The sequence below is a fragment of the Hibiscus syriacus genome, unplaced genomic scaffold (genome assembly GCF_006381635.1).
Source record: "Hibiscus syriacus cultivar Baekdansim isolate YM2019G1 unplaced genomic scaffold, ASM638163v2 tig00019423_pilon, whole genome shotgun sequence".
Classification (NCBI taxonomy): domain Eukaryota; kingdom Viridiplantae; phylum Streptophyta; class Magnoliopsida; order Malvales; family Malvaceae; genus Hibiscus; species Hibiscus syriacus.
In genome coordinates this window covers 535,442-596,389 of record NW_024062470.1, presented here as the reverse complement: position 1 = coordinate 596,389, position 60,948 = coordinate 535,442, and the positions used below count along the sequence as shown (strand labels likewise).

Genomic DNA, 60,948 nt, shown 5'->3' with positions numbered 1-60,948 from the left:
TGATTACCTCACAAAGGATTCACTCATTCGCTCAAAGTGTTTAAGGATAAGAAACGCTCAAGCCAAAGCAAGTCAATGCATAACCATAAGCTTGTAATGTGAGCTAATCTCCACCACTTAAAAACAAATTCAATGCAAGAGTCAAGAGGTCTTTAATCGGGTTGTAACGTGGCTAAGGCTTGGGTAGGGAAATAGGCCGAAAAGAAAGGTTCAAAATTGCCGAGACAAAGAGTCAAAAAAATTGAAACAAGCCACCAATAAGAATGAAGCACAAGGAAGAGAATTTAAAATAAAACAACTAAGGGATAATCGTTCGAATCAAGGGTCATTTTTCTCCTTTTTTCTGTTGTTCGAACAAAAGGAGTGCTATTTCTTTTTTCGAAACTTTTTTTTTCAGGTGAACAAATTTTCAGCAGTATTTCTTCACTGTTTCGGCTGTTATTTTTTGTGTGGCGAAATTGAATGATCAAGGTCTCGACAAGGGTATGAAAAAAGGGGATATGAAGGAAAAGACTTCAAGTTTAATTTGATGAGGTGAAAATCAAAGAAAAGGGAAAGTCGATTCAAACTTGGTTCACTAAGGGATAAAATAAAGGGTAGGCTTTTTGATTGGGGTAGATAAAATGACTAATCCTAATGCCTTTATCATCCAAAAGCATCAAATTCAATATGCATGTAGCCTAAAAAAGAATCAAACCACAAGTTCTAGAATGCAAAAACGATGTTGAGCATACACAAAGAGCAAGATTGAAACAAAGAATTCCTGCTCATTAGGCTCAAGTCTCATCAAAATAGATTCAATGCATCAAGTGAATGCATCAATCAACCAATAATCCATGGAACATCATAATTTCGAGAAATTAACTAGCTAAACCAACGAACCATCATTCATTCAACGTCAATTCAAAGTGAAATTAGATAACTCATTGGAAAACAATCAAATTACTCAACAAATCAAGAGAATGGGCAACCAATTGATTAAGCATATCAATATCAAAATATTTAATTTCAAGCATGCAACAAGAGAGCAAAAAATCTAACATGCTATCCTCCCCCACTTAAGTTGTTTTGTCCAAAAACGATATTCAAAATAAAAATGTAAAGGAGAGGGAAAAGGAATACTCCCGATTTAATGACAGCCGCGACATTGTTGAAAATTGAGAGAGAAACGGGGAATAAAAGAGTAGCGGTGGTGTGGGGTACTGGGAAAGGGAAAATCGATCGACGAAGTGCAGTGAAATTACGTGGGGTAGGCGACAAAGTAAAGTGAAATTGGGAATAGGGTTTAGCTAAAGTGCTCGGCCTCATAATTCCTTGCTAATGCGCGCCCAATTTTAATCAAATGGTGAGTTTCATAAAATTGGGTGAAAGCTCCAAGCCTTGCCCGATAATTCATTGCTTCCTTTGTGCTCAATTTGTTGCTCCAAATTAAAAAAATTAGTTGCTGCCGCACGCATTCTTCACGCCTCGGGGTTCAATTTTTTGTTGGTTCTTCACTATCGGTTCGGATGACTCTCGATTTCCTCTCATCTAAATTTCAAGATTAAACAACGGGGTACCTACAAAAATCAAAACCCCAAAATTAAAAACTAAAAATTGAGATATATTAAAACAAATATAGGTTGCTTTTCATGAAGCACTATTTTTAACATCGTTAGCTCGACGACCTGTTTTACTTAGACCTCATGTTCCTCCAATTCAATTTATTCAATTAATCCTACCTGAGTGTTTTTATATTATGTCTTCAATCTCTTACCATTTACTTTAAATCGATGGCTCGTTTCGTCTTCAATTTCCACTATGCCATGTGAAAAAATTTCGGTCACTTTATAAGGTCTGAGCCATTTTTATTTCAACATTCCTGCAAAAAGTTTAAATTTGGAATTAAAAAAAGAGAACTTTTTACCCAACAACAAATGATTTAAAAGAAAATTTTCTGTCATGATATTCTTTTAATTTTTCTTTAAATATTATGACGTTGTCGTAAGCATTCCTTCGGATTTCTTCCAACTCCTAAATGACTAAATTTCCTGCTTCCCCACTTGCTTCCAATTCCATGTTGCAATGCTTAACCGCCCAATAGGCTCGATGTTCCAACTCAACTGGAAAATGGCACGACTTACCAAAAACAAGTCGATACAGTGACATCCTAAAGGACCTTTATACGCAGTCCGATAAGCCCATAATGCGTCGGAAAGCTTCAGGCTCAAATTCTTCCGATCTGGCTTCACAATTTTTTCGAGAATAATTTTAATCTTGCGGTTTGACACTTCAGCTTGCCTGTTCGTTTGCGGATGGTAAGTAGTGGCAATCTGCTGAGTTAGGGCGTCAATCACTTTATTGATGAAGTGAGTTCCTCGATTGCATATTATTGCTCATGCTGTCCCAAACCTAGAAAAAATAGTTATTTCTCAAAAATCAAAATTTCAAGAGGCAAGAGCCTAACGCCTGTAAATGCAAAAAGAAAAAAGTGCTAAGGCATCCTTCGTTCAAATATGCATAAAAGAGAAAACAAGTGATAACTCACATTTGGGACAGTTGTCCGAGTAGACAGCATCCCATATCCTTCTAGCTAATGGACCAGCATAACCAGTGCAACGCTCCAGGTTCAGTTGAAGGTTCACATATGTCATATATGAAATTGTTCAATGATTGAAAAACACCACCATGCTGCTCACTGCAAATGTTTTGTAACAAGAATTGCCAAGAGAGAAGCACTGAATCTTAATGCAAAACATCAACTTAACGATCAATCCCAAGGGCATATGCAGTGGGCTTAAGAGCATCCAATACATAAAAACAGGCAAACGAAACTGAAAATGTGAGAGCTGTTGAGAAAAAAATCGGACTCACAATTATCAGTCTCATCATCATATGTCCAGAGGTTATATGTTTCTGTCCAACCTCTAAAAGCTTTACTATCTAGCGTGTGGTCAACAGTGGCCTCTGGTTTTCCTTCTTGGCACTTAAGGTCATCTGATGGAAGGCTGTAATGCAAGGGCTTCTTAAATGATTCAGGGAATTCACCTTCTGGACATTCAAACACTACAATCCCACAAACGGCACATACCATCATCAGGCCAAAACGGAGAGTTACACCACAATTTAACCTGCCCATGACAAAAAATAGAAATCTAGTCTTCAATGAAAATCAAGGGACCTATCCTAGAGCATAAATTTCAAATACAGCATACAAACAAACCTTTCGGTACAAAGAAAAAAAAGTTTCAAATCGGAGTAATCCATTCTTATGCCTAAATTCGTTCCACTTAAGCATCATAGTAATTAGACTTCTGAAACTGGTGTGCGTTTTTCATTTTAAAAACATGTTTGACTTCAAAACTTTCAAAAAACTTATAATCACTTCCTTTTAACAGTTCAACTACCGCAAGTATGAGTATTGTATTGAAAACAATATAAGTCAAAATACTATAATTTCTGAACAGAATGTTATGACTGCTAAACCGGCTATTTACCATACCATTTATCCGTAAGTTTCTTGAAATTAACTGTAATACATAACCATTTATGATGGAAAGCTCTCTGGTCCCTGCATCAACATTGTGAAAGTTAATTCTAAAATAACATATTATATTATTCACATAATATTCCATCATGCAATGGGCAACGGGCATTGAGCTAACCTTGAAGTACTGGGAAAATGGGGTTTTAACAAGGTCCTGTAGTATTGGATGTAATACTCCATTAAGATGGTCAACTGTCTCATAATCACAACAACAATCCTCTACAATTCCACTATACCTGTGTTTCTGCAAAAAATCAAGAAAATAAACAACTATTTCATCATTCATCCTAAAACAGAAAAGAGGGGTACAAGAGAGGGAACCGTTTTCAAGGAATTCATGTAAAAGCAACCGAGTATATGTAAATGTGAACCATGGTATTTGAATTTGTATCAATTGAACACAGAGGAAACAAAGAGAGAAAAAAAACTCTCAATTACACTTCAAGTTTCGACTACTTTCTTAGTATTATGCAACTATAACCAAACCACTGATTGTATTATGCTTCCAGAACCCTATTCTTGCTTTTGAAAGAAAGTTGTGATTCTTTGGTGCTGAATTCTCATGCTTTTGTTATCATTACCTGCAAAAAACTGGTTGCTAATGGCAACCTAGATATGTCCACAATACGAAAATATAAATGAATAATTAGAAACAGCCCAACTGCAACAGAAAATGAAGTTACTTTAAATGTTTCTAGTTCTTCCCACGCATTATATATGATGCCATTTTGTAGGTAGAGTTTCAATAAATTCAAAAGTTCTTCAAGAAATAATTCTAGCCAATAGAGTTGGAAAAGGATCCTTGATATTAACCATACACTAGAAAGAAATCAAAACCCAAAATGGAAAGTCAAAAGTAGGAAATATTTATTGTCTGATGCAAGTGAAGAAGAGAACAGTATCTTCAACGCAGTTCCAAGACCAAGAACCTCAAGCTTTCCCCAAAGTCGACATTTCGCACACCCTACACAGTCCATCAATGCACTGAAAAACCAAGTACAATTGTCATATCATTCAAATACTTGATTAAACCAGTGGCACAAATATCAGAGGTCAGAAATGAAAGAGAAAGTGGCAACAGTCCCTTAAAATTCCTTTGCAAGTGAGGGCTACCAAGAACCTAAAGAGAGTCAAAATTACAATTTCAGATTTCATTTCCCCTTGAGAATGTCAAAGTTTGGATGAATTCAGACATGTCTTAATGTGCAAATAAAAGTATGGTTTTAAGTAAATATGGTTTCTCATTTTATATGTTCAATAACGTAATGTAGGAATAAGAAATTGCATCTTTTTAAACGCGTCACCAACTAGGAAATTAGAGAAACCTGATATTTTTTAAATGACTTTGTATTTTCTGTTTCAGCTCAGGTCCTCTTTGTCCTTTCCTTAGTCGAGCTTCATCAAGTGGAAGTGGGCACGCAGCTTGCAATTTAGCTGTCGCATTAGGGACTGTGTTTTTAGGTCCTCGGTTGCTTTACCAGAATTGTATTCAGCTTGTTCCAGGTAATCAGTTGCCTGTGATGCATCAAGCAAGCTCCAGTGAAATAACCGACTCCACAATACATAAATACTTTAAAAGAAAATATAGATTTACCATGTACTTGTACTCATGCTACTCACCTTTGTCACAGCTTGGAGAACAAAGAGGAATGTGATGTACAAGTTTTGCACACGATTGGGATATCTTAAAACCCGGTTATACAGTATGTCAAGATTATGGCCCCACTGAAATAAGGTAATAGAAAAAATGTTATATATACAACTATTCTGCACCTACAAATAAAAATACATACAATTGATAATATATAGCAAGTTTTTGGCTTCATCAAGTAGATAATCAGAAGCTATATGGATTGAAATAGATGAGTGAAGACCGGATATTAATTTGTACAGTATTTCTTCTTCTTGGCATAATTCTTCAGCTGGATCTGCATAGCAGAGTAAAAATGAAAGAGGATTTTTGGGAAGAAAAAACAAATGACTCAATAGTATATCTCTGTCTTCCAATCAGGACAATTGTAACTAAGTGGACATGCTAGAACATAAATTATGTCAATCACAGAAAATAATCACTTCTCCAAATAGTAAAAGAATCCATTTAAGTTATGTTGATTGGAGGTTCATCACCAGACATAAAAAATCCAATACACAAATATTTGTGTGTTTTTGTTTGTGAGTTAGAGAGAGATGGTAGCATTGGAGACGATATGGTTAGACAAAATGAATGCACCATGAAAAAGTTTAACTAAAACATGACACAACATGAATATGAGCACGAATGTAGATAAATCAATATTGCACAAATTATAAAATACATAAAATATTATTTAACTATGTAATACCTTAAACACAATTATAACACCTAAAAATACACAAACATGATAGACTATGAGACAAAAGCCAGAAACACCAATACTATGAGAAAAAGCTGGTTCCAAATATTTGAACACTAATAGACTATATATCATGTTCTGATCAAGAGGAAAAAACACGCACTGCAAGCTCCTTAAGCTAATTTGGTACGTTGAACAAATCATGAGGAGGAATCCAGTAAACAATTAATAAAAGGATATTCAATAATAGTTATTTCTCAAAAATCAAAATTTTAATAGGCAAGAGCCTAATGCCTCTAAACGCAAAAAGAAAAAGTGCTAAGGCATCCTTCGTTCAAACATGCATAAAAGAAAAAGCAAGTGATAACTCACATTTGGGACAGTTGTCCGAGTAGACAGCATCCCATATCCTTCTAGCTGATGGACCAGTATAGCCAGTGTAGAGCTCCGGGTTCAGTTGAAGGTTCACATATGTCCTATCAGCTGCAATATGAAATTGTTCAATGATTGAAAAACGCCACCATGCTGCTCACTGCAAGTTCAACAAGAATTGCCAAGAGAGAAGCACTGAATTAAATGCAAAACATCAATTTAACGATCAATCCCAAGGGAATATGCAGTGAGCTAAGGGCATCCACAATACATAAAAACAGGCAAACGAAAATGAAAATGTCAGAGATTTTGAGAAAAAAAATCCAGCTCACAATTATCTGTCTCATCATCATATGTCCAGGGGTTATATGTTTCTGTCCACCCTCTAAAAGCTTTACCATCTAGCGTGTGGTCAACACTGGCCTCTGGTTTTCCTTCTTGGCACTTAAGGTCATCTGATGGAAGGCTGAAATGGTATGGCTTCTTAAATGATTCAGGGAATTCACCTTCTGGAAATTCACAAATAGTACAATCCTGCAAACGGCACATACCATCATCAGGCCAAAACAGAGAGTTACGCCATAATTTATGCTGCCCATGGCAAAAAAAAGAAGAAAACTAGTCTTCAACGAAAATCAAGGGACCAATCCTAGAGCATCAATTTCAAATACAGCATACAAAACAAACCTTTTGGTAGTCGATACTAAGAAAAAAAAATAAAAGAAAGTTCCAAATAGGAGAAATCTATTCTTATGCCTAATTTTGTTCCACTTAAGCATCATTATAATTAGACTTTTGAAACTGGTGTGGCAATTTTGATGTTGTGTCATTCAAGATATATTGCAAAATAGAACAGGTAAAAACATGAGTGAGAGAGTAAAGAAAGTAGAGAGAGACAGAGAGAAAGGTCAGTCCTCCTCCGACGTGAGTTGGACGGTGTTCGTTGATAATCTTAGCAAGAGAGTCTCTAGAAGAGAGTTAACAGAATTATTTTCATCCCAAGGTCATGTGGTTAGAGTTTTCATTCCAAATGAGACGAACAAACCAAAGTATAAATCCTACTCGTTTGCCTTCGTTCAGTTTGATAATGAAGTTGGAATGAGAAAGGCAGTCGAAAATTTAAACGGGTCATGGATAGATGGGAGGAAAGTTTTTGTTGGAGTTGCAAAATAACAGAAAGATCGATCAAGGTATGTAGGGTCATCTAAGGCTCTAACTGGTTCTTCAAAGAAGATTACAGAAGAAAATTCCAATCCAACCGAGAGACTTCAGCTCACGAGAAGCATAAGGGATGATAGGTCATACAAGGATGCCTTGATGATGAACATCCCGCAGAGAAGAGCTTTGAAAGATATAGAGAATAAAATGATGCTTCATAAAAGGGAAAGGAAAGAAGAATATTTGGGAGATGCATATTCCTTCTGATCATTCATCCTGGGTGAAAAGATCACTGACGGGCATAGTAAAACAAGCGTTTGAATTGGAGTTGGTGCAGAGTGCTTTGGCTAAAGAAGGTATCGAAGTTCAGATTGCCAGCTAGGGTTACATTTGGAAATCTTGTGTTATTATATTCAAGTCAAATGAGGAGATGAAGGAGGCTTGAATGAAAAGAAGTGAGTTGTTATGTTGTTGTTTTGACAGATTGGCACCTCTGTTGAATGAAGGAGATGTGGCAATGGCTTTTTGTTTGGTGGAGCTCTTTGGTGTTCCATTACTATGTTGGAAAGAAGCTTTTTTAGAAAAGCTAGAGGGGAAGTGGGGGACTGTGGAAGGTATTCAGGATTCCACTAAAAACAAGGAGGATCTCTCGGTTGTGAAAATTCTGGTTAGGGTGGCAAGTCCTTTTGATGTTTCGGAAGTGATTACTTTAGGATCGTATGGAAGATCCTACAAGGTGAAAATTAAGTTGGGTTCGACTTCTATCTATTCTGGGTTTTTCTCAAGTTCCACGTTGGAAAATTTTTCTGATGGAGGAGAAACTGCATCAGAGTCGTCGGAGATGAAAGAAAACAACCTAAAGTCAACTGATAAGACAGGTATTGTTCGGTTGGTTGAGGAAGCACGCAAGAGAGTTGATAGTTGGATGGAACAAGGAGCTACTTCTGGTTTTGTTAACATTGGCAGAGGATATCAGTCTCCTAGAAGAAGCAAGGATGGGAAAAGCATTAATGAAGGGATTTCAGATTTGCACAGTTTTGGGAGTTTTAAAAAGGGAGATTTTGCAGGTTTGGGTTTAAGGAATTTGAATAATTCAAATTGCAATTCTCAAGCCCAAACAGTTGAAAGTAATGAGCCCATTTTCCCAATAAAAAAGTTAATTCCTACAGGTCCAGCAGTTCAAATTTCTGGGCTTGGGTTTCCATTCCATAACCAGTGTTTGATTTCTCCAAGCAGTCCAAAGGAGACAGTAAAAAAGGGGATCCATTCCAGTGAAATTATAGTGGAGGGTGGTCTTAATAATTCAGCATTGAATTCAGTTAATGTGGGGTCTGTGGAAGGTAATAATTTGTTAACCTTGGGGGTGCTTTTCAAAATCGTTCAGCAGATACTATTTCTATGAAAAATGCTCCGGTGGGAATAAAGATGATAAGAAGTTATAAGAGTCTATAAAAGATCTAGGGAGAGAAACATTTGGCTCAAAAGTTTGCAGGAAATCAATTCTAAAACAGAGGGGGTTTGAGTTTATAAAAGATCTAGGGAGAGAAACATTTGGCTCAAAAGTTTGCAGGAAATCAATTCTAAAACAGAGGGGGTTTCAATCAAGCAGAAGAGGACTGTGAAGATGTGGGGAACAAGAGTTTTAAAAGGAGACTTAAAAGGATTTTGATTACGGATGCTTTAGAACAGGTTAGTGTTTCCACAATTTCATCCTCAACTTTTCCTTCGTTATTAAAGGAAGCTCTTGCAACTTGGGAAATAAACAAGATGTTGGGTATATCATTCAAAGAAGGGAAGGAAGCTTTCTTGGATAAAATCATGAATTTAGAGAAAGGTTTGAATGGGGTTAGTTGAGTAGGCTGAAAAGCTGGGGGAAGATTTTGGTATTAGCTTATTACCATGAGACCAAAGATAGTAATATTGTCATGGAATGTCAGGGGTTTGGGGAAAAAAGAAAAACATCGAGTTGTTCAGAAAATGGTCTCCGAGAAGAAACCATCCTTTCTTTTTCTGCAAGAAACAAAAGTGGAGGTATGTCCAAGGTCTTTTTGAGAAGAAGTGGTCTGAACAATCTTCAAGGGTATGTTGAATCGCCAGCAGAAGGTTCATCAGGGGGTTTATTAAGTTGTTGGGATGACAATGTTTTTGAGGTTGAAGATAAGCAAATTCATAGGAGATTTATTGCTATTTTAGGGAAATTCAAAATGAATCAATTTGTGTGGGTTTATTAATGTATATGGCCTTTCGGTGGAGAAAGAGAAAGCAGGTTTTTTTGAGGAGCTTTGCATGTTTTTGAATGGTATTAGTATTCCTTTTTGTGTAGGAGGGGATTTTAATGCTTATTTAACAGAAGAGGAGAAGGATAGTAGAGCACAAAACAGAAATTCGATGGAGATTTTTAGGCAGTTTGTTCATCAATCGGGTTTAATTGATTTCCATTAACTGGGGCAAGATTTACTTGGGGTAACAATTGGGAAGACCCTACTGTTGTCAGATTGGATAGGTGTTTGCTTAGTATTAATTTTTCATCCGCATTCTCGGATATCACCCAACATCTATTTTCGAGATCCATTTCTGACCATAATGCAATATTGCTATAGAGTGGGGGTGATAATTGGGGTAAGAAACCTTTAAGGCTGTTTAATTATTTGATGAATGAGGATTGGTTTGATGAGCAGGTTGTAGCTGCTATTAAAGAATGTAAGGAAGTTTAGATAAGAGCTGGTATTCTGAGCATCATTAGAAGTACAAAATCAGCTATTAAAAATGGTTTGGAAGGAGAGAGTAGTTTCCAGGTTCTGCCATTTCTGCTTTAGAAGTGAGGATTAATCAATTATAGCATAATTTACAGTCACAGCAGGATGTGAGGGGTACAAACAGTGTAGCTGAATTGCGTTCTTTGAGATCCGAATTGTGGAAATTATACAGAATTGAGGAGCAGATTTGGATACAAAACTCAAGAGTGAAATGAATAAAAGATGGAGATCGAAATACAAAATTTTTTCACACTTATGGCACAATTAGGAGGAGGTTGAATTCATTGAATGCTCTCAAAATTAAAAATGAAATCATTTATGATCCGATTCTCATCAAGACAAGTGTCCGTGATCACTTTGTCGAAACTTTTAATTCCCAGTCTACTCTGGAAGTGGAAGACATCAAGCTGAATTTTTCAAGAATTTCTTTAGAGCAGAATATTAGCCTTGAAAAAAGGTTCTCGGAAGAAGAAGTTTGGGAGGCTTTGAATTCATGTGATAGTAACAAAGCGCCAGGGCCGGATGGGCTAAATATGAGATTTTTCAAAAGGTTTTGGTCCACTTTGAAAGATGCTGGAATTTTTTCATAATTTTTACTTGGGTAAAAATTGGGAGCATGGTATTAATCACACTTTCATAACCCTCATCCCAAAGGGTTCAAACATTGGTGGCTTAGATGATTTCAGACCTATTAGTTTAGTAGGTGGAATGTACAAGATCCTTTCGAAATGTCTTTCGAGAAGGTTGAGATGTTGCATGAATGACGTTGTTAGTGCTTCACAATTTGCTTTCACTCCTGGTCGACAAATCTTGGATTGTTCTTTTATAGCTAATGAAGGAATAGACTTTTGGAGGAAGAAAGGTTTGAAGGGATGCGTGTTTAAGGTAGATTTCAAGAAAGCTTATGATACAGTGGATTGGGATATTTTTTATAAAGTAATGGACAAAATGGGTTTTGGAATAAAATGGTGCAGCTGGATAAGAAAATGTGTGACTACAGCCTCGGTGTCAGTGTTGGTTAGGCACAGAGGAATTTTCAATGGCAAGAGGACTTAGACAGGGCTACTCCCTTTCCCCATTATTATTTAATTTTATAGGAGAGCTCCTTAATCTACTGCTTCTTAAGGAGGTTTCTTCGGGGTTGTTCAATGGTTTGGTTGTAGGCAAAGAAGAAGGTTCTTATATGCTATCTCATCTGCAATTTGCAGACGACCTTATAATTTTTTGTAATGCATCCAAGACGCATATCTTAAACGTTAAGAGAGTTCTACGAGTTTTTGAAATTATGTCTGGTCTTCAGCTTAATCTCAGCAAAAGTAAATTATTTGGCATTAATATTAGTGACGAAGAGGTCAAGGAGTGGGCGGGGGACCTTGGGGGTGCAGTTGATACTTTCCCTTCTGATTATTTAGGGTTGCCGCTTGGAGCAAATAGGAATTTTTCTGCTCTGTGGGATCCGGTTGTTCTGAAATTTTTTAAGAAGCTTTCGGGTTGGAAGGCAAAAACTCTTTCTTTGGCAGGGAGACTGGTATTATTGAAATCAATATTATGCTCTCTACCTACATATTATCTATCTATGTTTAAAATTCCAACAGCAATGAATTCTAAGTTGAACTCTATCATGACCAATTTTTTATGGGGAGGAGGGGCAAAATCTAAGAAAATACACTGGGTAAACTGGTCCACAGTGTGTAAATCAAGAAGTTGTGGTGGTCTTGGTGTGCTGAATCTCAATTTTATGAATAGGGCATTATTAGGGTAATGGTTTTGAAAGTTTGCTAATGATAGAGAATCAATTTGAAAGAAGATGATTTGTTTCAAATACAATCTGAACACTAATATGATTTTTCTCTCTAACAAATTACCAACAAATGCTTCTTGGATTTGGAAATCGGTGGTTAATAATCACTTGATGAGTTTGGTGCTAAGTTTCGTAGCATGATTTAAGTCAAAGTGGGTAATGGGGAGAGAATTAGGTTTTGGTTTGATATTTGGGCTCTAAATCATCCTTTGAAGATTGTTTTCCCGAGAATTTTTGCTCTTTCTTTGAATCAGTTTGGGATATTAAATGAGTTTGAGATATTAAATGAGTTTGGTGAGTTCAATTCATCAGGGTGGTCTTGGTATGTTCAGTTGAGAAGAAACCTATGTGATTGGGAGCTGGAATGGTTTTCAAATTTACTATCATTCATAATTTCAGTCTTTCACAAGAGTCTAGAGATTGTCTGATTTGGAAAGGCAACGGGGAAGGTATTTTTTCTGTTAACCTTGTATGAAGACTTGTTTCCTAGAATCGGCAGAAGACAATTTTTGGGTGAAATGCATTTGGAGGGGCTTGGTGCCTCCAAAAGTAGAAACTTTTATGTGGCAAGTAGGGCATCAGAAGTTGGCAGTAAAGTTTGAGTTACAAAAACAAGGGGTTTCGGGGATTGTTGATATTTCTTGTCATTTGTGTAAAAGAGAGATTGAATCTGTCCCTCACCTATTTTTCTCTTGCACGGTGGCATGGTCCCTTTGGAATAAGTTTCTGAATTTTTGGAAACTTAGTTCGGTTCTTCACGTTAATGCTCAAGGATTTCTACTTGCTTGGAATGATATGATGTCTTCTTCTTCTGTTTGGTCATTAATTCCGGGAGTAGTGCTTTGGACTATTTGAAAATTTAGAAATGTCATGGTGTTTGAAGGAAGGCCTTTAGATCAGATTGAGCTATTTTTCATGGCTAGGCTAAGGTTGGCTTCTTGGTTTTTAGCTAAGTTCAACGAGGTTACTACTTCTAAAGACTCCCTGATTAGTGATCCATCTATTGCAGATTTTTGTTGTTCTTCTAGAAACTCGGCTCCTAAAATTGTGTCCTGGATCCCTCCTCCAAAGAGTTATCTAAAATTGAATATAGATGCAGCAGTTTGCGATGATTGGCGAAAGAGCGGTGTAGGTGGTTTATTAAGAGATGATGCTGGCGAGATGAATGGTTCTTTCAAAGAATCTGCTGGTCCAGGCCCTCCTACTTTGCTGGAGCTTATAGCCATCAAGAGGGGTTTAATTATCTTTGAGCCTATTCTTCAGAGATTTAAGAATCGGTTGATTGTTGAATCTGATAGCAAACTTGCAGTGGATTGGGTTAAGAATTTAGATAGTTGTCCTGTTGTTTTCCTTGATCTAGTGAAAGATATTGCTGCCATGATAAGAGTATTGGAGGGTGCTATTAGATGGGTTGGCAGAACAGCTAATATAGAAGCTGATAGCTTAGCTAATGATGGTATTGGGTAGTTATTGTTTGTTGGGTTTAGGATGTTTTTAATTGAGTGTAAGATGTGTTGTTTGGTGTGTTTCGGGTTGTTTTTGTAAGGGGATTGGTTGTTTTAAACATTATGTAATCTTTTAGTTATTAATGCATTTTGAGACACTCTTTTCCTCCTTCCGCTGATTAAGGAATACCGATTGATGTTCCTTTAATCATGAAGGGGGTTTTTAACGAGGCCTCCACTTCCTATAAAAAAAAAACTGGTGTGCGTTTTTCATTTTAAAAACATGTTTGATTTCAAAACTTTCAATAACCTTATAATCACTTCCTTTTAACAGTTCAACTACCGCAAGTATGAGTTTTGTTTTGAAAACAATATAAGACAAAATACTATAATTTCTGAACAGAATGTTATGACTGCTAAAACGGCTATTTACCATACCATTTATTCGTTAGTTTCCTGAAATTAACTGTAATACATAAACATTTATGATGGAAAGCTCTCAGGTCCCTGCATCAACATTGTGAAAGTTAATTCTAAAATAATATACTAAGTTATTCACATAATATTCCATCATGCAATGGGAAACGGGCATTGAGCTAACCTTGAAGTAGCGGAAAAATGGGGTTTTAACAAGGTCCTGGAATATTGGATGAATACTTCTTCATTAAGATGGTCAACTGTCTCATAATCACAACAACAATCCTCTACAATCCCGCTATACCTCTGTTCCTGCACAAATTCCAGAAAATAGACAACTATTTCATCATTCATCCTAAAACAGAAAAGAGCAGAACAAGAGACGGAACCCGAGTATACGTAAATGTGAACCATGGTATTTGAATTTGTATCAATTGAACACAGAGGAAACAAAGAGAAAAAAGGCCTCTCAATTACACTTCAAGTTTCGACTACTTTCTTAGTATCATGCAACTATAACCAAACCGCTGATCGTATTATGCTTCCAGAACCCTATTCTTGCTTTTGAAAGAAAGATATGATTCTTTGGAGCTGAATTCTCTTCCTTTTGTTATCATTACCTGCAAAAAACACAAATGTGTGTGGTAAGGCAAAACAGAAAGCCAAACATGTTCGGGTAGGGGCGAGTATTACATAGGTCAAGTGAAAAATATTCGAGTTAATGGAATTTACAATTACAATTCTAACATTCAAATTTTATTCGAAAAAAATTCAATTAGAGTTAAGTTCATATAAAATTTGAATCAAATCGAATATATTTGTTCAAATTTACATATAATTATTTATAATGTTACGGTACTTATTGATTTCAATTTAAACAGTCTTCGCTAACAATATATGATATATATTTTTATATTTTTTCACACATGTAAGTAAAATTTATAATGTTAATTAATACATCAAATGTTATCTAAAATTATATAATATATTTATGATATCTTTTAAGAAATTGATTTAAAAATAAAGTATTGATGAGAGTATAAAGGAGCTAAGGAATTGATGGAAAAAATTGCAAAGGGTAATAGTCAAAAAATCAAATTGAATAAAATACAAAGTTGAGAGACTAAATTGCAAAAAAAAAAATGTTGTCAAAAGGAGATATTCAAATTACACAACTATTCTCCCATATTTCGAGGAACATATGATTTAGATTTGGTAAAAAAATAAACTTAAAACAAAAGAAGAATTAAAAAAAAAAACAAGAAAATCAGAGATCAAAGCTGCAAAAGATCAAATATTTAGCTAAAACCAAAACCATGTTTTAACTTTTTATTTTTCGTTTACTCGAATTTTGTAAATTCAAACTTTACTCAAACTCGAAACCCAAAAACTAAAAAAACAAGTTGATAATGTTTTTTAGTCAAATGGAGTTTTACTCACCTGTATGTTCGGGTACATTATAAGCCTGGATGTTGATAATGTGTTACCTGTGTCTTAACAAATTTTCCAAAATCCTTTGTACACCAGGTTGTTCAGCCGAGTAGGAGATATTATTGTCCCTTCATTCAGTGTTTCAGCTGCCGCTCCCATTTCAAGGACAAATTTCAAAGATTCGGATAGTCTATTTGAGTAGATTCATCAGGAAAATCACTTCGGTCGGAGTAATAAACTGAGCTTTAGTCCAAATCAAAGTTCTACATCCATGCAAAGAAAACATAAAAACTAGTTGATAATGGACGAAAGTACAAATGAAAAATTAGCAACAGCTTAACTGCAACAGAAAATGAAGTTACTTTAAATGTTTCTAGTTTTTCCCACGCATTATATATGATGCCATTTTGTAGGTAGAATTTCAATAACTTCAAAAGTTCTTCAAGCAAGAATTTAACCAATAGAGTTGGAAAAGGATCCTTGATATTACCATACACTGGAAAGAAATCAAAACCCAAAATGGAAAGTCAAAAGTAGGAAATACTTACTGTCTGACGCAAGTGCTCTTCACCATTAACAGAGAACAGTATCTTCAACGCAGTTCCAAGACCAAGAACCTCGAGCTTTCCCTAAAGGTGACATTTTGCACACCCTACACAGTCCATCAATGCACTCAAAAACCAAGTGCAATTGTCATATCATCTGCAATGTGAAATTGTTCAATGATTGAAAAACACCACCATGCTGCTCACTGCAAGTCTTCTTGTAACAAGCATTGTCAAGAGAGAAGCACTGAATCTTAATGCAAAACATCAATTTAACGATCAATCCCAAGGGCATATGCAGTGAGCTTAAGAGCATCCAATACATAAAAACAGGCAAATGAAACTGAAAATGTCAGAGCTGTTGAGAAAAAAATCGGACTCACAATTATCAGTCTCGTCATCATATGTCCAGGGGTTATCTGTTTTTTTTTTCCAACCTCTAAAAGCTTTACTATTTAGCGTGCTGTCAACAGTGGCCTCTGGTTTTCCTTCTTGGCACTTAAGGTCATCTGATGGAAGGCTGTAATGGTAGGGCTTCTTAAATGATTCAGGGAATTCACCTTCTGGACATTCACAAACACTACAATCCCGCAAACGGCACATACCACCATCTGGCCAACACGGACAGTCACGCCATAATTTAACCTGCCCATGGCAAAAAAAGAAAACTAGTCTTCAACTTAAGCATCATAAGTAATTAGATTTTTGAATAACTTAAACTGGTGTGCGCTTTTCATTTTAAAAACATGTTTGACTTCAAAACTTGCAAAAATCTTATAATCACTTCCTTTTAACAGTACAACTACCGCAAGTATAAATATTGTATTGAAAACGATATCAGAAAGAATACTATAATTTCTTAACAGAATGTTATGAGTGCTAAACCGGCTATTTTACATACCATTTATCCGTTAGTTTCCTGAATACATAACCATTTATGATGGAAAGCTCTCAGGTCCCTGCATCAACATTTTGAAAGTTAATTCTAAAATAATATACTAAATTATTCACATGATATTCCATCATGCAAGGGCAACGGGCATTGAGCTAACCTCGAAATACCGAAAAAATGGGGTTTTAACTAGGTCATGTAGTATTGGATGTAATGCTTCTTCATTAAGATGGTCAACTGTCTCATAATCACAACAACAAACCTCTACAATCCCGCTATACCAGTGTTGCTGCAAAAATTCAAGAAAATAGAAAACTATTCTATTCTATTTTTATATTTTTTCACATATGCAAGTAAAATTTATAATGTTATTTAATAAACCAAATGTTATCTAAAATTATATAATATATTTATGATAATTTTTAAGAAATTGATTTGAAAATAATGTATTGACGAGAGTATAAAGGAGTTAAGGAATTGATGGAAATTTTTTTTGCAAAGGGTAGTTGTCGGAAAATCAATTTGAATAAAATACAAAGTTGAGAGACTAAATTGCAATAAAGGAAATTGTTGTCAAAAAGAGAAATTGAAATTACACAACCATTCTACTATATTTTGAGGAACATATGATTTAGATTTGGTAAAAAACAGACTTAAAACAAAAGAAGAATTCAAAAAAAAAGAAAATCATAGATCAAGTTACAAAAAAATCAAATATTTAACTAAAAAACAAAACCACGTTTTAATTTTTTATTTTTCAGTTACTCGAATTTAGTTGGGCTGTTGAGTTGAAGGTTTGGTCTATTGTACTAAAATGTTTATTTGGTTTGGTTGTAATTTTATGTTTGGTAATAAAATTTGGGCACCCTTTTCCCCTTGCCATGATTATTGTGTTTCACAGCACAATAATTATAAAGGGGGTTTTTAATGGGGCCAATTCTTATAAAAAAAATAGTTAATTCAAACTTGACTTGAATTCGAAACCCAAAAAATAAAAAAACAAGTTGACTAGAATAACTTAAATTGAAATAATTCATAATTTTAAAGGAATAATATAAATTTTAATCAAATGGAGTTCTACTCACCTGTATGGTCGGGTACGTTAAAAGCCTGGATGTTGATAATGTGTTACCTGTGTCTTAACAATTTTTGCCCACATCCTTTACACCAGGTTGTTCAACCGAGTAGGAGATATTATTGTCCCTTCATTCAGTTTTTCAGCTGCCGCTCCCAATTCAAGGACAATTTTCAAAGATTCAGATAGTCGATTGAGTAGATTCATCAGGGAAACTTCGTTCCGTTGCAACCCCAACTATGGGGTAAAAACTGAGCTTTAGTCCAAATCAAAATTACTACATCCATGCAAAGAAAACATAAAAACTAGTTGCTAATGGAAACCTAGAGATGTCCACAATACGAAAAGACAAATGAATAATTAGCAACAGCCTAACTGAACAGAAAATGAAGTTACTTTAAATGTTTCTAGTTCTTCCCACGCATTATATATGACGCCATTTTGTAGGTAGAGTTTCAATAACTTCAAAAGTTCTTCAAGCAAGAATTCTAGCCAATAGAGTTGGAAAAGGATCCTTGATTTTAACCATACACTAGAATCAAATCAAAACTCAAAATGGAAAGTCAAAAGTAGGAAATACTTACTGTCGGATGCAAGTGCTCTTCACCATTAACAAAGAATATCTTCAAAGCCGTTCCAAGACCAAGAACCTCAAGCTTTCCCCAAAATCGACATTTCACACACCCTACAAAGTCCGTCAATGCAATGAAAAACCAAGTGCAATTGTCATATCATTCCAATACTTGATTAATCCTGCGGCACAAATATCAGAGGTCAGAAATGAAAATGAAAGTGGAAACTCTCCCTTAAAATTCCTTTGCAAGTGAGGGCTACCAAGAACCTAAAGAGAGTCAAAATTACAATTTCAGATTTCATTTCCTCTTGATAATGTCAAAGTTTGGATGAATTCAGACATATCTTAATGTGCCAACAACATAATGTAGGAATAAGAAATTGCATCTTTTTTAATGCGTCACCAACTAGGAGAAACCTGATATTTTTTAACTGAGCTTGTATTTTCTGTTTCAGCTCAGGTCCTCTTTGTCCTTTTCGTAGTCGAGTTTCCCCAAAGTCGACATTTCACACACCCTAAACGGTCCTCAATGCACTGAAAAACCAAGTGCAATTTTCATATCATTCCAATACTTGATTAAACCAGTGGCACAAATATCAGAGGTCAGAAATGAAAAAGAAAGTGGAAACACTCCCTTAAAATTCCTTAGCTAGTGAGGGCTACCACTGAAATAAGGAAATAGAAAAAATGTTATATATACAACTATTCTGCACCTACAATTAAAAGTACATAATATTGATAATATAGACCAAGTTTTTGGCTTTATCAAGCAGATAATCAGAAGCTATATATGGATTAAAATAGTTAAGTGAAGACCGGATATTGTACAGTATTTTTTCTTCTTGGCATAATTCTTCAGTTGGATCTGCATAGCATAGTAAATATAGATTTATCATGTACTTGTACTCATGCTACTCACCTTTGTCAAAGCTCGGAGAACAAAGAGGAATGTGAAGTATAAGTTTTGCACATGATTTGGACATCTTAAAATCCGGTTATACAGTAAGTCAAGATTATACCCCCACTGAAATTAGGAAATAGGAAAAATGTAATATATAGAACTATTCTGCACCTACAAATAAAAATACATAAAATTGATAATATATACCAAGTTCTTGGCTTTATCAAGCAGATAATTAAAAGCTATATGGACTGAAATAGATGAGTGAAGACCGGAAATCAATTTGTACAGTATTTTTTCTTCTTGGCACAATTCTTCAGCTGGATCTGCATAGCAGAGTAAAAATGGAAGGATTTTTTGGGAAGAAAAAAAGTGACTCAATAGTATATCTCTATCTTCCAATCAGGACAATTGTAACTAAGTGGACATGCTAGAACATAAATCATGTCAATCACAGTAAATAATCACTTCTCCAAATAGTAAAAGAATACATTTAAGTTATGTTGATTTGAGGTTCATCACCAAACATAAAAAATCCAATACACAAATATTTGTGTGTGTTTTTGTTTGTGAGTGAGATAGAGAGAGATGGTTGCATTGGAGACGATATGGTTACACAACATGAATGCATCACGAAAACGTTTAACTAAAACATGACGCAACATGAATATGAGCACGAATGTAGCAAAATCTATATTGCACAAATTATAAAATACATCAAATTTTATATAAATATGTAATACCTTAAACACGATTATAACACGTAAAAATACACAAACATGCTTTGAATATATAAATTGTTATGTATATTGAATATGAAGGATGGAAGTTAAAATCCAGAAACACCAGTACCATGAGACAAACCTGCCAGTACCATGAGACAAACCTGGTTCCAAATATTTGAACACTAATAGACTATGTATCATTTTCTGATCAGGAGAAAAAAAACATACACTGCAAGCTCCTTAAGCTAAAAAGGTACAGTGAACAAATCATGAGGAGGAATCCAGCAAACAATTAATAAAGGATATTCAATAATAGTTATTTCTCAAAAATCAAAATTTTAAGTGGCAAGAGCCGAATGCCTCTAAATGCAAAAAGAAAAAAGTGCTAAGGCATCCTTCGTTCAAACATGTATAAAAGAAAAAACAAGTGAAAATTCACATTTGGGACAGATGTTCGAGTAGACAGCATCGCATATCCTTCTAGCTAATGGACCAGTATAGCCAGTGTAGAGCTCCGTGTTCAGTTGAAGGTTCACATGTCATCTCATCGGCAAAAATGAAATTGTTCAATGATTGAAAAGTTCAATTTTTTGGAATACATTAAAACACCACCATGCTCACTGCAATTCTTTCTGTAACAAGCTTTACCAAGAGAGAAGCACTGAATCTTAATGCAAAACATCAATTTAACTATCAATCCCAAGGGCATATGCAGTGAACTTAAGAGCATCCAATACATGATAACAGGCAAAAGAAACTGAAAATGTCAGAGCTGTTGAGAAAAAATCGGACTCACAATTATCAGTCTCATCATCATATGTCCAGGGATTATCTGTTTCTGTCCAACCTCTAAAAGCTTTACTATCTAGCACGCGGTCATCAGTGGCCTCTAATTTTCCTTCTTGGCACTTAAGGTCATCTGATGGAAGGCTGTAATGGTAGGGCTTCTTAAATGATTCAGGGAATTCACTTTCTTCACAAACACTACAATCCCGCAAACGGAACATACCATCATCAGGGCAAAACGGACAGTTACACCATATGTTAACCTGCCCATGGCCAAAAAAGAAAACTAGTCTTCAACGAAAATCAAGGGACCTTACTAGAGCATCAATTTCAAATACAGCATATAAAAAAACCTTTCGGTACTAAGAAAAATAAAATAAAAAGTTCCAAATAGGAGCAATCTATTTATATGCCTAAATTTGTTCCACTTGAGCATCATAGTAATTAGACTTCTGAATAACTTCAACTGTTGTGCGTTTTTCATTTTAAAAACATGTTGACTTCAAAACTTGCAAAAATCTTATTATCACTTCCTTTTAACAGTACAACTACCGCGAGTATGAGTATTGTATTGAAAACAATATCGGCTATTTAACATACCAATTATCCGTTAGTTTCCTGAAATTACCTGTTATGATGGAAAGCTCTCAGATCCCCGCATCAACATTCTGAAAGTTAATTCTAAAATAATATACTAAGTTAATCACGTAATATTCCATCATGCAACGGGCAACGGGCATTGAGCTAACCTTGAAGTACCGGGAAAATGGGGTTTTAACAAGGTCCTGTAGTATTGGATGTAATACTTCTTCATTAAGATGATCAACTGTCTCATAATCACAATAACAATCCTCTACAATCCCGCTATACCTGTGTTCCTGCACAAATTCAAGAAAACAGACAACTATTTCATTATTCGTCCTAAAACAGAAAAGAGGGGTACAAGAGAGGAAACCCTTTTCAAGGAATTCATGTAAACCGATCTTCACTTCTTTTTCTCGTCCTTCTTGCTCTTCTTGACCTCTGATTCCACTGTCTCCCACATTTTCCACAAAAGAAAAAGGTAACGGTACTGATTTTCAAGAATATAATCGTAATGGGTGATGGAATTCAGGGTTTTTCAGGCTGTGTTATTTATAGGTTATATTTGGGGGTTAGAAAACGAGGGAAATCTCAGATTCCAAAGAGGATCTAAGAAAATCTAGCCGTTGGAACTTCATTTAATTCTCAATAATATTTCAGAATCTTATATTACCCTAATAATGTAAAATAACCCAAACGGCCCAACCACATACTCTTAGGTTGTATTTGATTGACGGAATGTGAGATTCACATGGGAATGAAATCCATATTCTCTCGTTTGAGTGATCGGGAATGTCATTTTCGGTAATCTTACATTATTAATAGTGGATTTTTGGGTATATTACCGGAAATATCATTATCTCCCTTTCCTTAGGTATTATTGGATTACCGAAATTTTAGACTAAAATGCCCTTAAAAAAATTTCTTTAAAAAATATTCTTATTTTTTCATTGAATAATAAAAATTCTACGAAGTTTAAATTACAAATTTATCCTTAAACTATTTTATATTTACAAAAAAAATAGTCTATAATTAAAATTTTATACGAAGTTCAAGGGTTAAAATAAAATTTTACCCTTTCATTAAACCTTTTTATATTTTCAATTTTGTAAAAAATATATATAAATTTTATGAATTTATTTTTTTAAATAAATATATAAATATTTTCCAACTTGTTAAAAAATAAATACATAATAAGAACAATTTTGTTAAATATACATTTCAATAATCTTTTATTCATTTAACCAAACACGTTAATCTTACATTCCTGCTAAACCAACCAAACACAAAATACAACATTCCCAGTAATCTTATTCTCTGTTAATCTTTTATTCTCACTGGTAATCTTACATTCCGTGAACCAAACGCATCTTACGGTTAAACAATTGGCCTTAGCAATGGGCTGCTTCCATAAAATTCAAGTAAAGTTGAACCTGGTTTTCAAACGGTAATATACCCAAAAAAATACTATTAGTAATAAAAATTACCGAGAATGATATTCCCGGCCAACCAAATATGGGAACGTAAATTCTATTCCCATGGGAATGTAAATTCCATTCACATGGGAATCCCACATTCCTTGATTCAAACACTCTAAGTTTTAGTATTTACTTTTTCCTTCGTGAGAATCATCGTTGATGTTTTGAATCAAACAACAACAACGTTACTTCTCTTAGGTAAATTGTAATAATTTTTACTGAACATTTTGGATAACTCTCAATTTCATTTTCACTATCGGTTAAAATAGAGTTCTTAAATTACTTATTTTTCGTCTCCCAAATAGGAAAGCAAAAGTACAAAGGAAACCATATTATAGCATCATATGTACCGTTGGATATGACAATCAAGGTGTCATAAAGTTTGACATGCAGCCAACGAGGAGAACATTAACCAAATTTAAAAACAAAAAACTGACTAGTCATGATTCTGTTCTGTCTCAGGAAATGAGAAAATCATGGTCTACTTGAAATTTTTTATCTGAGCATATTATATACAATCATAGTTTACTCTTGGTGCACTTTGAATTTCAAAGGATGGAATATGAGGAAATGATTGGTTATTTCACCGTGTAATCATTTTCTTGCTGTTTCCCTTGTATCACTACAGAACTACGTACTCAAAGACAGTGAAAGCTTTCACTTATTATGGAAAATCTCTGCAACAGGGATTCATCTCTTTGACCATCGGTGAAATCATCTGAATAGAGCCAAACCCTACCGAGCTGACTTCATTAACATCAACTATTAGTAAATATATGCTGATAGAGTGGGATCCCTACACTGTTACAACTTCAAAAATCAATAAAGGTACCTTACGTTACATGTTGCTTTAGTTAGAGAGGGAAACTTACATAAGGAGTGGACTGCAAGGAGGCAAAAAAAAAAAAATCACACAGTACTCCTTTTATTTCACGCCATCCGACTTCCACTGACAAAATAGATAACCGAGAGAGAGATTTGTTTGAAGAATTAGTGTTTGATTAATAATAATCCATCATTTTCCTGGGAAAATACTGTTAGTCAACCAAGGGTGTTCATGCCTGAATGCATGCATCCCACACTATCATTCCTTCTAAGCAACATTCCAGATGGACCTTTGTACTTTTTTTTTTGGCTCTCTTCTTTCTTTCCTTCGCCGGCTATCAGTTTATCATATACCAAACTAATGAAATGGATTTGTATAAAGAAGCATTTAAGTAGTAAATAACAATGAGTTAATTAATTTTGATTAAGATGAGAAAACCAGTAATTTAATGCTCATGACAAAGAAGCTGACAAGCAAGAAATAAGCTCAGCTCACATTGGCGTCACCCCGTACTCTGCAGGGCAACCCTAGCTAGCTATTTATTGTTGAAAGAGAAAGCTTACATATATTGAAAACCCTACCGTTTTAATTGAAAAACACGAAAACTGAAGAGACTGCAAATCATGATATCCATATATAAATGTAAAAATAACAGTTAATTCATATAATAAATAAGAGTTAGCCAGATCTAGCTAGACCGGGATATTCCGGTACACTGTTGTGAAACATGGGAATGTTGAATCGAGAGAATCAGAGCCAAAGAGCACCAACTTCTTTGAGGAGAGGGACCAGTGTGCCATTGATGTTGCAAGCCATGAGGGTTTCAATGCCACCAAGGAACTTCCCACCAACAACACGGCAGGGTCGACCATCGGCCACGAGCTGAAAGAGGACGGCTTGGATGTCAGGACCGGCCCCATGGTGGTCGAGTTCGATGATGGTCGGACCAAGACCAAGTCCGAAGAGGAGGCGTTTAGCCACGGTGCACATGCAACACCCGCTGCGTCACCATCTTGTATGGATTGTCGAGCATCATCGTCGTGACTGGTGCCTGGGTTTCTATCCCAATGTTGCTTGCCATTGGGATCCCAGTTTCGTTCGCCGTCACCTGCCCCTTTGGGTTTGATTATAAGTATAACAACAAAAGATAATACCAAAACAAGAAGAAAAATGTTAGGAAGCTACAGGGTTTTGAAAAGGTTGAAGAAATGAAGTAGATGTGAAGTAGATGTGAAGTAAATGGCCTTTTTGTATGTATGTATATATATTGATTTGAGCACAGAATGGCAATTTACTTTGATCACTTTTGGCGATTTTCCCCAAAAATTACTTTTTCATTATATATTTACCTGTCAGACACCCTTTCAGATATATTTCATGATCTAACACCCTTTACAGAAAGACACAGTCTATATACCGCGCCTTACGCCACATGTTAAAAGGCAAGGCTTATGCACCGCACCTTTGGTCACGTGTAAAAAATGTAGTGCTAATTTCGTAAATATTTTTAAAATAATACCTAATATGTAATTAATTTATGTTAGGGTAATTTTTATGTAAAAACGTCAACTTTTTTATTTATTTTTGTGTGTGCAAAAAAAAATTATTCATTAAAATCATTAAATATTCTTTTGTAAATTATTTTATAACTCGAAAAATTTTGATTTTTGCATGAAATTACACAATACGTATAATCTAGTGTAGGAAAACTTAGAGTACAGCTGGGTATACGGGCTACCCGTCCGTTTAGCCCGTGGGTTTTGACGGTGCGGGCTTAAACGGGGCAGTTTAAAAAGTCCGCAATCATAAACGGTCTTGAATTCTAAGGCCCGCGACCCGTCCATTTAACCAATGGGCTAAACGGGCTTACTCGTTTATTGTTTACTATTTACGTGAAAAAAGAGAGAAGTTGGGGAGATAGAGAGAAACGGCAGAGAAGAGAAACAAAAAAAAATGAGACTATAGTTCCTAAAATTTTATAACAGCATATATATAATATAAGTCACACAATACAACGCATTTTAGGAATTTAGGGCAACCATGACAAGTTTTAATGTGCTAATTGTGTAAGAGCTCCACCCACTTTTGAATTAATGCAATATAATCCTCAAATATAGTTTATTATTTTAATTTTGCACTCCAATTTTATGTATGTTTTTTTATCACTGCCTCAAGTTTTATATATTATTTGCATATTATGTTACTTTACCTTTTCAATTTACTTATTATATTTATACATGGTTTAATACTTTGATTTGTTTTTTTTCTATTTTTTTAACGTATATGTATATAGTTTTTCTTATGATAATTATTTGAGTATAATAAACGTTTTATGGCTTATTTATATATATATTGATGGTATTAGTTATAAATAGTAAATACGTATATAAAAAGATGAAAACCTTTTTGCATATGTTATCATTTTACGTTACCATAGGTATAATTAATACGTTCAAACTTCAAAATTGGATATCATCAAATTAAAACGTGAATTGAGCTTCAGATTTCAGTGCAAATAAAACGTGAATTGAGCTATGGCTAAAATGCACAAAAAACATGAATTGGTCTAAACGTGAATTGTCTTCCGTAAAACATAAAATAAATTGAAAAAATAATTAAATTCTGCGGACTACTCGCGAGTATACCCATTAAACCCACGGGTTTAACAGTCTGGGCTAAAAAAACCCATAATTTAAACGAGCTTTATTTTTTGAGGCCCGAAGCCCGTACGGGCCGCTGGTTATATAGGTAGCCCGCAGGCCTTAGCCCATGTACCCAGCTCTAATTTTGAGGGTAAGTAATTTAAAATATGAATAATTTTATAAAAGTTTTATAACTAGTATTTCTTTTACAAAATGATGATGATGATAAGGAATTTTATAATTTAAAAAATTATAAATTTCATATATTTTTTGAAATTTTTATTATTTTAAAATTAATTGTTTAAAAATATAAAAAATATTAAAATGAACTTTTAATTACAATTGAGAGATCAAATGAATTTTTAGTCATTAATTATTATTTTTAACAACAGTTAATAATGCTTATTTATTTTTAATAAAATTAAATTTTAATATTTATTTTATATTTTTTAAAATTAATATTAGAAAGAATATTTTAAATATATAGGTGATATTTTTTTAGTTTTACATTCATTTTTTTTATTGAATTTTGTTACAAGTTTAGAGAGTAACACAAAAGAAAGGAAAATCTTTAGATTTTCATGTATGTATTTATATTTTTCTTTTAGAAACATTTTACCATAATTTTTCTTAATTAATTTGAATAATAGTATAATAAATGATTAATTTGAATTATAATAGATTTTTTATATATGTAATATTCTTACATTCAATTTTCATGAATTTCAGATGATAAATGTTATCAATTTATAAATTTCATAAGGTCCACTTTTCGGGTAAACTCGAAACTACTATCTCAGAATTTGGGGTGCTACAACCTCTATCTGGACGGGTGAATGTCATTTCAGATTCAGTGGTCTTTATGACTGACCCCATTACGATTAAGAATTAGTTATTGAGTAATACTAGTTCATCATACTCTCTCCACCATTGTCAATGACAAAAAGTTTAGGTACCAAATGCGGATCATATTTTATTTTTAGGTAAATTACAAATTTCTTCACTCCTTTCTCACTCTTATTTTATTTACTTAAATTTAATTTTTTTTGTTTAATCGATAAATTTCAAAATTTTCTTATTTTGATTACACTATCATTAAATATTTAAACAATATTATGATTCAATATACAAAATCATAATGAAATTGTTTTAAAAAAGTTATATTCATCTTAAATTAACATCATTTTAATTTCAAAATTTTCTTATTTTGATTACACTATCATTAAATATTTAAACAATATTATGATTCAATATACAAAATCATAATGAAATTGTTTTAAGTTATATTCTTACATTGTTGCCTATACGTGTAACCGTATAAAAATATTAAGATTCTAATAAGATTCATTCTTTGAATATTTTGATTATTTTTTCAATTAGATCAAATTGATTAAAAATGTGGTTGATGACTGACGTAAAAATGGTGAAATTTATTTATAAAACATAAAAATAAGGTGAATAATAGGGGTGTTCAATGTTCGTGTTTAATCAAATTAATCAATCGAATTCGAAGTCTCTTCAATTAATCGGTTGGTTAATTTTTTGTTTTAACCTAATTAATCTTAAATCATAAATATATAATATATATTATTTATAAATTTCGGTTAATTCGATCAACTGATCGATTAATCGAATTTTATTTGGTTCGGTTCAAAATTTTTGAAAAAAATTCAGTTCAAATAACGATTTAGAGGAAAATTTTCTGATAAACGGTTTTTTAATATTTTGATTCGATTGATTAACTGAACCAACCATTGAACACTCCCAGTGAACAACACTTGATTTTTATATTAAGAAACAACAATGCAAATTGCTAAGGTAAAAGTTTGGTGATTAAATTAATTTTTTTTAAAATTTTAATGACAAAAAATAGGTGTGAGAAGAAAAATTAGTAATAAATTTTATTTTAAATTTTAATTTTAACCGTTAAACCCAAACAGTAAACTAAATAACCAAATAATACCAACTATAAATCTGACATGAAATTTCTTTGTTCCCAATCCCACTAAAGCTCTGCTCTCGTCACCACCGTCGTACGATTATGTTCTACAGAATTTTAATGTTTATACGATAATCTGTCATATTTTATCTCTTAAATATTCAACAAAAAAAGTATGAGGTCTGTAATACCCCAATTCGTACCCGACCCGGATACGAGTCCGAGATGTCACATTGACTTTTTAAAACAATATTCTTACAAAATAACAGAGCATTTAGACTTTTATTAAGAGAATACAATAATATACTATTGAATTATGTTTCATTATAATAAATTTGAAGAAAAACGTTTTTATGAATAGTACTATATTGTATGACTAGTACTGTGAACAGTACCCATGAACCGTACCCGATGCTAAAAATTCCAGAATGCTACAGGGGTATCGATACCTTACTACAGTGTACCGATACCCTTGCTACAGTAATTTCGGTCCACTTATATAAAACTCAAAAAATTTAAACTTTCATCACTATACATTTACCATTTACATAAATATGTTTAAAACATTACAAAACTCAATCATATGATTTTACCAAAACCGATTAGAGCTTATCGAATTCAAATCTTTATTTACATGCGAACCACAATCAATATTACAAAATACATACTATTTCATTCTTTTCTGATTTGATCTTTGGAAAGGAGAAACTGACATGTCTTGCTTAACTTTTATTAGTCTTCCTCTTCTTGGAACCTACGTGTAAAATAATCACACGCTAAGTCGTTGACTTAGTGAGGCATAATAATAATAATAATAATAATAATAATAATAATAATGTATCTCATATACATATAATAATTATTATATCATGTCACAAATAATTCAGTGTAAATGATAATAGCATGATAACATGTAATAATGTAAACACTTTTGATATTTTTTGTAAGTCCATGTACATTATTGAGAACTTTAAGATACATGAGTACATTGAGGTTGTGCACTATTATGTTGTCACCACAGCTCAATCAATGTCCCGAATGACCTATCCATATGTTCCTAAGAACATAGGTAATTGTCCAAATGTCCCTAAAGACATAGGTAATTATGTCTATATGTCCCGAAAGACAGGTAATTATGTTCATGTGTCCCAAAGACATAGTTAATTCTGTCCATATATCCCGAAAGACATAGGTAATTCTGTCCATATGTCCCAAAAGACATGTAATACTGTCCATATGTCCTGAAAGACATAGGTAATTCTATCTATATGTCCCGAAAGACATAGGTAATACTGTCCATATGTCCCAAAAGACATAGGTAATTATATCCATATGTCCCAAAAGACGTAGGTAATTCTGTCTAAATGCCCCGAAAGACATAGGTAATACTATCCATATGTCCCGAAAGACATAGGTAATTCTGTCCATATGTCTCGAAAGACATAGGTAATACCCGACTCTTGCCATGCCAACTATACTCCTAGCTCTCATATCACATAACATGGGCACTATTATTATGATTCATATCATTACTCTTATGATCACATATTTCTTTTCTTCTGTCACATACCACATGTATGTGTAACCATCTATCTCATATCATATAACATGTATCATATATAGCATATTCATATAGATTATGTCATATATAATAACATATGCATGTTTCCATGTACTCATGCATACATAAGAATCGCATAAGCATTTAATCTCATAATTCTTTCACATAGCTTATTGTTACCTTTTTACATGATCACATCGTCACGTAGTTTACTTATAAGTAGATCATTTCCATATAATTCACATGTCACATGTATCTTTTCTCATATACCTCATATAATCATATATATCTTATTTCATACATATATCATATATGCATACCTTCACTTATCTCATATCATATAATTTATGTTATGTCGTCTTATGTTCAAATGGCATATAATGCATACAAATCATATTCACACATGCCTTTACTCATGAATTCATACATCATATAAATCATATCATTCACATGCTTATATTTATGACTTCATGTACTATAATTATAGAAAATAGACTTATCGCAAGTTCAATTTCCATATAATTCTATATCAAAATAAAATGCACTCACCTATATCTCCTTGTCTTTCCCTCAATCAATCCTACTTGTCAATTATTCTGGAACTCGTTTAGGCTCTGTATTTACATAAATATAATTTTCAAGACAATTATCATAAGCCTAAACCTTATACTTCTATGTTGTTAACTTAAACGAATTTACTGAATCAATATTCAATTTTTCCTGTAGGGGGTATCGATACACCCCTTGAGGTATTGGTACCCTTACTACATTCTGTTATTTTTCGTTCAAGAGGGTATCGGTACACATACATAGGGTACTGGTACACTTTGCCTAAAACAGTTTTTTCACCCGAAAATTCATCAACTCTTCATTGAATTTCCTCATGTAAAACTCCTTTCATACCATTAAACTCATCTATAACAACTTTAACTAATTCCTACCATTCCAACACTTTATTATCTCTCATATTTCATCCAAATTCTTGAAGTTAAGAATCATACCCAATTTTCCATGTTATCCAAAGTTTGATTTAATACTTATAACTTCTAATTCACACCTATGACAAGTTAAATTCCATTTCAAAGTTCATTTATTAACTATTTTCCAAAAATTCACTTAAAAACTCATTCTCTTTAATCTTTCATAACTTCTTCATCTTTTGATTTTAAGACAACTTAAGCTTTCCTTAAGCTTAAGTATCACCTAAGGATCAAAACTCATACTTAAAATCAAGAAATCATAAAACTCACCTTTGCCTTGAGCTTTCACGCAGGGAGAAGTAGGGAGAAGAAGATAACTATGGAACCTTATTCTTCCTCTTTTACTTCCACGTGGGTTTCTTTATTTTATAAGAAAATAAAAATCTTTCTTGTCAAATGACCATTTTGCCCTTTAATTCTTTTAATGATTACTAATAACCCTTCAGGAATTATTTTCAAATAAGTCATCGAACTATTCAATTATTCTACTTTAATCACCAAATTCCAAAGTCTTACAATTTAGTCACTAACCCGGTATTGAGGATGTTACAAATCTCCCCTCTTTTTAAGAAAATTCGTCCTCGAATTTTTATTGCACATACCGATAAGAACATATCTTTTAATGTTCTCATGTTGCTCTCTCTACTTAATCCCTTTGCATATATAATCAATGATTCACCTTCAAATTACAAAGAACCCAATCCATTTCTATATTTTCTCTCATTCGGTTTTACATTTCCTTTAACTTTTCTAGAATCCATATAATGTAACTCATTATATAAACAATAACCTTCATTCTCATCACTCCATATCATAAATCAATCTATTTCTTTATTAATCTCTAATTACCTTATAACAATATCAAACTTTTATTCCATCATCATCTAATAAAAAATACAACTTTAAATCTTCTTCAAATGTGATTAAACATATACTTTACGGAATCAAATAATCTTTTCACATTACCTTGCACACTTTTCGTATTTCTATATCGAACTTATCATCTACACTTCCATATAACCTTTATCATACTTAACCCTTTTAATTTCCTTATCCTTTTACTCATTCACAAATCAAAATCTCCTTGTAACATAGATCATATCTTTTCTTCAGGCTCTCATACTCTTTTTATATCACTTTTACTTCTCCCTGATTACCAATTTTCATCGCATCTTCATAACTTTGATAATCCCCTTTATTTATACAGAACCTCTTCCTTTACCATCTCTTGTACTGATAATTTCTTCTTTAATCTTATACGAATACTTATTTTCTTGCCTACATCATATCTATACGGTCATAATACACAACCAAATCCAGATTCACATCATACTTGATTAACTTAACTTATCAAATCCACAATTTTTTCTCATACACCATGAAATTTTCTTTGTTCACACTCAACATTTCAACTTCTTCTATCTTATAAAATAATCACCGATGTACTTATTTCTTAAACTCTTCCGGGAAAAAAATATTCAAATCAATGAATCTTCTATTATTCCCATTATAACATTTGTTTACTATACTTTAGCTCAAACGCATAGCAACTAAATTACTTCATCTAAATTCTCCACTTTAGAATAGTGGAGATCCTCTAACATTATTCGGTTGCACATTCAATTTTCTGAACACAATCCTTAACTTTTAATCTAGGGTACAACCCTTATCAACCCGATTATATACCTTCTTTTCTATCAAAATTTTCCTCAACGGTATCTTACTCAACTTTTCAAGCTTGGACTCTTACTCACACACATGACTATTCACCTGTTTCAAAATCAAACATTGTAACTTTCTTTGTCTTATAAACTGATCACCAATATACTAATTCTTAAACTTTTCTATTACTCTTTATATTCTCTTAAACACACGAATCCTTATCTCCTTCACTACATCACATTTACATAATCAAGATATACAACTATATCCAAAACATTTTTCATCACGAAATCTTGTTAGCCAACGCTAACTCTTTCCTTCTCGAGTACAAACCCTTATCATATCCACACTCTTGCTTATACACAATATTATTCCTTTGTTTCAAATTCATAACTTTGATTTGATTCATATTATAAACGTATCACTGATGCACTTATTTTTCAACTCTTCTACAAATTCTCATCACATCATTTAATCTTTTAACGTTCTTACGATGACATTTAACCTTCTAACATTATCTTCATATCATTTATTCAAAGGTCTGTAACAACAGAACCTTCCTCAAATTCACACTTGAGCTCGAGTGCTCTTAACTCTTTTAACTATTTTGATACATTCATTCTATAAGTTAAAGAAGTATAAAATTGAAAACACGTCAGAACATCATTTAATATCATGAAATACATTCTCTAATCTTATACATACACTTCCTGAGGTGTTCGCTCTTCATCCTGCCTGGCCAGGGCAGGTGAATTGCTATTACCCTCAGATTTTTCAGCTATCGATTCACTTCGACAAATTCTATAACCAATTTATACTATATCATACAAATCTTATTCTATTAGCAAGACAACATACTCCTTACACTATCAGATCATAAATTTTTCACTTTGAGTTGGCATGTATACTTTTTTAAAATACTTTTAACTTCATTTTTAGCCTAGAATCGGCTAAACCGTAGCTCTGATAACATTAAATGTAACACCCCCAACCCGTACCCGACCCGGATACGAGACTGTTATGTCACATTGACTTTTTAAAGCAATATTCTTACAAAATAACAGAGCATTTAGACTTTTATTAAGAAAATACAATAATATACTATTAAATTATGTTTCATTATAATAAATTTGAAGAAACACATTTTTATGAATAATATTATATTTTGTGAATAGTACCGTGAACAATACCCGTGAACCATACCCGATGCTAAAAATTCCAGAATGCTACAGGGGTATCGATACCCTGCTACAGTGTACCGATACCCTTGCTACAGTAATTTCGGTCCAATTATATAAAACTCATAAAATTTAAACTTTCATCACTATATATTTACCATTTACATAAATATGTTTAAAACATTACAAAACTCAATCATATGATTTTACCAAAACTGATTAGAGCATATCGGATTCAAATCTTTATTTACATGCCAACAACAATCAATATTACAAAATACATACTATTCCATTCTTTTCTGATATGATCTTTGGAAATGAGAAACTGACCTGTCTTGCTTAACTTTTATCAGTCTTCCTCTTCTTGGAACCTACGTGTAAAACAATCACACGCTAAGTCGTTGACTTAGTGAGGTATAAAATATAATAATAATAATAATAATAATAAATAATAATAATAATAATAATAATGCATTTCATATACATATGAAAATATAATTTAATTCAGTGTAAATGATAATAGCATGAAAACATGTAATAATGTAAACACTTTTTATACTTTTTGTAAGTCCATGTACATTATTGAGAACTTTAAGATACGTGAGTACATTGAGGTTGTGCACTATTATGTTGTCACCATAGCTCAATCAATATCCCGAATGACCTATCCATATGTTCCTAAGAACATATGTAACTGTCCATATGTCCCGAAAGACATAGGTAATTATGTCCATATGTCCCGAAAGACATAGGTAATTATGTCCATATGTCCCGAAAGACATAGGTAATCCTGTCCATATGTCCCGAAAGACATAGGTAATTCTGTTCATATGTCCCGAAAGACATAGGTAATACCGTCAATATGTCCCAAAAGACATAGGTAATTTTGTCCATATGTCTCAAAAGACATAGGTAATACTATCCATATGTCCCGAAAGACGTATGTAATTTCATCCATATGTCCCGAAAGACATAGGTAATATTGTCCATATGTCCCGAAAGACATAGGTAATTCTGTCTATATGTCCTGAAAGACATAGGTAATACTTGACTCTTGGCATGCCAACTATACTCCTAACTGTCATATCACATAACATGGGCAATATTATTATGATTCATATCATACTCTTATGATCACATATTTCTTTTCTTCTGTCACATACCACATGTATGTGTAACCATATATCTCATATCATATAACATGTATCATATATTGCAAATTCATATAGATCATGTCATATATAATAACATATACCCGTTTCCATGTACTAATGCGCACATAAGAATCACATAAACACTTAATCTCATAATTCTTTCACATAGCTCATTGTTATCTTTTCACATGATCACATAGTCACATAGTTTACTTATAAGTAGATCATTTCCATATAATTCACCTGTCACATGTACCTTTTCTCATATACCTCATATAATCATATATATCTTATTTCATACATATATCATAAATGCATACATTCACTTATCTCATATCATATAATTTATGTTCTGTCCTCTTATGTTCACATGACATATAATGCATACAAATCATATTCACACATGCCTTTACTCATGAATTCATACATCATACAAATCATATCATTCACATGCTTATATTTATGACTTCATGTACTATAATTATAGAAAATAGACTTATCGCAAGTTCAATTTCCATATAATTCTATATCAAAATAAAATGCACTCACCTATATCTCCTTGTCTTTCCCTCAATCAATCCTACTTGTCAATTGTTCTGGAACTCGTTTATGCTCTGTATTTATATAAATATAATTTTCAAGACAATTATCATAAGCCTAAACCTTATACTTCTATGTTGTTAACTTAAACGAATTTACTGAATCAATATTCAATTTTTCCTTTAAGGGGTATCGATACACCCCTTGAGGTATCAACACCCTTATTGTAAATGTTATCTTTCGTTCAAGAGGGTATCAATATACATACATAGGGTACTGGTACACTCTGCCTAAAACAGGTTTTTTCACCCGAAAATTCATCAACTCTTCACTGAATTTGCTCATATTTTATTGATATTTTTTCGTTCAAGAGGGTATCGGTAATTCTGTTATTTTATTTGTTTTTCTAATAAATTATATATTTTCTCTAAATTTAACATGTATGTATTTTTTTAAATTTTTTTAATAATTTAATTTATTAACTTCAGTTTTTGATTTTTTTCATTTTCATTTTAAATAATAATTTTTTAAAATTTATTTTTCATGAAATATTTGTAAATATTGGTTATTTTTATTGAACTTAAAATTATTTATTTTGATTCATTTTTTTCTCAGAAAATTGATTGATTGATTTATTATTATTTTTATTTAATTGAGAACTAATCATTTTAAAAATATTTTTGACAAAAAAGAATCTTTATTATATAATATTTAAAATCATATATTAAAGTTTTTTATTAAAAGAAAATTTTGAAAATAACTTTAAAATCAAAATGAAAAAGAAGAAATTAAATTATTCAAACTGAATTTTCATAGATAGTTGATTTTAAAAAAATCAAATTTTATTCATAAATAAAAGAGATAATTTAAAAGAAGAATAAATAAATCAAATAAAAGTATATTTACACGTAACTACACTGATGGAAAAACCCTTTGAAATTTCGAGTGTAGATCCCAGACTACCCAAAAAGCAAAGGAGAAGAGATGAAGAACCGCCTGATCCATCTGCCATGGCTCGTGAGGGTGCTCCTTCTCTGATGGAGTGTAATGGCTCCTCACCCGCTTTATCCTACAAGGACATTGTGTCAAAGGCCATTGCTTCTCAATCTGAATCAAAAGTCGTTAACTTAGAGGATAATGATATCGAACTTCTTGAAGACGACATCACTCTTGGCTCCTCCAGTGGCATTCTAACCATAGATTTTCCAGATCAAGTTCAATCTCTTGCTGTCAAAAACATGGATCTAATGCTCATCGTCAAAGTCCTTGGACGAAGAGTTGGATATAACACCTTCCATAATCGCATATACGGTATTTGGAAACCCTCTCACCCTCTGAAATTATCTCAAGGTGCTCACAGAAGGACCTTGGACCATTTTTGGCTACTACATCACTGTGGAACCATGGTCTATAGACTTTCAACCGACTCAAGCTTATCCTAGTCGCTTAATGGCATGGATCCGATTACCTGGACTCCCCATCACTCTTTATAAAAGAAGCATCATCGAAGCTATTGGAAACCAGGATGGTTCTGTTGTTAAAATTGATTTCTAAACGAATAATGGTTACAGATGACGTTTTTCTCGACTAGCTATTAGCCTCAATCTTCATTGGCCACTGGTATCCAAACTTCTTATCAATGGTCGACTCCAAATCATTGAATATGAATTTCTATATACTGTGTCCGGAGCTTCAAGTGCAGAGAAATGATCAACATGTGAATGAGGCTCCTCCACTCGGGCTAACGAAAACCCAGCTTCGGATGAAGCGTTTGGACCTTGGATGCTGGTGGAACGGAAAAAACGTAATTCCAGGAACCAAAAATCTACAAAACAAACTACTCAGGATTCTGGCCCCATTATTGCCAAATCCAATCCCATATTTGAAGCAATTCCTAATAATCAGGAATTATAGTCAGATTCTATAGTGACTGAAGAAGAACCCGTCATGCCACCTTCTATGCCACAATTATCTCCTGTAATTGCTCCACTGCCTACCTCATAGAATACTCTTTCAGAAAAAAGCAACACTAAGGGAAATACCTTAGTTCACCCAAAAAAGGTGACAATTGTCCCACATGTTACAAAGAAGCAGGCCAATATTAGAGTCAAAGCAACTAAACCTCATGTATTAGTAAAAAACCCCATACACGGTTTATGTACCACAGTGAATGAAGCTTCTTCCTCCAAAATGCTACGGTCGAGATTGGGTGAAAACCTTGATCCAAACAAGTACCAAGCTATGATATTAATAGATAGGGATAATCCAAATATTCCAGCCGAAGCTCTAGCTCCCTCTATAGCTAGAAAGGGTAGTGATGCTATGGTCGAATAATAGGTTGTCCTCCTATATTTCTTAAATTATTTTATTTATGTATCAACATATTATATGGGATGCCCAAGGCTGTGGTAATCGGAATTTTATTCACGTTGCACGTCAGTACATACACAACCATTCTCCAGACGTTTTGAGCTATGTTGAAACCCGAATAAGTAATCATACTGCTGATAAATTTATTGCTAAGCTCAATTTTCCTAACTCTTTCAGAGTTGAAGCTGATGGATTTTCTGGAGGCATTTGGGTCTGCTGGTACGATCATATTCAGGATGATGTTCTCTTTAGCCATTTCCAATTCGTTCACTACCGGATCCAAAGTAAGTTCAACAATCATTCTGCTCTTGTTACTTTCGTTTATGCAAGTCCGAATCTTGCTAAAAGAAAGGTGCTCTGGTCGTATCTTCAACTACTCTCTGGTCATATTAATGAGCCTTGGGTTGTCTTAGGCGATTTCAACGCTGCTTTGTCCCCAAATGACCGTAAAGGATATGCCACCATCCCTTTCTCTGATCAAGATTTCAGCAAAGCAGTTTTCGAGTCAGGACTACATGATATGGGATACCAAGAACTAGACTTCACCTGGTATAGAAGAACATGTGCAGTTCGTCTTGATCGCTGCTTATGCAATGATAAATGGCTTGTATCCTATCCTGATACTCTGGTTTATCATCTCCTTTGGATGAAGTCTGATCACATACCTTTCTTGCTAGCTATTGGTAAGAATCCTAATAAATCGCAATAGCGTCTATTCCGTTACTTTGCTGGTTGGACACTTCACAAAGACTTTCATAAGTTTGTGATTGATAATTGAGACTCTTCTCCCTCAATAACGGATGCTATCTCCAAGTTTAGTGTCGCTGCAAATAATTAGAATCGCTCTATTTTTTGTCAGCTCTTCTATCGCAAGTGCAATTTTATGGCTCGGCTCAAGGGCATCCAATGCTATCTCGATAAAAATCGAAGCTCCTACCTGTCTAGGCTCGAGACTAAACTTCAAACTGAGCTGGAATTAATCCTCGACCAAGAAAAAATCCTATGGAAACAAAAATCCCGATCGGACTGGATTAACTTTGGTGATAGGAATACAACTTACTTCCATAAAAAAGCCATTCTTAACAGAAGGATTAACCGGAATTACTCTCTCCAAATTTCCACTGGTAATTGGTGTTCAGACACAAATGTTCTTCGACAAGAAGCCAATGCTTACTACCAGAAACTATTTTCCCTTGATGATGAGGTGAATGCACTTTTCCCATTTCTAGTCTATTTCCAATCATTCTTCCTGAAGATATGCAAAATCTAGACTCTATTCCAAATCCCATGGAAATAAAGGAAGCCTTATTTGCTATGGCTCCTCTCAAATCCCCGAAAGTAAATGTGTTACATGTACATTTCTATAAAAAACATTGGGACATTGTTGGCGCTTCGATTTGCTCTACGATCCAAGATATTTTCTCTGGAAGCAACATTGAGCATTCCTTGAAAAAACAATACTTGCTCTTATTCCTAAAGTACCAAGTCCTTCCAGTTTCAAAGACTTTCGACCCATCACCTTTGTACTGTTTTATAGAAGTTGATCACAAAGATCATTGTCAGGCGCCTTCAGCACATTATGCCTAGACTTGCTGCTCCCAACCAAACAAGTTTCATTCAAGGTCGTAGCATCTCAGAGAATATCATCATTAACCAATAGGTCATTCACTCCATGAAACACAAGAAAGATAAAGATGGATGGATGGCTATTAAGGTGGACTTGGAGAAAATGTTTGATCGTTTACGTTGGGAATTTATAGCTGACACTCTGTATGAAGCATGCTTTCCCCTACAATCAACCGATTCATACTGCATTGTAGATCATCCTCTACGATGCAGATCCAATTCAATATAGGCCTTAGTTCTGAATTTCAACCGCAACGAGGAGTTCAGAAAGGGGGTCTAATCTCGCATTATCTTTTCGTTCTTACTATGAAAAGACTAGGTCACCATATTCAGCTTGCTTCTAAAAGAGGTGATTGGAAACCGTTCAAGCTTGTACGGGGTGGCCTTCCTATCAGTCATCTATTCTTTGCGGATGACCTAATCTTATATGCTAAGGTAACTACTGATCAAGCATATTGATTGACAATATTATGGCGGAATTTGGCCACTATTCTGGTCACAAAGTAAACAAACTCAAATCGCATATTTACTTCTCGCCAAATACCAGTGTTGAATCAGCAAATTTAGTATGTTATCATTTGGCATCAAACAAGTCTCTAACTTGGATGTTTATCTCGGAATACGTGATGCATAAGCGTGCTACTTGCGAATTCTATGCCTTCATAATTGATAAAATTAAATCGAAGCTCCAAGGGTGGTCGGCTCGATCCCTCTCTTTTGCTGGTCGGGTTACTCTTGCTAACTCCGTTCTTATGACCATTGCTACCTATTTCATGCAAACTTGTCGGTTCCCTTCCAAAGTTTGTCACGACATTGAAAAAAAATCGTTCGACACTTCATATGGACTTCTAACGACCAATCTCGTGGCATTCCAATTGTTAGTTGGGACGCCATATCTCAACCTAGACACAATGGAGGTCTCGCATCAGGAGGTTACAACTACATAATTCGACTTTCCTAATGAACCTTTGTTTTGCAGTTGCTTCGAACACATAGACATACTTCATAAAACTACTTCGACAAAAATATAATGTGACATGTATGTGCCCACCTTCCATCATGTAGCTGAATTGCTCTCATTTATGGAGGTCTCTATCTAAGGTATGGGATAATTTTCATAGCTTCATATCTTGGTCCGTAGGTGATGGTGCTTCTACAAGATTTTGGCACGATAATTGGCTGTCGAAACTTAGGCGCCTCTCTAACTGGAAGCAAGAGAGTGTCACTATTGAAGATAACTTGATGGTTTGTGACGTTGCTCAATCGAACCGTAGCTGGAATTGGAACTTCATTCGACAGACTTTCCAGCCTTCCACATTCCACATATTTTGAATGTCCAGCCCCTGATCCCAATGCTGGCACTGATCGTTGTTCCTGGTTTCATGGCAAGAATGGCGAATTCTTTGTGAAATCCGCTTATAATCTTATTACTAAAGAACTTTGGAGTCCTAAAGACGTTAAATGGACTAAGCTCTAGCGTCTTCCTATCCCAGAGCATATCAAACACTTCCTTTGGATTTCTTATAGAGATCGATTACTAACGAACGTCAATCGATGTGCGCGAAACCTTACCGATGATCCTTTATGTTAAATATGTGGATCAACTAATGAAACTTTGTTGCATGTGTTGCGAGATTGCAAACAAACTACTTCTCTTTGGCAATTGATCATTCACCAACAACAACTTCAGGATTTTCACTCTAGAAACTAATGAATGGCTTACAATGAATCTTGATTCCAATCGAATTTTTGCAGGTTCAAAAATCCCTTGGAAAACTTTATTTGCTTCCCTAGCGTGGCAGATCTGGAAGCGAAGAAATTCATCCATATTCTCTAATCTGACCCTCTCTAATGATCAATTACTCAACCACAACAAAAACTGGGCTAATTATTTCATCACTACGACGTCTGATTCCTCAACTGGTACTGCTTTTCCTCGCCCGAAACTTATTCAATGGCGATCAGCGCCTGTTGACTGGTTTACGCTCAAAACGGATGGCACAGTTCATCATACTTCCTCTCTAGGATCGACAGTGGCTCATCCGGAACAAGGATGGAGATTGAATCGTCGGATTTAATAAAGCGGTTGGTATTTCCTCCCCATTACAAGCCGAACACTGGGGGATTTTTGAAGGACTTCAATTAGCGTGGTCTCAAGGACTAGAGCGCCTTCAATGCCAAATGGACTGTGCGGAAGCTCTAACACTTGTGACTTCTCTAACAGCCGCATCCAGCCCAGTGTCTCTTGTCAGATCTATCGCGAGCCTTATTTCAAAGCAATGGAAGATTGATTTCATTCTCATACGTAGTGAAGCCAACGCTGCAGCAGACTTCCTTGCAAAATCTATCGGTGTTTCAAATGATCAACCATGCATATATATAGAACCTCCCCAGGAGATAATACCTCATCTTGCTCGTGACCTTCATGGTCCTACTTTTATTCGCCCTTAGTGTTTCATTGTAATGGTTTTCTTTTAATTCAAAAAAAGTATATTTGAATTTCAAATTTTAGGCGTTCACTCCCTTTACAACGGTTATTTTGTTGGCTCATCTCAGGTAATTAAATAAAAATTTGACTATTTATTCCCTCCCATCTCAGGCAAAATTACTTTCGTTTTCAAGCCCGAACATTCCTCTCACCTGCTATCATATCCTCGCTTCGTTCCATCTCAATCTCTTCGATTACACTCCCGAACGACAAGCATCTCGTTGCTATCTCTTCGGTTTTTTTTGTTAGTATTTCAATAATACCTTCGTCAGTTTCAATGAATTTATTTTACTTGTTTTTTACTAAATTATATATTTTCTCTAAATTTAACGTGTATTTATTTTTTTAAAATTTTAATTAATTTATAATAATTTTATTGATTAGCTTTAATTTTTTTTCATTTTCATTTTAAATAATAATTTCTAAAATTTATTTCCATAAAATATCTCTATATATTGGTTATTTTTTATTGGACTTAAAATTATTTATTTTGATTTATTTTTTTCAGAAAATAAATAAATTTATTGATTATTTTTTATTTAACTGAGAATAATAATTTTAAAATATTTTTGACAAAAAGTAATCTTTATTACATAATATTTAAAATCTTATATTAAAATTTTTTTATTAAAAGAAAATTTTGAAAATAACTCTAAAATCAAAATGAAAATAATCAAATTGAATTTTCATAGATAGTTGATTTTAAAAAAATTAGATTTTAAAAATATCAGATTTTATTTATAAATAAAAGAGATAATTAAAAATAAATAAATAAATCAAATATATTTAAATTTCAAATTTTAAACGTTTTTTGTTGGCTCCCGCTTAGGTAATTAAATGAAAATCTGACTATTTATTCCCTCTCATCTCAGGCATAATTACTTCCGTTTTCAAGCCCTAACATTCCTCTCACCCGCTATCATATCCTCGCTTCCTTCCATCTCAATCTTTCCGATTACAATCCCGAACACAAGCATCTCGTTGCTATCTCTTCAGTTGGTCTTTCGTATTTCTTTACGGATTCTACTGCTTATGATTTAAGAAACTTGCCCCTTGATTCTATAAATCAATTCTTTGGATTCTCAGGTTAGTTTCTTTTACCCAATTCTTGGATCTGTTACGTTTTTATTTTAATTTATACTTTTGTTTGATTGTATTTGTGATGAATTTTTTCTGGTCTTTTTAAAAGTTTGATTTGTATTCTGATTATAGATTAGGGTTTTGTTTGTTACCCAATTCCGGTTATTTTGTTTGTATTTTGTTCCATTCGTATTTCTCTACTGCTTATGATTTAGTTATTTTTGAAATTTTCTTGATTACTCTTATTTTTCAGCGGCAAGAAGATGAGGAGAAGTGTTTGATTTTGTTGTGATTTTACGTCTCGATTTGTTAATAGAATCTCAATCCCTTGATTTTCTCCGATGATTTGATCGTTGATGGTTTTAAATGATACATTGCTTATTCCCTTGTTGATACTACTTACCCTTTTCAGCCTTAATTTTCTGTTTTGGCGATAGTAGTTTAGTCTTCATACTCTTGGTTTTGAATTTCATACAGGTAACAACGTTGGATCATTTGTGTATGTATTTGGATGTTGCCGACCCAGAAAGTTTACCCTGCTGGAGTGGATATACACAGTTCATTTTGACAGTAAATAATCAAATTCAATTAGAAAAGGGATCATCTTTTATCTTGCTGTCCATGCACTTACTGTTTAAGGTATGCTTTTGTTACCCTCTGTTGAACAGATTAATATGGACTTGATGCAACTAAAGGAAGGTCATATCATATCTGATTAATTATCACATGAGGAAGAAACGTGACAGTTTAACATGTTCATGATGCTATATTTCTCAATCTGGATTTCTTGATACTATCATTATAATGCTATATCAGTATTTCTTTTTGTCTTGTAAAGCTTTTTTTTTCAAGTAATTCCAAGGTACTTATATAAACCTTAATTTTTCTTCAGTTTGTCCAGAATCAAGGCATCCTTAATATATAAATGTAAATTTCAAGAACCATATTGAGGCAAGTTACTTGCTTGGTTAATTGCTGATTCTATCAGATTAGATATGAGAGTAGTCTACTTTTACTGTCATCAGAATCGGTATTGCCTATGTTTTCTTGCTCTATACTTTACCTATAAATATGTCTTCTTTTCTCTCTTTTCCTTTGGGAATTAATTTTTCTATGGAAATTGTAATGTAGGTTTGGGACTCGGAAAAGAGGCTCTTGTCTCATGTACATGTCTTTAAAGAAGAAATTACTTCTTTTGCAGTTATGCAAACTGACCCCTACATGTAAGTCTAGCTTCGGTTGTTAGCTATACTGTAGGTTATTTCAACTTTCAAGAGAGCACATGCAGCAATTGAACTGTCCATATCTATTTAATTTCTGAATTTGCAGGTATGTTGGAGATTCTGATGGCATCATCAAGGTTTTTAAGATTGAAGAAGAAGTAGGTCATGTTATACAAATGAAATACACTATACGGTTTTTAACAAGACCTCCTACTTTTATAAAAAAAAATACAATATACCTTTCTCAGCTTCTCATGGTAAGTCAGCTCACGGACGACAACCAATGTGTGTACACAGCACCGCCTGAACTTCCCTCTTTCAGTGATGTGAAGGATTCTGATGATGAAGGGTTTTCTAATGTAAGTTTTTTTGCTTTTGGCAATGCTAGCTAAGTGCATTTCGTAAACTTTTCTACTCAAGTATCCAAAACAATTTGTATAAATAATATATGAATCTTCCTTCCTTTTAAAGGAAACTGAACTCTGTGATGGTCATCATCTAGTATATGGTCTGAAACATTTTACTTCGTCTTCATAAAATCATATAGGAGGAGATGCTCTGTTTTTTATCCTATTATTATTTAAATGCTATTACTATTGGAATGCTGTGGATTTGAATTGTAGTGTCTTAATGATGATCCCATGTAGAGATGCAGCCTTTTGGTGTTGAAAGATGTAGCAAAGGTAATATTCACTCTTTGTCTTTTAATCTCTTTAATTCCACAAAATTTATCCTTATATAAATAAAGATTGGATTTTTGAATTTAATTTCTGGATTTGTAGGTATTTGGAGATTCTGATGGCAACATCAAGGGTTTTAAGATTGAACAAGAAGTACGTCATGTTATACAAATGAAATACACTATACCTTTCTCAGCTTCTCATGGTAAGTAGTACATACATATCAGCTTAAGATTTGAAGTGTGTTAAGCATTATCGTGCATCATAATCTTTTAACAAATAAACTTGAGAAGCCTCAAGCCTTACACTTTTGGGACGTTCTTGTTTACTCTCTAGTCTAGGCTTGATGACAGTGACATCATTATGCATTCCTTGACTACAAAATCCGCTTAAATGAATAAAGTATGCTACATGATCCATTTGGAGTTTCCTAATGGCTCCTTAGAAACCTACTAAGCCAAACTTCAGAGTTGACTTTATTTGAAAAACAGATGCTCTGTGACCTCAGTACTATTCTTAAATTAAATTAATTAATTATATAATTTATAAATATAATAAGTATTAGGATCCAATTACATTGTGTAAAACTCTTTTAGTTTTACATCTTTTCAGTGTCATTGGATTGAGAGAAATCAAAGGTTGAGATTAATTCGTTTTTTTAGTGAACATCTGTTCATTTTCCACGGTTAATCTTAGTCTTTAATTTCTTTCATTCAATGGTCCTAAAATGGTGTAAAACTAAGAGTTTTACACAATGTAATTAGATCTTGCCCTATATAATAATACTAATATTTAAATTATAATTTTAAATTATATTAATATATTCTTAATTTAAATTATTATAAATTATATAATATTATTGAAATCCCATCTATAAAAATAAAACCTGAGCACTACCTATCACCCACTTAAGAAACTTTCCCCTTGATTCTATCAATCAATTCTTTGGATTCTCAGGTTAGTTTCTTTTACCCAATTCTTGGATCTGTTACGTTTGTCTTTTAATTTATACATTTGTTAGATTGTATTTTGTGATGAATTTTTTTTTCTGGGCTTTTTAAAAGTTTGATTTGTATTTTGATTATAGATTAGGGATTTTGTTTGTTACCTCTTTTCCCCTTTCATGTTAGTGTTGTTTTGAACTTGTTATTTCATTTGAAAAGGTTTCTCAGTTCTGCATGTGACCAATTCCCTTTCATGTATGCTGGTTTGGTATCTCTTTTGCTGCGTTTCCTTGTGTTTGCTTACTAAGAAAAAATACGAAATATAAAATTTAGGACATTGTATTTTTGTATTAGTTGTTTGTAAAAATAGTTTCTATGTATTTCCATTTTCATTGCTTTCACTTGTTGATGCCTTTGGTCTAGTGATTCAAATTGCTTTCCTCAATTAACTCTGTCTTTTTTATTTAAATTCTTTTCTTACTCCGACGATCTGTGTTATTTTTTTATTGCAGGAATATGTTTATAATAGGCTTTCAATTCAGGTTTATTCTTCATAATTTCTCCTATTTTATTCCTTTTAATTTTGGTTTTTTCTTGACTTTGAAACGTTTCAAATATGGATGATATTTTACTTTTATACAACTGATATTGATACGGCTTCAAGGGTTTACTGTGAAACATATGGTGTATCCATGGAAGACATGTGAAATTATCTGGTGTTCTCATGGGTTCTCATGGACTAACCAAGGGTTCATTGGAAGACATGTGAAATTATTTTTCTTTTGTTTGAAACGTGGAATAAATAAGCAAATGAAGTAGTGACAATTTTATGAATATGGATGATTTGTTTATAGATGGAGATGGTATTTTGCTCAACGGTAGTTGGGATTCCTTTCTTACTTGAGCCAATGGTTATAACTAGAGAGATCTTTAAGGCATGGAATTCTTGTTCTCAAGTAAGCAGCAATACCCTTTTTTTATTTATTGATTGACTTCTTTCTTGCACCCCTGACCTCCTGCCTTGACATGGGTCGGGGCTGCATAAAATAATAAATCTGACATTGAAGATTTAATGTGTTCGGATTCTCATTTTCTGTATTGTCGGGTTTTTTTTCTTTCACTTAAGTTTAATGTGTTCATATATCTGACATTGAAAATTTAATGCAGAAATCCAAAGGTGAGGAGGCTGGCGAGCACACTCTAGCAATGCTTAAGGTAGAGAAAGAACGACTAGACTCACCACTTCACAATGAGAAATGGTTGTCTCTCCAACTAAAGCTAGAACTAGCATATGACACAGACCTGTACAAGGTATAATTTTATTAATTTATTCTTAAATTAAATTATTTATAATTTATAAATATAATAATAATATTTAAACTATAAAATATTATAATAATATACTAATTTAAATTATATTAAGGGTTTGGTGATCAATTTTATTTACTCCTTTTGACAATCATTGTTGAAAGTAAAATCATTCATGGGTAATTTTATAACTCCTATTGTGAAGGTATTACTGGCTAGAATTTACATGTTCAATAATTAAATATTTTATATAATTTATTCTTAAATCAATTTAATTATTTATATAATTAATAAATATAATATGGAGTAGGTTCTACTTACCTGTGTAAAACTCATTTAGTTTTACACTTTTTATTTCCATTGGATTGGGAGAAATCAAAGGTCGAGATCAACTTGTTTTTTAGTGAATATCTGTTCATTTTCCACTGTTAATCTCAGTCTTTAATATATCTCATCAATGGTCCTAAAATGATTGTAAAAGTAGAAGAGTTTTACACAGTGTAATTGGTCCTGCCCCATGTAATAATATTAATATTAAAATTATAAATTTAAATTATATTAATATATTTTTAAGAAATGTACCCCTTGACTCTATTAATCAATTCTTAGTTTCTATAAAAAAATAATTATATATTTTTATATAATTTATTCTTAAATTAATTTAATTTATTTCTATAATTTATAAATATAATAAGGAGTTGGATCTACTTGTACTGTGTAAAACACTTTTAGTTTTACACCTTTTTATTGCCATTGAATTGAGAGAAATCAAATGTTGAGATCAACTCGTTTTTTATTGAATATTGTTCATTTTCCACGGTTAATCTCAGTCTTTAATTTCTCTCATCCAATGATCGTAAAATGATTGTAAAACTAAAAGGGTTTTACACAGTGTAATTGGTCCAACCCCATGTAATAATATTAATATTTAAATTATAAATTTAAATTATATTAATATTCTTAAGAAATGTACCCCTTGACTCTATTAATCAATTCTTTGGATTATCAGGTTAGTTTCCTTACCCAATTCTTAGATCTGTTAAGTTTTTCTTTTAATTTATACTTTTGTTAAATTATACATTGTGATGAATGCAGATGCGGTTGTGTTTCTTGATTTTTTTTGGGTTTTTTAAAAGTTTGTTTTATATTCTGATTATATATTAGGGGTTTCGCTTTTTACCTAAATCTAATAAAATGTTGACATTTGGGTTTTCTTTTCTGATTACATGTTAGTGTTTTTTGAACCCGTTATTTCATTTGCAAAGGTTTGTCGGCTCTGCATGTGACCAATTCCCTTTCATGTATGTATGGTTTGGTTTCTCTTTCTGTGTTTGCTTTCTAAGAAAAAATATGAAAAATAAAATTTAGGACATTGTATTTTTATATTATTTGCTTGTAAAAGTAGTTTCTATATATATGTCTACTTTTACAAACAAATATGTCTTCGTGCTCTATACTTTACCAATAAATATGTCTACTTGTCTCATGTACATGTCTTTAAAGAATAAATTAATTCTTTTGTAGTTATGCAAATTGGTCCCTAAATGCAATTTTAGCTTCGGTTCTTTGCTCTACTGTAGGTTATTTCAACTTTCAAGAGAGCACATGCGGCAATTGAACTTTTCATATCGATTTAATTTCTGAATTTGCAGGTATGCTGGAGATTCTGATGGCAATATCAAGGGTTTTAAGATTGACAAGAAGTACGTCATGTTATACAAATGAAATACACTATACCTTTCTCAGCGTCTCATGGTAAGTAGTACATACATATCAGCTTAAGATTTGAAGTGTGTTAAGCATTATCCTTACACCTTTGGGATGTTCTTGTTTACTCTCTAGTCTAGGCTTGATGACAGTAACATCATTATGCTTTCCTTGACTACAAAATCCGCTTAAATGAATAAAGGATGCTACATGATTCATTTGGTTTCCTAACGACTCCTTAGAAACCTATAAAGCCAAACTTCAGAGTTGACTTTTTATTTGAAAAACAGAATGCTCTGTGACCTCAATACTATCCCTGATTGCAGGATATACTTTTCATGTGCTATTTCTGTTGCCGCCATTCTGAGAATTCTTGAAGTTTACTTTGTGGTACCATGTCTTACATTACTGATATATCAAACTTGATTAACCATCTTGTTTAGGATGTCCAACTAAAGTTTTAGCTGATAGGACTGTTATGTCCATACTTCCTCAGCCAACAGCTGAAAGTAAAAGGTACTCTTACTTTCTCATTATGTTAGTTTTCGTTTAGAATTTAAATTCCGGGGAGATTCCGTTTTTCAAAGTCCCTTGACTCTTATAGTGAGGTTTTTTGATCTCTAAGAACACTTGTGTTTCTATACTTCATTTCTTTACCTTTTATTCACACTTTAATGTGTTATCTCAGCAGCGAATATGCTCTCATGTGTTGCTCAATTCACTATTGAACTCTTGTAATATTTAGAGATGGCTTTATGATTTTGTGTGAAATTTGAGGAAGCAAAGCTACCAGACGGTTTAAACACTGAAAAATGCCTTGTAACAAATAATGGAAGAAAAATAACTGCTGAAAGCTTGAAAAGACCATTTCGTATGCTTTAGTAATCCCAAGTGGCAGGTTTGAGTTATATAATTAAGTCTTCATTATTTGTCTTTTGATATGATGCTAATAGTTAATAAGCTCTTTTATCTATCTTTGCACTGACAGTAATAGGTATTTTTATCTGATGAAGTCCGACAAATGAAAATACGATTCAACAGAAGCCCTCATTTCCCACTCCACTCCCTTAGCTCATGAAATTGGTGCCAAAAGGGTTAGAAAAGGATCAATTAAACGTGCTTGGGAAGTAATGTTGACTACAAGTTTGAAAAGTGAAAAAACCTCAAGTTGTAAGAAAAAGATGAAAGTTTCTTTTAGCGGTGACGCAAAAAGTGGGTTGGCTGAAGATCAACAGCAGCAAGGAAATAGTAATGTCTTTAGAAAGACTAAATGAAAAGGTTAATGGGAGTCTCGCTGTTGGAATTTTAGATGGTCATGGTTCAACAGTAAAGATGTTGCCTTTAGCAAATGAAGCGACCTTGTGTAAATGTGAGAACGTTACAAATAAAACACAATGTTTTTTGTCTTTCAATAGAAGATTGAGGTTTAGTATTTCCTGTCAAGTCTATGATACGACTAAAACTGCCCATCTTTTCAATCAAATTGATGAAGTTTATTTGCTAAACAAAATTGCAGGCTACAGGAGAGATGGTTAATTACTATGAAGGCAGACTTGTTCCTCAAGATTACAATGGTGGCTCTAAGGTAAAAGTGTTCATAACCTAATATGCTCTTTCGATACAGTTTTCATAATTTTAATATATAATAATGTTATTTTTTTAGGGCTCCTAATGTTTATTTTGAAAATGATAAGGTGCTCCTGTTGTGAAAAATAAATTGCTCCTGTTGTGAACTCAAAGGTGCAACGATGGGCTGTTTCGAAAAGAGTTGTCTTAAGAGTTTCCATGTTCCCCTTGCAAAATTAGTCTCACAATACCGGTGGCATATACTGTAAGTGATACACAGATTGGACAGTTTTTTGAACTTCATATGATTTTTTAGGAAGTTAAAGACTACGTTCCTTGTTAACGAGTGTATATTTATTTTGGATTACAATAGGGCTGTTTTCTGGACTTCATATGATTTTTTTGGGAAGTTAAAGACTACGTACCTTGTTAACTTTGTAATGTTGCGTCCTGCCTAATGAAAAGTCAGAATCTCAAGGAAGTAGAAAAACAAGTGTTTTAAGAAAACTTCACCTTTTCACGCTCATGGAAATTTCATTAAGTTCTTGCTTCATTTGTAGTCATTTGCCAGTTCACAACAAGGAATATCCTACAAGCGAAGAAGTCAGTATGCAGAAGAACATGAATATTTGTGAATCGCGCGACAAATTGGTTCTCTGTTGCTCATCTCTCATAGTTGAAGAAAATGTAAGTGTCACAATCTATTGTCCTTGTGCTTTTTTCTTTTTCGTTCACATTAGGAAATTCCTCGACATTTACTTTGATATTATTTATTTAAATTAAATTAAATTAAAATATCATAAATTAATTTAATTTAATTTATTCTTAAATTAAATTAATTTTTTTATATAATTTATCAATATAATAATAATTAAATTATAAATTATAAAATATCATAAGAATATATTAATTTAAATTATATTAATATATTCTTAAATTAAATTATTCTAATATTATTTAAAATATTATTATATAATTTATTCTTAAATTAAATTAATTTATTCTCATTTTCTGTATCGTTGGGTTTATTTCTTGAGGAGACTGACATTGAAGATTTAATGCAGAAACCCAAAGGTGAGGAGACTGGACTCACCACTTCACAATGAGAAATGGTTGTCTCTCCAACTAAAGCTAGAACTAGCATATGACACAAACCTGTACAAGGTATAATTTTATTAATTTATTCTTAAATTAAATTATTTATATAATTTATAAATATTATAATAATATTTAAACTATAAACTATAAAATATTTTAAGAATATACTAATTTAAATTATATCAAGGGTTTGGTGATCAATTTTATTCACTCCTTTTGACTATCACTGTTGAAAGTAAAATCATTCATGAGTAAGTTTATAACTCCTATTGTGAAGGTATTATTGGCTAATATTTACATGTTCCATATTTTGCAGCAAGCTTTCTTGTTATTTATGTTATTTTTTTTTCGCACAGGCTTCTCACCTGGTCAACAATACGAAGGAAGAGATACCGTTTTATTCCATGCCGGAGTACCATTCTTGGAAGGAAAGTTTGGATGGTAATACAAAGGGCTAGATCTTTAAGTACTGATTTTTGTTTCTATCCTTTTATGTATTTTTTTATTCTGCATATATGAAATGAATATGCTTTTGTTTCTATATATTAGGCAAAAGAAATGAAAAACGAGATGCTTTGTTTCTATCCTATCATGATCCTTGATATGTGTAATATTTAGAGAAAACATAGAAAGACTATGAGGTTAGAAATGCATGTCTTTCCACATATTTCATCTATCTTTTCTTGTACAGGTGTGTGCCTATGAAAGCATGCAAGCTGGTTGTACCAGATTAAACATTTAGGAATCATACAACTAACAACTCTAACCAGTCCAATGAGTCTACTCTTGTTACTGCATCACACATTGAATTGGAGCTGTAGATAACTCCATTGAATCTAAGTGGCAATTTTGTTGCATGCACAAGCCAGGTAAAATGTTACTTCCACTAAAAAGAAAGCACTAATTTTTTTGCTTTTCAAATAGGCTATAAATCAACAAAATCACATATTTTGAAGCTGACATTTCCAATCATATTCTATAAAATTATATTAATATATTCTTAAATTAAATTAATTTAGACAATTCTAATATTATTTAAATTTTTTTATAAAGCATTTTCCGTATATTGCTTATAACATTTTGATTTGTTTCCCCTATCGAATGGTTTTCAAACTTCGATTTATTAATTTATTCTTAAATTAATTTAAATTATATATATAATTTATTAAAATCATAATATTAATATTTAAATTATAAATTATTATATATTTGGTTTTTGGGGATTAAAATTGTTTGTGCTTGAAATGCTCTCGCTTAATATATGGGCTTTGTTATTAGTCTTAATGTACTTTTAGACTGAAACCTTAATTAATGGCATGCAATTGCTTGTTCTTTCTGAGATTTTTCATAGTTCTATGCTGTTTCCGCCCAATTTCGTAAAAACTTGATTGTTTGTGTAAAGTTCGTTAGAGGAGTAAAGTTTCTAGGTAGTTGAGGATTTGATCGACTAATGATATGTAATTTGAAAGCTGAGTGTTATATTTTTTTCAGGATGGTCATAATTCGGACAAATCAAAGGAAAACACTGCTGATTTAACTGTTTTTGTGAGTTCCTAACCTTTTCTTTGTAAGATGAAAGAACTGCTTTTAAAGTATGATGTTTATGCTTGTACCATGGCGTTATAATCACTGTTAACATTGCCCTTGTCGAATAATACTCTCTAATGGATTTTTTTTATAGAAGTAGGATGCCTCATTAAAAACTTCCCTCTTAGTTGGCTCTTGAATAGAGGCCACTAGCGGAAGGAGTAAAATAGTACCTCATTTTATTCACAAGTCAATAATTACATAAGACTACACCATTACACTTTAAACAACCATAAACAACAAAACCCAAAAACATTCAGCCAATTCCCTCCTTAGCTAATTTATCTTCCTCCCAATTACAGCTCCTAGGAATCAGTCTAATTATAATCTCCTTAGTAGAAACTAAGGACCCAATTTCCCCAACCAAAGAACTGAAAAAAGAAGTAGAAAATGGCAACAAAATCCAGTCAACTGCAGACTTGCAGTCACTCTCTATGATCAGTCTTCCCTTCAATGCCCAAGAAGATGAAAGAAAAAAATCAATTCATTTTTTAATTGCTTTAAACTCAGATAAAGGAGGAGGACATGGACCAACATCATTGGAGAAAGTGGCTAAAGTATAGCTATTAGAATCTTTCAAAATTCCTCCAATTCCATCCAGCAGCCCATCATTTCTTACCGCCCCATTCACATTAAATTTTAAAAACATAGCTGGAGGAGAAAGCCAACACTGGATCTTCTTTCTCTTAAAGATATGAGTAAGAAGTTTGTCTACAATAGAGAGGTCCCCAAATAGTAAATCAACACTGGAACTTAGCTAGAAACCATTTAGCCATCCTAAATTTAGAAATAAAGAAGAGAGAAGAATTGTCGAGTTTCCAATTATCAAACACCACCGAATTCCTAACCTTCCATATTAACCACAAAACAACTCCCGGTATAAACCTCCAAATTGAAGAATAAGCCCTTAAATCAGACCAAGATGTCCCATAACCTTATAAATTTATTCCACAACTCCCGTGCAACAGAGCATAAAATGAATAGGTGCTGGATGGTTTCTTCATGCTTATGACATTATGGACAAAGAACATCCTCCAAGGGAACCCCCCTTTTCTGCAACTCTACTCTAACTGCCAGGTTTTGGTGGGAGATCTGTAAAAGAAAGGTTTCGACTCTGGGAGGAGCCAAACCTGACCACACCCACTTGTTCCAATTGAAAGTACCTCCAGATTTACAAGATAAAGTCAGCATGCAGAACTTAGCCGAGAACAAACCATCACCCTTCCACGACCATGAAAGAAAGTTATCCACTGAATCGGACAAAATTATGTTATCGAGCAAAGACATTAAAGCAACCCACTGATCTAATTCCCAATCGCATAAATTCCTTCGTGACTGAATGATCCAAACCCATCCATTATTTTCAAAGCAACCAAAATCAGCCACTTTACCTCATTTATTATTAGATAAAGCAAAAATCCTGGGGAATTGGTTTTTTAAGGTTGAATCATTAACCCAAACATAATTCCAGAAGGATATCGACTTACCATTCCCCACTTGGATCTTCGAATGTGACCTCAAACACTTTTTGATCTCGTAATTTTTTTATAGAAGTTAGAGGTCTCATTAAAAACTCCCTTCATATTCGTTCCCATACTAAAAGTATGTTAAAAAACATTGGAAGGAAGAAAAAAGCACCTCATAATTTATTAATAATAATACCCGATACAAAAGACACCACGAAATATCCTCTCATGGTGATATACCCCATTACAACAAACACCTAAACCTCAAATAACCTCATCCAAAGCCACGATCAAATCACCATACTTCTAATTACACCACCAGCAATAGGACTAAAACAACGCCATATAGACTAAAACAAAACCACGAATGAAGAGACAAAATCTAAAGAGACTCGTCTTTTTCAGGAGCCCAAGAATTTGGTTTGAATGAAGGCTATATCTCATGCACCATGACCTTGAAGAAGTTGTCACCAACCTTCAATTCAGCCATCGCGTCAATTTTCGCATTAGCCTTTGTGAGGACTTGAATTTTTGTCCGATCAAAAGATGGAGATTGACAACTTTTGTCGATAGCAAGTAAAAGACCCTACTTATCCGCAATGTTCTTGAAAGTATCCCAAGTTCATGCATGAAAAGGAACACCATCGCAAACTAACCATACTCCACGACACTCCATTACCAAACTCTCTAACCAAACTTCGACTATGGAGAACCACTCTATGAGAATCATTGATTTGTCGTTTTTCACACTTCTCAATGAAGCATTATCTTCGAAAATCATTAAAATCGCATTTCTAGCTGCTCTCATTTAGGTGAAGCCAATGAGGCCCTTCGCTTGCATTTGTCTAGCGAGATGACCAATTTTGACAAAATCCTTACGCCACCGCACTAGACAATTGCTCAACACCTGAGGTTTTTCTTCATCTATAACACCTTCAACTTTATAATGATTCTTCCTCGAATAATCTTCCATCCCGGACTTTTGAAGAACATTTGTCGAAGACTTCTTTAATAGGAATTTCGATGTTTGAATTTAGCGAAAGAAACACAAATTTTGCTACCGTCGATACGAGATCCATTCATTTTTGAGATCGTTCTCCTTCTTCTAATGATGCGAAGCGAATAAAACCAAAACGATCTCCTTTAAAATTCCTTTTATTAGGAAAAAAAGCATCAAGTATCCGCCCTTTGTGATCGACTCCCTAGATCCTTCTTGTACACCATTAACAGCAGATTTACCATCACAACTCACCGCTTTAACAAGAACCTGAACACTAGGAGATGCTACAAAAGCTGGAATTGGCAATGGCAGAATTGGAGGAACAAGAAAACCTCAACTTAGCGTCAAAAACCATTTTCTGAAGGACATCCTTAGCAGCGACTGCAAAATTTACAGTTGAGAAGAGAGCGAAGCCTTTGGAAGACACATCTCAGAATGCGAATCTTTAAAACCCGAAAGCCATCTCAGAAAATTCTGCAGCTCTCTCTTTGATATCTCAGAAGGGAGGACTCCAGCACCCGGCATGTGATGAAGACTGTTGATATGAAAAACCCAGATAAGATCTATAAACAAGAGAGAAGCAGGAGCTTCTGTCTTTTAATACATCCTGCTAGAAGAAGTATACTGAGTTTACGTATCACCCCTAGAAATAAAGTTCCAGAACAAGAGCTCAAAGTTTCAACAGTAGTGACGAAAGAAATCCACCAAAAGAGTCATGCAGAAATTAAAGAGTAGCGAGCGCCTGATCTTGTCGAAACTGCTCAGTGCAATATAATGGAGAGATGCAACTAATCTCGACACTAAGTAAATGGGTTATGATCGCAAAAAGGCTCTGAATACAGTGGAGATGCGATGTCCAGCGTACGTGCAACGGATGGAGGCGAAAACGGCCGTGAGCGGCTTATAGATCAGCGTCAAATAAAAGTCTTACTCAGAAAAACAAGCCCAGAAAAGGAAACACCTTGAGCCGGCGAATTACCCAGTAAAAAACGGCGTCAAAACGAAGGTCAAAGTGTGGAAAAGGACGGCTGACGGCGGTGGCGAGTGGCGGACGACAACTGCGGACGACTGGTGGATATCGGAGGAGAGACGCTGAGGCTCGTGGAAATAAGTAATTTGAAATTTGAAAATTGAAAACACCTAGGTTAGAGAGAAGCTTTCCTTTGAGACAAATTACTAACATTATGTTTGCTGCAAAGCATCTTTTTCCATTGAGTGTCTTTCATTTGCAAATTTCCACACCCATTTACCAAGCAACACTCGATTAACAAAATTCAAATCCAAGACTCCCTATCCACCCTCTTCATAGAGTTGACACACCACTTTCCAATTCACCCAGTGAATACGTTTCTTTGCTGGTTTTTCCCCCCAAAGAAATTTAGCCCTCAAAGAGTTCAACTTCTGATTTACCTTGAACGGAATTTTGAAAATAAAAAGGAAAAAAAACCGGCAATGAGGACAACACCGACTTCAACAACACCAATCTTCCTGCCATTGACAATGAAGAGGCTTTCCAACCAACTAATTTCTTGTTAAACTTCTGGATGATCGGATCCCAAAGTACCTCTGATTTTTTTCTTTGCACCTAAAGGTAAACCAAGCAACATCGTATGAAAATATCCCACTACACAGCCAACCTCAGTTGCCCAATCGTTTAAGATGCCATCTTCAATATTAACGCCATGCAAATGGGGTTATCTTACATCTTGAAGTGTATTCTACAAATGGGGTTATTGTTTTAGGTGCTTTTTGTTTGACGATGTAAGATTTCTAGGTGATATGGTTTGTATTGGTGTTTATTCCCGTATGTGGGTTTGGTGACTCCTCATGTACTTGGTATTCTATTTAATAAAATATGAGGTACTCTTTTCTCCCTTCCAATGTTCTTCAACATACTTCTAAGTATGTGGAAGAATATGAAGGGAGTTTTTAATGAGACCTCCAAATTCTATAAAAAAAAATATTAACGCATTATAAATTACCCTTAGAAAGATTCAGATGAAGCTCTGTCATTAGACTGAAAATTCTCAACACTCTCCTGATATTTAGAATGTGAGTAGAGAATCTCGGCAGAATAAGATAAGATCATCTGCAATCTGTAAATGTGTCAGCTGGAAAGGATTATCAGGCTTACCAATAACAAATCCTTCAAAGAGTCCTAGATCAGCAGCTTTAATCAGCATTAAATACAGATGTTCTCCAACTATATCAAACAGAAGAGGGGACATACTATAACCTTGTCTCTACCCTTTACCCATCGAAAAATCTCTGTTGGAGATCCATTCACTAGAACCGAGATTGATGTAGAAGATAGACAATACTCTATCTATGAAACCCATCTCTCACCAAAACCCATGACATTCAATAATCTCAGGAAAATCGGCCACACCACCGAATCATATGCTCTACGAAAATCAACTTTGAAAATGACCCCTTTCCGCCCTTGTTTCCTCCAATAATCTTTGCCTTCATTTGCAAGGAATGCATAATCTAACAACTGTCTACCAGGAATAAATGCAAACTGTGAAGGACTTACTATATCTTTAATAACTGAAACTAGTCTTTTCGATAAAACTTTGGAGATAATTTTATATATCTTATTGGTTTGAAATCTGCAATACTTTCTGGATTTAGTTTCTTTGGGATTAGAGTTATGAAAGCATGATTGATCCCATGCTGCTATTTCCTTGCACAATAAAAATCATCCACAAATTTCATAGCAAAGGCCAAAATTTCTTGAAAAATCCCATAGTAAAACCATCTGGGCCAAGGGCTTTAGTATTGTCGGAATAAAAAATTGCTTCCCACACTTCTTGTTCTAAAAATTTAACCTCAAGACAAGCCCTTTGCTCAGCTAACAATTTTGCAAAGTTCTGATTAATGTCATCTACCTCCGGTGTTGCTTTTGAATTATAGGTTTTCTTGAAAAAATTCGAGACATAGGCCCTCATCTGATCTGGATCTGAAATTTCCTTACTAGCCACCTTCAACGCCGAAATGGCATTGATTCTATTCCTATTAAGGGCACATAAGTGAAAGAACCTCGTATTTCTGTCACCATCTTTTATCAATTTCACTCTCGACTTCTAGAACTAAATACTTTCATCCATCCTGTGCAATTTCCATAACTCATTCCTCGATAGCAGTAACTGGTCCCATTCTTGTGAAGAAATGCCACTACCTTGTAACTTCACTTCCAAATAATTTATTTTACCTTCCAATTCTGAAATAGATTCTGATATCCCCACTTGATTTCTGCTGGGCCACCTCCTGATCACCTTTTTAGTTCCTTGTAGTATGCTAAACAATCCCCTTCTCCCGTTATTCTTCTTCAAATCATTCTTGGATTTTTCAACCAACACATCAAAACCATCTTCCTCTAACATGTAGTTAAATAATCGAAAAGGTTTAGGGCCCCAGTTTTTGCATTCTTCTTCTAACACCGGATTGTGATCCGATAAGGATTTAGGAAGAATTATTTGAATAACTTTTGGAAAGCAATTTAAGAAACTGCCACTGATCAAGAATCGATCGAGTCTTACCCATGTAAGCGACTTTCTATTGTTGCACCAAGTGAAGCTACCTCCTGTTAAAGGAAGATCAATAAGATTTTATTGTTGAACAAAAGACCTAAACAAATCCATGGAATGCCAATTCTGAGTAACTCCACTTTTCTCCTCTAGATTAAGATATGCATTGAAATCACCCCCAATGCAAACTGACATGTTTAATCTTTCTACAAAACACAATAACTCCCTGAAAAACTCTTCTTTTTCAGCCTCTACTGACGAGCTATAAACATTTATTATAACACACTCAAAGTTTATCACCTAGAACTTCCATGATAATGCCATGAATCTACTCTGATTATGTTCACGCTTAACTTCAAATAAATTCTCATTCTACAAGCACAACAAGCTACCTGCAGACCCATCAGCTGGATGAAAACTACCACCTTTCAACAAATTACCCCTTAATTTCCTCTTTAGCCCATTTTGACACTTATTTAGTTTCGTCTCCTATAAGAGTAGCAAGACCGATTTATTTCTATTTACAAGTCTCGCCACAGCTCTAATTTTTTCTCTTCTCTCTAGACCCCTTACATTCCATGAAATAATTTTAAGCTTTGACATTGTTGCCCCCTTTAAAAGTGATTTCCCAACATATTACACACCTCCCGAGTAGCAACAACTTCATCTCTTGCTTTAACAGAGGAATGGGAAGACATTGAAGAAGCCTTGTCTTGTTCCAAAGACTCCCTGACCTTGCTTCTATAATCCCTTCTATAAACTTTATCAAAGAATCTTATAGACTTATTACTCTCCGAGCACACACTTCTGAAAGACGTGGAGAAATTCTTAAGTTATTTTGATTGCTGAAACTCTTTGACGAGAAAGAATCTGCACATATTTTATGAAGGAGGACTTCTGATTTTCCTTTGCTTTAATTTGTTCTTCCATAGTGGACACTGGAATGTTTTCATCATGTTTCACAAACTTTTTTGCTCTTGAACTCGAAGTTGAGTAGCTTCCCAAAATAAGGCTAAACTGAGTATTAGCCACATCAACCTTTTGGCCATAGAGTACATTTCTCTTTTCCCTAGCATTAGAAATCTTTGTAATGAAGACATAGTCCCCTTCTTGATTCCTCGGGCCAACTGAATGCTTCCTACCAATAACAACAACCTCTTCATTTGCTGACATTGTTTTTTCCCCACATGTGTTATACTTCACCAGTTCCTCTTCAACCTCCTCAGCGACTTCCACAAGATTAACTGAATTTTTGTTGGGTTGGGGGATAAATCTACCCATAAAATTCTCTTTCCCTATCCCAACCCATTTTAAATTATAAGCAGGCCCCACATGAATAATTTTCTTTATTGGTGAAGAAGAAACCTAATTATCATTCGATTGGGCCTGAGCATCCGGTTCAACTCCTTCCCTCAATCCCAAACCCACGTGATTCCTAATATGGTTTGTCCTCTCTTCCAAGAAATCTGACAGCCCACAATTAGAAGTCTCTTTGGTTGACTTTCTCGATAGGACCTATCCCCCACTAACCCCATCCTCTTCCATAGACAAGACATCATCACTGTTCCATTCTTCTGAGATTTTCTCTACCATCTTCCCCGATAATTCTTCTGTTTTTTTTCAAAATAGACCCCGAAGTTATCTCTACTTTAAACGATTTACCGTAAGAACCTATTGTAACCGTTTCAGGGACGTCAAAAAGACTCACCACCTTGATCAAAACTTTCGTCGGCGATAGATTCGCTCTGCTCTTTGATCCATCTTTAAAACATATAAATTTTCCCTACCTCCCAGTAAGTTTTTCTAGGAATGCCTCATTCCAGAATAATAAAGGAATTCCATAAAGCTCCACTTGGCAAAAAGCCAATGGAGCTCCCTCATCGTTCAACAATGGAGTTGACCAATCAAAGCAGAAAAACAACTGATTTTTCTTATTCATCCACACATTTGAAAACTCTTCAACCGACTTGAATATAATGATACAAGCATTTCTTTC

At 33.7% G+C, this 60,948-nt stretch overlaps 1 protein-coding gene, 3 long non-coding RNA genes and 1 pseudogene across 6 annotated transcripts; 3 read left to right on the top strand and 2 right to left on the bottom strand.

Moving 5' to 3' along the window:
* Positions 1-980: 980 nt before the first annotated feature.
* Positions 981-8,389, bottom strand: LOC120209647. 3 transcript variants are annotated; one of them, XR_005524424.1, is made up of 11 exons: positions 6,564-8,389; positions 6,232-6,391; positions 5,401-5,454; positions 5,147-5,251; positions 3,645-5,041; positions 3,071-3,550; positions 2,854-2,987; positions 2,528-2,677; positions 2,124-2,391; positions 1,757-1,861; positions 981-1,559 (listed from the first exon to the last, which is right to left on the bottom strand). It is a non-coding gene; the product is annotated as an uncharacterized LOC120209647 (long non-coding RNA). The 3 variants fall into 3 exon arrangements; XR_005524423.1 differs by having other exon boundaries at positions 2,854-3,550; positions 6,564-6,765; positions 7,129-8,389; XR_005524422.1 differs by having other exon boundaries at positions 2,854-3,550.
* Positions 8,390-13,874: 5,485 nt separating this feature from the next.
* LOC120209602 lies at positions 13,875-24,613 on the bottom strand (annotated as a pseudogene).
* An 18,051-nt stretch (positions 24,614-42,664) lies between these two features.
* LOC120209601 lies at positions 42,665-45,372 on the top strand. Its single transcript, XM_039208564.1, has 8 exons — positions 42,665-42,849; positions 43,321-43,482; positions 43,975-44,066; positions 44,173-44,224; positions 44,315-44,425; positions 44,714-44,749; positions 44,849-44,951; positions 45,359-45,372. The coding sequence occupies exons 2-8, from the start codon at positions 43,345-43,347 to the stop codon at positions 45,370-45,372; spliced, it is 546 nt and encodes a 181-aa protein (XP_039064495.1). The 5' UTR covers positions 42,665-42,849; positions 43,321-43,344.
* Positions 45,373-49,703: 4,331 nt separating this feature from the next.
* Positions 49,704-50,952, top strand: LOC120209611. Its single transcript, XR_005524410.1, has 4 exons — positions 49,704-50,074; positions 50,222-50,290; positions 50,400-50,536; positions 50,832-50,952. It is a non-coding gene; the product is annotated as an uncharacterized LOC120209611 (long non-coding RNA).
* Positions 50,953-51,341: 389 nt separating this feature from the next.
* On the top strand, positions 51,342-52,232 carry LOC120209612. Its single transcript, XR_005524411.1, has 3 exons — positions 51,342-51,435; positions 51,726-51,810; positions 52,061-52,232. It is a non-coding gene; the product is annotated as an uncharacterized LOC120209612 (long non-coding RNA).
* Positions 52,233-60,948: the final 8,716 nt, after the last annotated feature.

Bases quoted from the DNA above. Each gene is read 5' to 3' on its own strand.
- LOC120209601 (XM_039208564.1), top strand. From the start codon at position 43,345: ATGTATTTGGATGTTGCCGACCCAGAAAGTTTACCCTGCTGGAGTGGA. The intron at 43,483-43,974 runs GTATGCTTTTGT...ATTGTAATGTAG, and splicing joins CCATGCACTTACTGTTTAAG to GTTTGGGACTCGGAAAAGAG. The intron at 44,067-44,172 runs GTAAGTCTAGCT...CTGAATTTGCAG, and splicing joins ATGCAAACTGACCCCTACAT to GTATGTTGGAGATTCTGATG.